Source organism: Astatotilapia calliptera, chromosome 12 (assembly GCF_964374335.1).
Source record: "Astatotilapia calliptera chromosome 12, fAstCal68.1, whole genome shotgun sequence".
NCBI classification, from domain to species: Eukaryota; Metazoa; Chordata; class Actinopteri; order Cichliformes; family Cichlidae; genus Astatotilapia; species Astatotilapia calliptera.
Genome location: NC_137433.1, coordinates 15,944,214 through 16,016,302, shown reverse-complemented (window position 1 = coordinate 16,016,302; position 72,089 = coordinate 15,944,214). Strand labels below are relative to the sequence as shown.

The following is a 72,089-nucleotide window of genomic DNA, read 5'->3' as shown; positions in this document are numbered from 1 at the left end:
TATACTTTTTAAAATATTAAGCTTTTTTCCTTTAATTTGTCCCATTGAAATGAATGGGAAACTTCAGCAATTCTGCTAAAATTTGCTTGTTTTTGAAACTTAACTACTTCCTCATATTTTCACCTAGAACAACCATTCAAATTTTAAAATGTTCACAAATTATTGGGCTATTCAGGTATGATTCAGCTTTTTCAAATCTTTTACTGTTTTACTTTTATGCCTCTTAAAGTTTTGAGTTGCAAAATTGTGATTTTTCACAAAATACATGTGTTGTTATGGTTGCTATGCTCTTGGCTTCCAGTGTGCCACTGAAGGTTTTGCAGTCTTCTCTTCATGTCCGAACAACTGTTTGCTACTTGCTCAATTTTCACTCAACTTCCACAAATTATACATCAAAACGTAGGTATTTTTGCTGGCTTTCAGAAAATGTCACCATCATTGTTGTGGGATTTATAGAATTTTGGCAAATCTCCTCAGACTAACACAAGGTCAGAAAACTCTCCATATAAAGTCAATGGAGAGTTTGTTCAAAATCACCGCTGCATTTCTGTAATGAGAGGCATATTCGAATCGTCATATCTCCTTAACGAAGCAAAGTTAAGACATGAGGCTTGTCCCCGAATATCTTCAGACACCCCTGACGCTCACAATTCAAGAATTATTTTCTCACCTATTACCGTTCTGAAATGAGTTGGACTTGTTTGAGGTTAGGAAATTCGTCCTTCGCTCAGATTTCTTCAGATTTCAAACTGTGGAAATGAACCACTTTTTTCTCTCGTCATAACTTTTTGTTGGATTTCCACAGAGACCTGAAAATTTCCATGATTGTTCACCAAAGCCTGCTCTCTCTTACGGTGAAAGAATGATATCGATACTCCAAATAGATTTCGAGTTAGAAAGCGTTGTTTGAGGGCAAGTCAAGGCAGTTTTTGCTTCGCTCTACTCAGTTATGGTGCATTACAAGTCAAATATCTTTAATAATTCATATTTTAATGATAAATTGTTAACACTGGAAGATTCCCCCATCTCTTCTGAACAAAACGGTGTAAGAATGACCGCTCTAGCCCCTACGGTTTGGAAATTATGGTCATTTGTTTGAGGGGAGTCCTCACTATGAGAAATAGGCTGCAATAATCCTGTGCCTCTCTGTGCTGCTTGTGTAAAAAGAGGCACATGTTTTGGCGGGAAAAAGTACACAGGCTCTCTGATTGGTGGATTCAAATTCAGCAGCTCCCAGGCTGACCTAGAAACTTACTTCTCTCTCCCTGTGCATTTTTTTGCTGATTTTTTTCATTTAACAAGTATATTTGAGGGACCCTCAGCATGTTCAGCATTTTTTCAGCTGTCCATTTTGCTTTTCCAATTTTTCTGTTTAACTTATTACTATTGTGCTAAATAATACTATTTCTGCTATTTTATAAGATTTGTGCCTAATATAGTATTTCTGCTAAATTACAATATTTCTGCTTTTTATACTATTTGTGCTAAAACATAGTATTTCTACTAAATGTAGTATTTATGCTTAATCATACTATTTCTGCTTTTTATGGGATTTGTGCCTAATATAGTATTTCTGCTTTTTATAGGACTTTTGCTCAAACATAGTATTTCTACTAAATGTAGTGTTTATGCTTAATCATCCTATTTCTGCTTTTTATAGGATTTGTGCTTAATATAGTATTTCTGCTAAATTATAGTATTTCTGCTTTTTATAGTATTTGTGCTAAAACATAGTATTTCTACTAAATGTAGTATTTATGCTTAATCATAGTATTTCTATATATTTCTGCCAGGTCCCCAGGCAGCCAATCCTCTGTGAGGACTGAGAAATTCAAATTTTCAAATCAGGGCCTGCACGGCTTCCCAGCCAATCATATATGTGTCCTGAGGCATTCAAATTTGCATATTGGGGCCTTCATGGCTTCTAAGCCAGCCAATCATATCTGAGGGCTGAGGAATTCAAATCCACAAATCAGGGCCTGCATAGCTTCCCAGCCAGCCAATCATGTATGTGGGCTCCAGGTATTCAAATTTGCATATTGGGGAATTCGTGGCTTCTAAGTCAACAAGTCATCCATGTCATATATCTCTAAAAATTCATATTTTAATGATAAATTGTCAACACTTGAAGATTCCCCCATCTCTTCTGAACAAAACGGTGTAAGAATGACCGCTCTAGCCCCTATGGTTAGGAAATTATGGTCATTTGTTTGAGGGGAATCCTCACTATGTGAAATAAACTGAAAGAAGCAGGTCTATGTCTCTGTGCTGCGTGTGTAAAAAGATGCACCTGTTTTGGCGGGAAAACGTAAACAGCCTCTCTGATTGGTGGATTCAAATTCAGCAGCTCCCAGGCTGACCTAGAAACTTAGTCCTCTCTCCCTGTGTGTGTGTGTGTGTGTGTGTTTGTGTGTTTGTGTGTGTGTGTGTGTGTGTGTGTGTTTAGTGGGAGAGAGAGGACCCTGCCCTTATTTGACAGCATGTCATTGTAGGATTTAAATTGAACATAGTTAGACTGGTTGACTGGATTAGAGCCTGTGTTTGTGTGTCCCTCTGTGCATTTGTGTTTCAATAAGTTATTACTATTCTGCTAAATCATAGTATTTCTGGTACTTTTCGGTACTTGTGCTAAATACAGTATTTCTACTAAATCATACTATTTCTGCTTTTCATAGGATTTATGCCTAATATAGTATTTCTGCTAAATTATAGTATTTCTGCTTTTTATAGGATTTGTGCCTAACATAGTATTTCTGCTAAATTATAATATTTCTGCTTTTTATAGGATTTGTGCCTAACATAGTATTTCTGCTAAATTATAGTATTTCTGCTTTTTATACTATTTGTTCTAAATTATAGTATTTCTGCTTTTTATAGGATTTGTGCTTAATATAGTATTTCTGCTAAATTATAGTTTTTCTTCTTTTTATAATATTTGTGCTAAAACATAGTATTTCTACTAAATGTAGTATTTATGCTTAATAATAGTATTTCTATATATTTCTGCCAGGTCCCCAGGCAGCCAATCCTCTGTGAGGACTGAGACATTCAAATTTTCAAATCAGGGCCTGCACAGTTTCCCAGCCAATCAAATAAGTGTCCTGAGGCATTCAAATTTGCATATTGGGGCCTTCGTGGCTTCTAAGCCAGCCAATCATATCTGAGGGCTGAGGAATTCAAATCCACAAATCAGGGCCTGGACGGCTTCCCAGCCAGCCAATCACATATGTGGTCTCAGGCATTCAAATTTGCATATTGGGGAATTCGTGGCTTCTAAGTCAACAAGTCATCCATGTCATATATCTCTAAAAATTCATATTTTAATATTAAATTGTCAACACTTGAAGATTCCCCCATCTCTTCTGAACAAAACGGTGTAAGAATGACCGTTCTAGCCCCTACGGTTAGGAAATTACGGTCATTTGTTTGAGGGGAGTCGTCACTATGAGAAATAGACTGCAAAAATCCTGTGTCTCTCTGTGCTGCTGCGTGTGTAAACAGATGCACCTGTTTTGGTGGGGAAAAGTGCACAGCCTCTCTGATTGGTGGATTCAAATTCACCAGCTCCCAGGCTGACCTAGAAACTTGTGTGTGTGTGTGTGTGTGTGTGTGTGTGTGTGTGTGTGTGTGTGTGTGTGTGTGTGTGTGTGTGTGTGTGTGTGTGTGTGACAGAGAGAGAGAGAGAGAGAGAAAGGCTTTTAATGGGATGATCTCATTCTAAGATTTAAATTCAATATATTTAGACTGGTTGACTGAATTGGATCTTGTGTGTGGGTCTCTCTGTGCATGTGTGTTTCCTCATGTGTACATATTTGTGATTGTGTGGCTGTAATAAATTTTTTTGCTGATTTTTGTCATTTAACAAGTATATTTGAGGGAACCTCAGCATGTTCAGCATTTTTTCAGCTGTCCATTTTGCTTTTCCAATTTTTCTGTTTAACTTATTACTATTGTGCTAAATCATACTATTTCTGCTATTTTATAAGATTTGTGCTTAATATAGTATTTCTGCTAAATGTAGTATTTATGCTTAATCATACTATTTCTGCTTTTCATAGTATTTGTGCTTAATATAGTATTTCTGCTAAATTTAGTATTTCTGATTAATTATAGTTTTTCTACTAAATCATAGTACAGTATTTCTGCTTTTTATGGGATTTGTGCTAAAACAAAGTATTTCTACTAAATGTAGTATTTGTGCTTAATCATACCATTTCTGCTTTTTATAGGATTTGTGCTTAATATGGGATTTCTGCTAAATTATAGTATTTCTGCCAAATTATAATATTTGTGCTAAAACATAGTCTCAATTTAAAATTACAATATTCATAGTTCATCACAGTGTCTCTGGTAAATCACAATATTTCTGCTCTGTTGTACTATTTTTCTAAATCATAGTGTTTCTGTAATGTTTAAGTATTTTTGGCTAAATATATTCTTTCTGTTATCTTATACTATTTCTCCTAAATTCTTGTATTTTTGAGAAGTTATCATGTTTCTGGTAAGTTACAATATTTCTGCTAAATTCTGCTATGCTATTGTATTTCTGCCAAGTATTATGTTTCCTCTAAGATATTGCAGTTCTGCTAAGTTATTCCATTTTAGCAAAGTTCTTTTGCTTCTGCAAAGTTTTTACAATTTCTGCAACTTTTCAGCTTTTTCAGCTACTTTTTGCATACAGCTTCAGCTTTAAGCATCCACACTGCATTTTCGCAGGAAATGCAAATTTTTCTAGTTATTATTATTGTGTGGATGCTTTAAGCATCCACACTATTGAGTTCCTGTTTCTCTTTATTCTTTATTGTGTGGATGCTTTAAGCATCCACACTATTGAGTTCCTGTTTCTCTTTATTCTTTATTATTGTGTGGATGCTTTAAGCATCCACACTATTGAGTTCCTGTTTCTCTTTATTCTTTATTATTATTATTATTATTATTATTATTCTGGGTGTTTCCGTACACTTTTCGCCATTAAACTACTTCCACAATTTTCAGCCGATTTTCACCGTTCAAATTTTAAACTATTCAACTATTTTTGCTAATTTCTGCTATGATTTTTGCTATTTTTAACTATTATACTTTTTAAAATATTCCACTTTTTTCCTTTAATTTGTCCCATTGAAATGAATGGAAATCTTCCAAAATTCTGCTAAATTTTGCTTGTTTTTGAAACTTAACTACTTCCTCATACTTTCACCTAGAACAACCATTTAAACTTTAAAATGTTCACAAATTATTGGGCTATTCAGGTATGATTCAGCTTTTTCAAATCTTTTACTGTTTTACTTTTATGCCTCTTAAAGTTTTGAGTTGCAAAATTGTGATTTTTCACAAAATACATGCGTTGTTATGGTTGCTATGCTCTTGGCTTCCAGTGTGCCACTGAAGGTTTTGCAATTTTCTCTTCATGTCCGAACAACTTCCTGCTACTTGCTCAATTTTCACTCAACTTCCACAAATTATACATCAAAACGTAGGCATTTTTGCTGGCTTTCAGAAAATGTCACTATCATTGTTGTGGTATTCATAGAACTTTCGCAAATCTCCTCAGACTAACACAAGGTCAGAAAACTGTCCATATAAAGTCAATGGAGAGCTTGTTCAAAATCACCGCTGCATTTCTGTAATGAGAGGCATATTCGAATCGTCATATCTCCTTAACGAAGCAAAGTTAAGACATGAGGCTTGTCCCGGTATATCTTCAGACACTCCTGACGCTCACAATTCAAGAATTTCTTTCTCACCTATTACCGTTCTGAAATGAGTTGGACTTGTTTGAGGGTAGGAAATTCGTCCTTCGCTCAGATTTCTTCAGATTTCAAAGTCTGGAAATGAACCACTTTTTTCTCTCGTCATAACTTTTTGTTGGATTTCCACAGCGACCTGAAAATTTCCATGATTGTTCACCAAAGCCTGCTGTCTCTTACGGTGAAAGAATGATATCGATACTCCAAACAGATTTCAAGTTACAAACCGTTGTTTGAGGGCAAGTCAAGGCAGTTTTTGCTTCGCTCTACTCAGTTATGCTGCATTACAAGTCAAATATCTTTAATAATTCATATTTTAATGATAAATTGTTAACACTGGAAGATTCCCCCATCTCTTCTGAACAAAACGGTGTAAGAATGACCGCTCTAGCCCCTACGGTTAGGAAATTATGGTCATTTGTTTGAGGGGAGTCGTCACTATGAAAAGTAGGCTGCAATAATCCTGTGCCTCTCTGTGCCTGCGTGTGTAAAAAGGTGCACCTCTTTTGGCGGGAAAACGTAAACAGGCACTCTGATTGGTGGATTCAAATTCAGCAGCTCCCAGGCTGACCTAGAAACTTACTTCTCTCTCCCTGTGTGTCTGTGTGTGTGTGTGTGTCTGTGTGTGACAGAGAGAGAGAGAGAGAGAGAGAGAGAGAGAGAGAAAGCCTTTTAATGGGATGATCTCATTCTAAGATTCTAATTTAATATATTTAGACTGGGTGACTGAATTTGATCTTGGTAGTGTGTCTCTCTGTGCATGTGTGTTTCCTTATGTGTACGTATTTGTGATTGTGTGGCTGTTATAGATTTTTTTGCTAATTTTTTTCATTTAACAAGTATATTTGAGGGACCCTCAGCATGTTCAGCATTTTTTCAGCTGTCCATTTTGCTTTTCCAGTTTTTCTGTTTAAGTTATTACTATTGTGCTAAATCATACTGTTTCTGCTATTTCATAAGATTTGTGCAAAATATAGTATTTCTGCCAAATATAGTATTTCTGATTAATTATAGTTTTTCTACTAAATCATAGTACATTTTTCCTCTTTTTATAGGATTTGTGCTAAAACATAGTATTTCTACTAAATGTAGTATTTATGCTTAATCATACTATTTTTGCTTTTTATAGGGTTTGTGCTTAATATAGTATTTCTGCTAAATTATAGTATTTCTGCTTTTTATAGTATTTGTGCTAAAACATAGTATTTCTACTAAATGTAGTATTTATGCTTAATCATACTATTTTTGCTTTTTATAGGGTTTGTGCTTAATATAGTATTTCTGCTAAATTATAGTATTTCTGCTTTTTATAGTATTTGTGCTAAAACATAGTATTTCTACTAAATGTGGTATTTATGCTTAATCATACTATTTCTATATATTTCTGCCAAGTCCCCAGGCAGCCAATCCTCTGTGAGGACTTAGACATTCAAATTTTCAAATCAGGTCCTGCACGGTTTCCCAGCCAATCATATATGTGTCCTGAGGCATTCAAATTTGCATATTGGGGCCTTCATGGCTTCTAAGCCAGCCAATCATATCTGAGGGCTGAGGAATTCAAATCCACAAATCAGGGCCTGCACAGCTTCCCAGCCAGCCAATCATGTATGTGGGCTCCAGGTATTCAAATTTGCATATTGGGGAATTCGTGGCTTCTAAGTCAACAAGTCATCCGTGTCATATATCTCTAAAAATTCATATTTTAATGATAAATTGTCAACACTTGAAGATTCCCCCATCTCTTCTGAACAAAACGGTGTAAGAATGACCGTTCTAGCTCCTACGGTTAGGAAATTATGGTCATTTGTTTGAGGGGAGTCGTCATTATGAGAAATAGACTGCAATGATCCTGTGCCTCTCTGTGCTGCGTGTGTAAAAAGAGGCACATGTTTTGGAGGGAAAGAGTGCACAGGCTCTCTGATTGGTGGATTCAAATTCAGCAGCTCCCAGGCTGACCTAGAAACTCACTTCTCTCTCCCTGTGTGTATGTGAGTGTGTGTGTGTGTGTGTGTGTGTGTGTGTGTGTGTGTGTGTGTGTGTGTGTGTGTGTGTGTGTGTGTGACAGAGAGAGAGAGAGAGAGAGAGGAAGGCTTTTAATGGGATGATCTCATTCTAAGATTCAAATTCAATATATTTAGACTGGTTGACTGAATTGGATCTTGTGTGTGTGTCTCTCTGTGCATGTGTGTTTTCTTATGTGTACATATTTGTGATTGTGTGGCTGTTATAGATTTTTTTGCTGATTTTTTTCATTTAACAAGTATAGTTGAGGGACCTTCAGCATGTTCATCATTTTTTCAGCTGTCCATTTTGCTTTTCCAATTTTTCTGTTTAAGTTATTACTATTGTGCTAAATCATACTATTTCTGCTATTTTATAAGATTTGTGCCAAATACAGTATTTCTGCCAAATATAGTATTTCTGATTAATTATAGTTTTTTCTACCAAATCATAGTACAGTATTTCTGCTTTTTATAGGGTTTGTGCTAAAATATAGTATTTCTACTAAATGTAGTATTTATGCTTAATCATACTATTTTTGCTTTTTATAGGATTTTTGCATTATATAGTATTTCTGCTTTTTATAGGATTTGTGCTTAATATAGTATTTCTGCTAAATTATAGTATTTCTGCTTTTTATAGTATTTGTGATAAAACATAGTATTTGTACTAAAAGGAGTAATTATGCTTAATTATAGTATTTCTATATATTTCTGCCAGGTCCCCAGGCAGCCAATCCTCTGTGAGGACTTAGACATTCAAATTTTCAAATCAGGGTCTGCACGGTTTCCCAGCCAATCATATATGTGTCCTGAGGCATTCAAATTTGCATATTGGGGACTTCATGGCTTCTAAGCCAGCCAATCATATCTGAGGGCTGAGGAATTCAAATCCACAAATCAGGGCCTGCACAGCTTCCCAGGCAGCCAATCATATATGTGGCCTCAGGCATTCAAATTTGCATATTGGGGAATTTGTGGCTTCTAAGTCAACAAGTCATCCATGTCATATATCTCTAAAATTTCACATTTTAATGATAAATTGCTAACACTGGAAGATTCCCCCATCTCTTCTGAACAAAACGGTGTAAGAATGACCGCTCTAGCCCCTACGGTTTGGAAATTATGGTCATTTGTTTGAGGGGAGTCCTCACTATGAGAAATAGGCTGCAATAATCCTGTGCCTCTCTGTGCTTCTATGGAACGCCAGGACTGCCATAATGAATTAATTAAATACACCATTAAATAATTAATTAAATGTGGCAATAATTAATTAAAATTGGAATTAATTAATTAAATAAATAGTTATGACACATGTAATTAATTAATTATTGACACATTTAATTAATTATTTATGTATTTCACATTTTAATTAATTATTGACACATTTAATTAATTAATTATTGACACATTTAATTAATTATTTATGTATTTCACATTTTAATTAATTATTGACACATTTCATTAATTATTTAATGATATATTTATTTATTTCATTTTGGCAGTCCTGACGCCTGGCTCTCATCATGAAATAATTTTATCTGTCAGCCTCACCCATCAAACTCAGGGGGCGGGGTTAACGCTGATCGAGTCAAAACCATTGCTTTGGCCTGGTGGCCATTGTTTCTAGCACACAACAACCGGCATGTGGAAGCTAACAGAACTGAGCTTTGAAAAACCCTGTTTGTGTGTCACCAAATACCGTTTTAATATTTTTTTAGCCGAGAATGTAGTGGTTTAATCTTCATGTGTCTGGTCGGTTTGTCAAGATACAGCCTCTTTGCAAAGGTGTTTCGATGATTTCGGAGATGTCTGCCCAGTCTCACGGCAAAGCGTGGGATAGACCCGCTCGCCTCGCAAGCAATCCCACCGACAAAGCGCAGGCCCCGGTACACAGCTGTAGTAACCCCCGCTGACTTCTTTTACTGAGGTTATATTTATCGATGTTTTATTTCCTGATGTTCTTATGTGTCCTACGTGTTTCAGTCGCCAATTCTGAATTATAACTAACATTAAAAACATGTTTAAGGAGGAGAGAGAGCAAATAAATCTGTTTAACATCTGATCTTTGGGTTTTTGTTCAGTAATCAGCGTGACCTGTGTATAAACACATAAAAGAGATAACGTTGGTGTTTCCGTCATGTAGTAACTGCTGGCTTTAACTGTACAAAGGTTGTTCGACACTATGAAACACATACAGACTTCATGATGTTCGGCTAATATTTTTATTGTGAATATTAATCATGCTGACCTCGCTCTGTACACCACGCAGCGAGGTCAGCATATCCACGATATCCTCAGCTCCATGAATTAACACAAAGTTTCCCAGCTGACTATCTAACTGCTAACTATTCCAGAGACGTGAAAATATACAGCATAAAGAAAAGTGTAAGAGACTCAGCAGCAGATTAGAATAACAGTTATACATTTAATAAATCACCAAATGAATCCAAGAAACGAGCAAACCTGTTCCGACAATTTGAGTTTGTATTCCCTCAGCTGCAGACTCGCTGCTGTTTAAATGTTTGAAAAGGAAGATTAGATATAAAAAACGTCAAACATAGACTCAGTCTGCCTTCACATTTGATATGAGGCCAGCACGTATAGTGGCCTCAGCAGGCTATTACTGAAATACACGTGCTATATCATAAACTATGATATAAATAGGGAGGTCCTATTAACATGTTTAGTTTTAAAGGACACCTTCCTGCCTTTAGTCTCATTCATGAGCAGTATTAGTTTTCTTCTAACATCCAGAAGTCTGCACAATGTGTTTCATAGTTTGTAACAAGCCTTTGACAGGTAAACATAACATGACCGAAAAAGCAAAGAAAAAAGAAAAAAAAAAGAGAGAGAGTGTTGACATAAGAAGAGAAAATTCTCTCAATTATGGAGACAGACAAATGGTTCATTTATGTTTGATGTGTGTTTATTCCTCCCTAAATATCGTCGGTGAAGTTCGCCATGCATGTCAGATTTTCCTGCGCATTTTTATACCTCTGCCAACAGAGAGAGAAAAAAAATCACATTCTAACAGACAGCTGGTGCTTAGAATACAGTTGAATAACTATTAAAAAACAGATAATATTTAGATGATAGTTCAGTCTAACACATGTGCCAGTGAACCATTAAACGTCTGTGAAACTATGCAGTTATGAAACGTAACTTTAACCTCAGCCAAACCGATTTGCTCAGTTGTAAATAAAACAGCGAAGTAAACGTGACCCGACAGACAGAACCTGAGTGAATGAAGTCCAGCGTTTAACCACTGAGAGCTAAAACTCAGCTGAGGTTTGAAAGCTGTGTGCCGGTGATTGGACATCAGCCGCTGATAAAGCTGTTCGCCTATAAAGTGCTCTGTAAGGAAACGAGCTCCAGCAGCTCTGCGCTCGGGGAAAATACTATATTTCCTTATCTTGTGCAGAAAAATGCGCTGACATTGCGTTATATCGAGCACCGGCTGCCCAGTTAAACTGTGACTATCACCAGGTAACGTAGGCGTGTTTCTTGAATTAGCAGCAGGTGTTAAACAGCTGACAGATGAGGAGGAGGATGCATGCAGGTAAACTGAGGGTCTGTTGAGCTGATCGCTGGTTTCGTGAGAAAAATGTCAGCTCGTTCTTTATGTTACAGAAGCACAGAGACACAAAACCAGGCGGAAAGAGACGATCGTTCGGTGAAAATGAGAATCTGCGAATGCAACATGTGGAACACGGAGAGTGGAATATGTAAACAAACCGGTTAACGTAACCCCTTCGGTGCACTCTGCATGCTAACTGTTAGCAGAGCTAGTGAAATCTCTGAAAACATCTGAGCACTTTTGCAAACATGTTCTATGTTGACAACCTGACCAGACATACGTCGCGACATTCGCGGCTAAAACACTGTTAAAAGTGTAGCTGGTGACAGAAAAACGGGGTATTTTAAAACTACACCACCACCATTGCTGCTTGTGATTTGATCTGCATTCTGGGATAACTGGCTGCCCCAAGTCTACACAAGCAATCGATTTTCTAGGATCGACCTGTTTTAACTTACTTTGCACGGCAACCAATCAAATGTTAGAGAAGCTGCATGGGCAGCGTTAACCCCGCCCCCTGAGTTTGATGGGTGAGGCTGACAGATAAAATTATTTCATGACGAGAGCCAGGCGTCAGGACTGCCAAAATGAAATAAATAAATATATCATTAAATAATTAATTAAAATGTGAAATACATAAATAATTAATTAAATGTGTCAATAATTAATTAATTACATGTGTCAATAATTAATTAAAATGTGAAATACATAAATAATTAATTAAATGTGTCAATAATTAATTAATTACATGTGTCATAACTATTTATTTAATTAATTAATTCCAATTTTAATTAATTATTGCCACATTTAATTAATTATTTAATGGTGTATTTAATTAATTCATTATGGCAGTCCTGGCGTTCCATATGCTGCGTGTGTAAAAAGATGTATGTATATATATATATATATATATATATATATGTGTGTGTGTGTGTATATATTTGTCTTTAAAACATCTTTGCAGACTGACTGTCCTGGACTGGTTGGGGTTTTTTTTTCAGGTCTGGTGAACTCAGCTCTTTGGTGTTGGTGTTCAGGAGTAGAGCCTTCTAATAATATTTATTCAACTTATAGAATTAAAGTTCTGCGAGTATTTTCTTTAGCAAATAAATATTGTATAGAATATTTAAAATCACCTACATTTTTGATGTTTACAATGCCCATTGTGTGTAATACTGGAATTTCCTACTACTGTGAACGCCTCATCTTTTACCTGACTGCCGGACATCCGCTTTTCCGCACACTTCGCTGAGTCCGCTCTGGGTGAGTGCTGCTGCTCTGCTTCTCTTCTTCTCTCCTAAATGTTTATACTCTGTTTGTGCAATTTAACGAGTTCTTTTAGTGATTTATAAAGCCAACCGAGGTAGAACTCATATTAGAGTAACACAGTGGTTGCTTTTTCCTAGTGAAACTTTGTCATTTTTGTATGTAAAAGGAGTGTTTGATGAGCTAACAACCCGATGCTAATGCCTAGCGCTCCTTTGAGCCCAGTGTGAAATGAAAATTTGACTGTGAACCACGGTTATCGTGTTGTTTTATTAATTACATTTGGTGTGTTTGTCAGTCTGTTACATAAGGTGCAGTTAGTTCTCTTCACAAATCAGTTGGTTAAAACAGCCTCATTCTTTATGCTGTAAAGTTTTTAACGAACCGCCATCTTAGATTCAGTGTCAGCTGTCGGCAAGATCAAAGGAGCCATTTTACCGCCTCTGACCGAACACGGGAGAAAAAGAGTCGCGTGTGTGCAGGTCTTGTGGATTAATTAAGAGAAAGGAGGGGGGGAGAAACTGAGGATTAATCATAGGCTATGTCCCCACATACACGGGTATTTTTGAAAACGGAGATTTTCCGTTTCCGTTTTAAAAAACGATCCCGTCCACACATAAATGCAGAAATGAAGGAGAACACTGCTAGGAACATGCCAAAGCAGCAGGTGGCGCTATATTCCTAACCGTGTAGAAATGTTGGCCAATCAGAAGTCTAGAAACCTCGGTGGGAAATGGCAAACAAAGATGGGGCATAGAAGCAGAACCGAGTCATATGTGTGGGGGGACAGTAACTGTGTGTGTAAGCATTTAAACACTGCAGAGAGAACAATTAACAGTAACAGTATTGTAGAAATGCATTTCACCGAAACAATAACGTGGCGCACAGTGTGACGTCAAAAAAGGCGCTGCGTTTTCTCCGTTTCCATGTCCACACATAAATGCAAAAATGGAGTTTTCAAAAAATATCCTGGCAAGCGTTTTTAGAAATCTCTGTTTTCAGTGACCGCAAACGCATAGAAAAATCTCCATTTTCAAAAGTACCTGTGTACGTGTGGACATAGCCCAAGAATAATAAGAACTCCTAAACAGAAGACTTTAATTTTTAAGAACTGTTTAACAAAGGCTTGTTTGTGCCAACCTAAATCTGCTGCACAGTTTAAATTCTCACTTTGTGGAAAATTAATGAAACAAACAACAGCCCACCTTCACATAAATAAAATATGGCAGTATATTATTATTAGTATGGTACATAGATATTTATTTTAAAAATACAGTATATTTACTATGATACTATGTGCAGTTAATAATATTTTAGGAAGTAGAATTTGAATGCAGACCACCTCAAATATTAAAGCCTTAAAAATATATCGTGCAGTTTTTCATGTATGAGTGTTTTGCAATCTTAACTGAGAGGTAGACCAAAGAAAACAGAGGACAGTTGTTGTTTGTATTCCAGCTGTAGTAAACAAAGAAGTTTAGTGAATCTTTTTGACAACAGAGAGTGATGCAGTATTGATGCTGATTTGAGTTTTCTGATCCTGTATTTTTGCTCTTTGTCTTTTGTTACACAGAGTGAAATAGAAGCTTGGTTTTGCCTTTGCTGGTAAGTAAACAGTGATTGTAACTGAAGCAATATGAAACTGGGATTGTGTAACATGTTTAGCAATTTACATACAATAGTTTGGCTTTTTGTGATATCTTGCCATTTGCTCATGGGCAAAAACACATTTAGGTTTTATAAGCAGTAAGCCTCCCCACTAGACCTGTGAGTGTCCCTAAAAATGTCCCTGAAGTTTAATAGGCCATTTATGTCTAATTTTAATTTTAAAGGCTTATCAAAGCATTTCTGTAGTAATTATTGTTTTTATTACACATGTTAAGGCCATTTGAGACTCTGCAATTAAATTTTGCCCTCTTTAGACTAAAGTGAGTTCATTTTGTCTGAGGTACAGTGCTGGGAAAAGTCTTTCTTCCTTGCAGATTTATTTTGTTCATGCTTTTTTGTCACATGTTTCAAATCATCTAACAGGGATGATATGAATAAATACAAAAAAGCATTTAAACATTTAAGCAATAATAAAAGACTAAGAGAACCAGAGTTGTGAGTAGGCAATGTTGTGTATGTTAAAGCCTGTGTGTAATTTATGTACACTAAGTTTAAATTAGTTTCTTAATAATTTGCTTGATACAATGTGTTTAAAATTTTATACAAAAGGGAAATATTGCAAAATACAAAAAGATTCCTGCCAACAGGTACAATGGAAGGACTTTTTATTATAATTTTTAAGAAATTTTAATTGCAAAAATGGTGTGCTACTGTTGTTACTATGACATGTCAAAATTTACATGTATTTTAGGATTTACATATTCAGATCAGAACTAAAACCTGATGAGGTTTTCCGTTGATTCTAACAGTTGTGGTTTTTCCACACTTTATTAAGCACTGACTTGTGATAGAAAATGATGGAGCTAAAAAGCCATAATCTGTACCAACAAATATTGGTGCCTCTTCTTTTCACTTCTGTAGTATGCATGCCTTTATTACACATGTTATCGCCATGTCAGACTCTGTAACTGAAGTTTGTCCTCTTCAGACTACAGTGAGTTCATAAAGGCTTGAAGAAATTGAGGATTTTACTAGTTATTTCATGTCACAGTAAATTGGATTGTGTGTGAAGAGGTTTAACAGTCTAAGTCATTAAACAGTGATCTGATGTGTTGTTTCCTTTCTCTAGGAGACTGATCTAACTGTCGCAAGTCTGGTAAGTAAAGGTTTTGTCTGCGGTACAGTGCTGAGAAAGGTCTTTCTTCTTTGCAGATTTATTTTGTTTATGCTTTTTTCACATTTCAAATCATCTAACAAGGATGACCTGGATAAATACAAAAAGCAGTTTTAAAGTGATGATTTCATTTTTGAACCAGAACAACCTGGTCTAATGTAAAAACATGTTGGTCTCTAATACCCAGCTGTGGATGCCCTGATAGCAACAATTACCATCAAGCATTTACAGTAACTGGTAATGACTGGTTTACATCACTGGTTGATTTTGGTCCACTACAATTTCAGAATTGTCTTAATTAGATCCAAACAGGGCAGGCAAGAAAAGAAAAAAGTCATAATTAAGGCCCAATATAGGGTTTTCAAGTCATACCACGTATCTTAATTTCATTAAAGTCCAGACTGATTAGTTTATACCAAGTGTTTTGTTTCATTCATTCAATTGGACTTGCTTGTGTGCTTCAGATCCTAAGTGTGATTAAACTTAAGCCCAGGACCTGATGAGTTGATGGTCCTGAAGTAGTAAAGGAACTCTGGGACATCACAGTAACAGCACCATGTTTGACTTTAATGCTGGTGTTTTTCTCTCACTATAGATGATTCAGTTTAGTGCAGTTCGTCAGCACAGCTGTTGGTTATCATCGAGATATTATTAGGCAACTTGTTTTTGCCTGTTCAGCTACAATATCTGGGAGGGTTTTTGTTTTCTGGGGTCTCCAAATCCTTAGAAATCTCTTTGTAAACTTTTACAGAACTATATGTGTTTGTTTCACATTAGAGCAGCTCACGACTGGCAGTTTAGGGACGATTAAATATTCACATAGGGCAGGGGTCTCAAACTCCACTCTTCAAGGGCCGGTGTCCTGAAGCTTTTCCACGTGTCCCTGTTACAAAACACCTGAATAACATTTGTAGGTCATTAGTGAGAGTATAGAATTTGACTGTGTGCTGAAGTGGCATCCCCTAAGACTACTCAAATTTAAGTAATTAAGTGTTTGGAAAAATGTACTTCTAAAAGTACTTTCATTGCATCATGTTCATTCACTCATGAGCTGCTATAACATGAATCAAATGGCTGAATTACCACCTCAGCATGCAGTCAGGTTCTGTAGAGTTTTGCTAATGACCTACTAATGTTATTCAGGTGTGTTGCAACAGGGACACATAGAAAAGTTTCTGGACACCAGGCCTTAAGGACCAGAGTTTGAGACCACTGGTGGTAGGGCATTGTGGATTTCAAAAGCTTCTTCCCTTAAATCACTGCCTAAAAACTGCTTTTTGTAATTTGTCATAATGACTTGCAAAGTATAGGTGGGATGAAAACATAAACATAAGACATTTTATAGTGGCCTGATATTTTTATCAAGGCTGTTTTTTTGAAAATAATCCTGGCTTAATTTACAAAAGATGAACTGTCTGAAAGTCATGTTTGTTTGTTTAAGAAATGTGGGAATGTCCAGCAAAGATCTTACATGCAACAGCTCAGATACAGCACTCACTTCTGTTCTTTTTATCATGAAATGATCTACAAAGAAATTACCATCATACTAAATTTTGCTAATTAGGCCTTAATATCAGCTATGATAAGTTTATCATAGATTTAGTGTAGTGCTTATTGCTGTGTATCAAACATGCCCCAAATGTGACTGAAATATGTAGAAACTGCTGTGTAGAAACTAGCTGTCTCCAAATTTCTCATTTTGCCAAAATACATACAGAGTGGCTTGAAACTGTCTGCTCTAACCTCAGTGTGTTGGTTTTGTTGGACCATATAATATTTACAGTAAGTTACTGTAGCAGCACGTCTTGGTGTAAGTTTATAGAGTGTTTTTTTTTTTTATTGTGTTAATAGAATTTGAATGCAGGCCACCTCAAATGTCAAAGCCTACAAACATTCCATACAAGCTATCATTTGTGATTGTTGCCTACTTTTAAATTGTGACATCACCATTTGATAAAGTGTGTAGTAGTAGGTGAAGCAAATCATTGGTTACGATCTCTACTCTCTTATGTAACTGAACCTAAATTTTGGAGCATTACATGACTCAGAAACTTGTGTGGCTTATTGCAAATGGATAAAACTACATATTACCTTTTATGAAGATGATCATCTTTATTAGGGTGCAGAAAAAGAAAACAGAGGAGAGTTGTTGTTGTCTAATGCCGATTGGAGTTGTCTGAGCCTGTATTTTTGTTCTTTGTCTTTTGTTACACAGAGTGAACAGCTCTTTGGCTTTGCCTTTGCTGGTAAGTAGACAGTAATGGTAATGTTTAGTAATTTACTTACAGTAGTTTGGGTATTTGTGTTATCTTGCCATTCACTCATGGGCAAAGACAAATAGTCAGGATTTAGAATCTGTAGCAGCAAAGCCCCCACACAGGACCACTGACTGCCCCAGAAAATGTCAATGAAGTTTAATAGCCCATTAATGTCTGATTTTAATTTTTGATGGCTTATCAAGTCCAAACATAGTTAAATGTCAGAGACATCTTTATGCAGTTGTTTGATTTCTCCTTATGTTTGTGGATTTAAGTGTGAGTATAGGTGGTACCTTAAACACTTAAGAGCACCACAGCTATCGATTTTTATTGTCTCTCTCATTCCACTTATGAATTAGCATGAAGTCAAAACGCTAGAAGTATTTTTCCTGAGTGACTGGCCTGAGTGCAGTTCACACTGCAGGCGAAAGCGCATCAAATCAGATTTTTTTGTCATGTTGGTATCAGTGATGGTATCATGGTATGACAGTGTGAACGGCACAAATCCGATATTTTAGAAAGCGACTGCTGTTTGAATTTCAATTGTCTTAATTAAGGTCCAAAATAGTGTTGTGAAATCATTTCACAGCTCTTGCTGATCATCAAGATGTTTTTAGGCAAATGTGAGAAGGTTTGTGTTCTTTTTGGCCAGTCAATAAATAATTTTGAGTTTAATGGATATAAAGTATTTAAAGCAGGAGGCCTGAAACTCTGCTGTAACCTCAGTGTGCGGGTTTATTTGGACCATATAATATTTACAGTAAGTTACTGTAGCAGCACGTCTTGGTTTGAGTTTATAGACTTAGTTTATTGTTTTAATAGAACGTAAAAATGTCCTTATAACAGTTCCACCATCATTTGTTAAACATTGTCATTCTGTTCACTCCAATAATTTACTGTAGAAGTCTTTAGTATTTAAAGCCCTACATGTACTGTATTTTTGAAATTATAAGGCATAACGTCAATAAACAATTCTGTTTTTAAGGCAGATTAAGCCAAACAAACAGTCAGATAAGTCAAACTTTATTCAAGTCATTCACAACAACTCTCAACACTGTTCAGTTGTAACACATAAAATACAGACCAATACACTCACTTTTTCAGTTCATTCCTCATCTACAAATCCATCAAACTCTTCATGGGTTGATCAGGTTGAAATCTGCTTCATAAGCATGTCTCTTAGCACGTGCCAGGTCCTTGTACACACACCATAATGTTATGTTGAAGCACCGTACAAATTACTCTACGAGGGTCCTGACTATGGTAGCCATAATGCTCTGACAATACATCAAGCAGCGCAGCTTTGTAGCTTACCAAAGTATTACTAAAATATTTGACAGAATTTTGAGCGCTGTGTACCACAGAAATCCCGTTCTAGGTCAGTAAGCATAACCAGAATCGATACACTAGGCACATTGTATGTTTTTGAGAAAATGACAGGGTTTTAGGTGTGCCATATAGTCTGAAGAATATGGTAAATCCAAGCATATTGGAAATACGACTAATTCCAGGCCTTTTGTGTCTTACAGGTGACCTGCTGCAGAAGATCCTCTCTCTCTCTATCATTATAAGCAATTCTGTCTATCCTATCACTCTCCCAACTCTATCTAATTTGAAAGCCATTCTATCTTGTATCCCTCTATCTCTACTGCTCTATCTAATTTGAAAGCCATTCCATCTTGTATCCCTCTATCTCTACTGCTCTATCTAATTTGAGAATCCAAGTTTTGAGAATCCTTTCAGAATCCAATTTTCAGAAATCCAAGTTACCAGAACTTGATCTATCTGTTACAGAATTCTGAGAGATCTCTGCTCTCACTGCTCTTTCTTTCCTGTCATTAAGCTCTCTCACATTCAGTCATTTTGCTGGAAATTACAAGTTGAATATACAGTAGTAGAATTACAGTACAGTGGAACTTATAGTAGAAACTACTTACACAGCCCTACATTTGTCATTTTAATTTTGCATTACACTTTGGAATTAACACTTCTAGTTTGGCTTACTTTGATCAATTGTATAAAATATCACCTCTTTATAAGTTTACTTGTAATAAGATAATCTGGTTATTTTGTAATACATACATTCAGATAAATAATAAATTAGATCCAGTCTGTTAGTCTGTTTCATTGGCTATAACATTTGACTGCAAGTTTATAGTACTATTATTTAAGGACAAACCCATTTTGTTACTCAGTGTAAGTATTCAGTTAGTATTGTCATCGAGAAGTACCTGAGGACCCAGACTTCCTGTTTCCTGACTGCTGCAGAAAATCCAGCTGAAGAATCCTCATCACCTGTCATCTTATCACCACACCACCACAGCTCCATATATTTGATTTCAATTTTAGATATCTGAAAGATTTACATAAACTCCCCTAAGAGCTAAGACTTTTATTATAGCCTGTTGATTGTTGAGATTTATTCTGCATATCATTTTATAGAAGTTGTAATTATTTACCAGTCTGGTTAAAAAAAATATAAGTAAAATTATACAGTTTCTAAGAGCTACAATAAAACGGACCAAATTGTTTCCAGAGAACTTTGAATTTCCTTTATTTTGAATTTGGAGTACAAATCAGCTTTTTAACATCTATTCATATATTCATAAAAACATTTTACAGTATAATAGTACATTTCTGAGATTTAACAGTAACTTGAGGAGTTGTACGTTTTTCTGTGTTTCAAGGTTCAGTTTTGTTTATATTTGTGTATAACCACATATAAGCTCCAGATTGTACTTCAGCAAAATGCCAAGAAAAGGTCAAAGGTCGCAGTCCCAGAAGCTTAGATGGCAAAAGCAGAAAGAACAGGTGAATGTTTCTCAGAGCAGTGAGCAGGTAAAGGTGTCTGTTTCAGCTTTTCCCAGCACAGAAGTGCAGAGCAGTGTTCAGACAGCCACAGTGTCTTATGCAGATGTGGTAAAGAAAGGTGTTCCCTCAGTGTCTGTCCCAGAGTCTGAAGTTATGCAGGTAATCCAGACTGAACCCCAGCTAACTGTACACAAACAGCATGATGGAGAGACAGCCAAAGTATCTTATGCAGATGTGGTAAAGAGAAGTGTTCCCTCAGTGTCTGTCCCAGAGCCTGAAGTTATGCAGGTAATCCAGACTGAACCCCAGCTAACTGTACACAAACAGCATGATGGACAAGCTCCAGGACAGTCTCATGTACAGGTTACAAACAGTGAAAGTCCACGAGTGAGTAGCGTCTGTGCTTCCCGAAGCCAGGCCGCTCCTAGGTATGGAAAGTACCGGAATCAGCAATGCATGGCTAACAGCTTGGTTTTCCTGTCATTCTTACATGAGGATGAATTTATTACCAGAGCAGATCTAAACCGTGTGTTGGACAAAGGCCATGCTGTCTATTCAGATGCCAGACTGAGGTTTGTGAACAGTGTGTTTCTAGCCTGCGATGAACTTCCCTCAGTGGTCATCAGCCGCACACACGAGTATCAAGTCGACATGTCTCAGTTTGCTCATTACGGCACATTTGATGGTACAGATCACTTTCCGAGCCTTGAACAGGGATTACAGTGTTTGGCTTCAGACGTTCGCTATGCTTTGCTAGTCATGGGAGGAACAGTCATCGCTGTTAGCAGGCTGAATTCAGGTGAATATGCATATTTTGACCCTCACCCACGTAAGTCTACTGGTATGCCATTGTCGCTAAGTGTAAGTGGTGGAACTGCAGTTATGTTGAAATTCACACGTCTTAATGACATGATTGACAGGATCAAACGTTTGTACAGAATGTTTAGCATCGCACCAAGCTGCACTTATGAGCTACAGCCCATCGAGTTTCACAGTGAAAACGCTGCTGACCAAAGAGATGCTAATCAAACCACCGAATACAGACAAACAGCTACAAGTGCACCAGCACCAGCTTTAAATGAACGTGTTCATGAATTAAACTCTGAAATATACACTGAGCAGACACGGAAACCTGTGACCAAAGATTTAACCAGTGAAGTAATGTCATCCAGAGTTGTTTCTTCAAATGAGACAGCTGCTCCCAGAAAAAACCATCATCCTTCTGATTATTTTGAAAAGGAAACCTCTGCATCCTCTGTGAGAGAAACTCAGGTAACACCAGATTCTATTCCTCAGAATGATTCAAACAGTGCCTCCAGTTCAACTAAGATAACAGAGGAACTCTCAGATAAACTGCTGAAATATAGTAAACATGAAAGGCAAAAAATGAGGAGAAGATTATTGACCCAACAAAAGCTACCACAGAGAAAGGAAAATCAGAAGACGAAAGAAAGGCAGATGTACAGGTTTGATGAAAGCTTCAAGACAAAGAAAAAAAACTCAGCTCGGAAGTCTGATGATCCTGATCACAGACAGAAAAGGATTCTGTACAGAAATGAACTGTATAAATTAAATGCTACCTATAAGGAGAAAAAGAAAGAACATTTGAGAAAGATGTATAGAGAAAGTGCTGAAATTAGAGATAGAAAAAGAGAACGTGTCATAAGGACATATAAAGACAATCCCCTATTCAGAGATAAGCAGAAGGAACGTGTAACAAGAACATATAGAGAGTCTCCCATATTCAGAGATAAGCAGAAGGAACGTATAACAAGAAAATATAGAGAGTCTTCCATATTCAGAGATAAGCAGAAGGAACGTGTAACAAGAACATATAGAGAGTCTCCCATATTCAGAGATAAGCAGAAGGAACGTATAACAAGAAAATATAGAGAGTCTTCCATATTCAGAGATAAGCAGAAGGAACGTGTAACAAGAACATATAGAGAGTCTCCCATATTCAGAGAAAAGCAGAAGGAACGTGTAACAAGAACATATAGAGAGTCTCCCATATTCAGAGAAAAGCAGAAGGAACGTGTAACAAGAACATATAGAGAGTCTCCCATATTCAGAGATAAGCAGAAGGAGCGTATAAGAAGAATATACAGAACTTGTGCTGGATTCAGAGAAAAACATAAAGCTTACATGAGGTCATATGTATATAACCTATATAAAGAAAGCGAAGAATTTAAAAAGAAAAAACGATTTTACATGACTAAGCGGTATGGAGAAGAGAAACAATTTCAGCAACAACACAAGGACAATATGAGAGAACGAATGAGAGTAAAATATTGGAACAGTTTTTCTTTCAGACAGATGCATAATATCAGATGTGCAATGAATATAAAACGGAAATATCGCCAGATGCATCGACCAGCTGAGACTTTACAGAGTCATCCAGAGAACACTTTAATGAATGAGGCCATATCTCGTTTCAGATCAAACATTAAGTCAGCACCATCTTATGTTTGTACTGTTTGTCTAAAAGCTTCTTTTCCTAATCAGGTGAAAATCTGCAAAAGACAAAATTACTCAAAACACCAGACTGTAGCTCATCAGTGTCTAACTGGTAAATATGTTCATGTGTGTGATGAAGCATGTCATGATCACTGCAGCTTTCCTGTTGAGAGAAAAAAAGAGTATATCTGTCACACGTGTCACAGTTCCCTCAAAAGTGGATGCATGCCCAGGCTTGCTGCTGTTAATGGTTTAGAACTGCAGGATATTCCAGCTGAACTTTGTGATCTCAACATTCTGGAGAGACATCTGATTGCCAAATGCATACCATTTGCTAAGATTATTCCTCTTCCAAAGGGGAGACAGAGACTCATACGTGGTAATGTGGTGTGTGTACCATCTGAAGTCCAACAAACAGTTGACAGTTTACCGAGGATCAGAAGCCAATCACAGATCATGAGGGTGAAATTGAAAAGACGACTGTGCTACAAAGGCCATCAGCTGTTCCAGACTGTCACCTGGTCTAAACTCATTCAAGCTCTGCGTAAACTGAAACAAATTCATCCACAGTACACAGATATTATTATCAGAGATGATGCATTGCTTTGTGATCCAACGTTACCTGATGATGACAGCAGTGATGAAGCCAGCATGGCAAGTGATGATTATAATGAAGCAGATTTAATGGAAATTGACAACTATGAAAAAGATGCCCTTTTGTGTGAAAGTGAGTCTCAAAGTGACCAAGATATTAATATGCAATCCTGTGATGAACAACCAGAGGAACAAAATCCAGATGAACCAGAAAGTGATTTGAACAATGGAGGTTTTGCTCTAGAAAGTTGTCTGCAGCCTGTTGACATTTCAGAAGAGATTCTCTGTTTCACTGATAACACATATTGTGTGGCTCCTGCAGAAAGAAACAATCCTGTTAGCTTCTTCAGAACTCCTCATTTGGAAGCCATGGCATTTCCTGTGCAGTTTCCTACTGGTCAGAATACACTGGATGAAAAGAGACGTCTCAAGCTCACACCGAGTGCTTACTTCAAGTCAAGGCTTTTCAACATTGATGCAAGATTTGCTAAAGACACAAATTACCTGTTTTTCTCACAGTTTGTCACTGAAATACACTTGGCTAATTCCAGCATGACAATACAGCTAAGGAAAGGTAAAACTATGACGAAAGATGGACGCAAAATCACATCAGGAATGTTACAAAGTAAGACAGAAGTAGAGAAGCTGGTAAGAAATAAAGATGCAATCAGATTTATGCAGCCACTCAGAGGAACTCCAGCTTACTGGCAGAAAACTACCAGAGATCTATTCAGCATGGTTCGCCAAATAGGAACACCTCAGTTCTTTGTCACTTTCTCTGCTGCTGAGATGAGATGGCCTGAAGTGATTCAAGCAATAAAGAGACAGCAAGGTGAAGAGGTTGATTTTGAAGCCCTGGACTGGTCAGAAAAGTGTGAAATTCTAAGATCAAATCCAGTAACCACCATGCGAATGTTTGATAAACGTGTTGAGGCTTTGTTCAGAGATTTGCTTTTTTCTCCTGCACAGCCCCTTGGTGAGATCATTGATTACTTTTACAGAGTTGAGTTCCAGCACAGAGGTAGTCCACATATACACATGTTGCTGTGGATTCGAGAAAAGGTAGAAGCAGATGTGGATGATGACCAAACTGTCTGTGACTTTGTGGACAGATACATCTCAGCTCAACTCCCTGATCCAGAAAAACAACCTGAACTGCACAAAAAAGTCACTGAGCTACAAAAGCACAGCAAAAACCACACAAAGACATGCTTTAAGAGTGTGAACTCTGGTTGTAGATTTGGGTTTCCCAAACCACCAGCCACAAGAACAATGATTGTGAGACAGGATGAGGATTCAGACACTGAAGCTGCAAAAGCCAAACTCAGACCTTTGTTGAACCTGCTGAAGGAACCTGAAGCTGCTTCCCTCACCATAGAGCAGATTCTGTCACGATGCAACTTAACAATGAATGAGTATGAACAATGCCTCCAAGACATAAACAAGAAAACAGCTCTGATTCTGAAACGTGACCCAAATGAGTGTTGGATCAACAATTACAACCCAGACCTGCTTGAAGCCTGGAACTCTAATTTAGATGTCTCATTCATTTTGAATGCCTATTCATGTATAGAATACCTCTGTAAATATATAACAAAGAAAGAATCTGGCCTCTCTGAATACCTGAAGACAGTTATTGACAACTCTGATAAGAACACCGTCAATGAATGTGATGAAATGAGAGCTGTGATGCAAGCTTACTCAAAAAAGAGAGAAATCAGCGCACAGGAGTGTGTGACTCGAGTCTGTGGCCTAAAAATGAAAAAATGTTCCCGCAGTGTTGTATTTGTACCAACAGATGATAACCCAGTAAAAATGAGTCGCCCCATGAGCTTCCTGGAAAGCACAACACACGACAGTTGTAATATTTGGATGACAAGTTTGAGTGATAAATACAAATGCAGACCTGAGACCCCAGAATATGAGGAAATGTCACTGGCTGATTTTGCTGCCTTGTGCAGGTTGGTGAGTGGTCCAAATGAAGGAAAAGATGTGCTTCCTCTTCTAAACCAGCTTGGATTTGTACAAAGGCGAAAGAATGATAAACCAGCTATAATCAGGTATTACCACTGTTCACAGGAAAAAGATCCTGAGCAATATTATGGTCGACTGTTGAGACTTTACCTTCCACACAGATCAGAGCAGGAACTGAAACCACAAGGGTTCCAAACCTATCAGTCCTTCTACAACTCAGGTTTTGTACGACTTCCATGTTCAGACCACAGTGAGTCTGTGAAAAGGGTTGTGAAAAGAAATAAAGACAAGTATGAGAAGAACTCTGAGGATATTGAGAGTGCACTGGAAGAGTTTGAACAAAATAGGGATGTTGTGATTGATGAATGGTGTAATCTTGCTCCTGAATCTGAAGTTGTGAGGCTGCAATGTGATGAGAATCTTCCTGAGAGACATTCTGATGATGAGAACGAACAGGAGAATGTTCCCGACTACAGTCGTCAGTCTGATGCTGTAACAAAGATCAGAGCCGTCAGAGAACAACCTGCAGTAGATCCAGCCGTGGTACGTGTAATGTATCAGAATCTGAACCAGAAGCAGGCCTGCGTGTTCTATGCCATAAGAGACTGGTGTATTCAGCGAATTTGTGGTTTGAACCCAGATCCATTTTTCTTCTATATCAACGGTGGTGCAGGAACTGGAAAGTCACATCTGATTAAGTGTATTCATTCTGAAGCATCAAAGATCCTGAGCAGACTGCCTGCTAATGCAGAAGAAGCTGACATATCAAATCCAACTGTTTTACTGACTTCATTTACCGGTACAGCAGCTTTTTCTATCAGTGGCTCTACGTTACATTCTCTACTGAAACTACCCAGGAGTCTGAAACCACCCATTCAAGGACTTGGTAACCAACTGGATGAAGTCAGATCTGAGCTGATGAATGCTGAAATTATTGTTATTGATGAGATTTCAATGGTTTCAAAACCCCTTTTTGCCTATGTGGATGCAAGACTGAAACAAATCAAAGGCACTCAGAGACCTTTTGGTGGAATGTCAGTTTTAGCTGTTGGAGATTTTTACCAGCTGCCACCAGTGCGACAGTCTAAACCTCTCTGTGTTTACGATCCAGAACAGATTGACCTATGGCAGGAACATTTTCAGATGATCACTCTAACCGAGATCATGCGTCAGAAAGATGATGTGGCCTTTGCAGAGATGCTGAACAGGATTAGAGTCAAAGAAAAGACAGATGAGCTTTCTCAGTGCGACAGAGATTTGCTGTCACAGGCTGTGACTGCACCAGAAGAATGTCCAACTGAGGTCTTACACATTTATGCCACCAACAAGAATGTGGAATCCCACAACACAGATACCCTGAAGAAGCTTCATTCAAACATCATAATCATCAATGCAGACGATTTCCAGAAGGATAAATGTACAGGCAGAATGGAACGAAGAGACAAACCATTTACAGGTGGGCGAAATGATTTACCTGACACTCTGAATGTTGCTGAAGGAGCTCGAGTCATGCTGACCAGAAACTTGGACACACTAAACGGTTTAGTCAACGGTGCTTTTGGTATACTGGTAAAGGTGGTGAGATCTGAAAATGATGGACACATAATTAAACTGGGGCTCAGGATGGACAACCGGCAGCCTATGAGACACAACCGCAGTGCTAATGCAGCATCTGATGATCTTGTTTACATTGAGAGAGCAGAGGAGAGTCTGAAGTTTAAAGGAGCGGTACGCAGACAGTTTCCTGTAAAGCTAGCATTCGCTTGCACAATTCACAAAACTCAGGGTCTTACAACACAGACAGCTGTAGTTTCAATGAAGAACATTTTTGAACCAGGTATGGCTTACGTTGCTCTCAGCAGGGTGACGTCTCTCAGTGGACTCTATTTGCAGGACTTGGATGAGAAAAAGATTTACGCCAATCCCGAGGTAACTGCAGCGCTCCAAACCATGAGACAAGCCAGTGTTGAGGAAATGATGCCTCTTCTTCAGGTCAGAGAAACAGCCAGCAGACTTGACACTCTTACACTGATCCATCACAATACGGAGGGTTTGCCATCTCACATCAGTGACATCAAGAGTCATCATGAAATGTGTTTAGCAGATGTTTTGTGTCTCACTGAGTCTCACCTTCAAGGCTCCTTTGTTGCAGACAGTCTTCATTTGGACGGCTACACCATGTTTAAACGCAACAGACATGTGTCCTACACAAACTTTCCTCACATGGCCAGCAGAAGTGGTGGGGGAGTTGTTGTGTATTTGAGGAATCATTTTCAGGTTCAGGTAAAACAGTATCTGCATAATGTCACTGATCTTGAGTTTTTAGTATTGAAGGTTCAGGCTCCATTCCCTGCGCTCATTGCTGTTGTGTACAGACCCCCTGACTACAGTTTGACACCATTCATGCAAAACCTGGTAAGTCTTTTAGATTCACTTGAAATCATGGACTGTCACCCAATCATTGTGTGTGGAGATTTTAATGAAAACCAGTTGCAGAGTGGAAGAAAACAGATTCTGGAGCAGTTTCAGTCGAGAGGGTATTCACAGCTGATCACTTCTGCCACTACAGACAAGAACACCCTGCTTGACCTCATTTTTATTTCTCAGCCACAGAAATGTCTGTATTCAGGTGTTCTGAGATCATATTACAGTTACCACAACCCTGTCTTTTGTGTCCTGTCCTCGAGCCAATCATGAAGTCGTCTGGTGAGTTTTGAAACAATTACAGATCATGTTTGTTACAGAGTTTACTGATTGTAGAGCATGAAAAAGATTTTTCATTGAAAAAAGGGTCTTCCCTACTCTGTCTGTCAGAAGACCCTTTCTTATTGCAATGTTATTAATCATTTCACCAAATCATTGCTGAACTTCATGCAGAGCAGAGAACATCTGCTATCATGCACCTCTGATCTGAAATGTGCTGCAACATTTGATAAACCAACATCATGTTTTAAATGACTAAATCTTTTTACTATGACGTATGTAGCTCAACAAACGAGATCTTCCCCTCCAAGGGCTTTAAAATATGAAATAGTAAATAAATAAATCCCAGATAAATGCAGGTATTTATTATGGGTCACATGAATAAATACAGACAATTATATTTTCTTGATTATAGTAGATTTTGTAGAATCAAAAGTTTTTGTGATGAATGAGTTTTTGCTTATCATGTTTTACAGGTAAAAAATGTCAAAAGTTTTAAACTATCTTTAGGCTACCAGAGATGTCTATAATGATACATTATGTAGAGAAAAACATTAGTACAGCTTACAGAATGTGTATAAAAACTGATGTAGAAGTAAATGGATAGTTTTCTGAAAGTTCCCGACTACAGTTTAACACCACCCACCCAGATCAGCCCCCAAGTGTCTATGTAATGCTGGTATGGTGTGTGAGTTTGACTTGGCCTTTATCTGGGTGGGTTTGGGTTTGGGTGGATAAAGGCCAAGTCAGAATTCTCTGAGCAGCTGGAAAAAGCTGCAAATAAACAAAGATATCAGAAAGTGTGGGCTTTAGGTGTAGCCCCCGCTTTCTGATGCACTAATTAAACTTAGTAACTGACACCCCATACCAGCATTACATAGACACTTGGGGGCTGAGCTGGGTGGGTGGTGTTATAAGCACGTGTTTTGTTAGATATATTTTTTCAGAAACGGCACAGTCTCCTTTGTGGCAAAACCTTCAAACTTCACCATCCTCAGCTGAAACAACAACATCTTAACACCATCTTCATGAACTGCTGAGCCAAACCTGATCCATCAGTGCTGGACTGCACAGATAACTACATGCCACAAGGAGACTGCTGTGTTATGAACTGCCATACCAGTGTGTCTTCAATGGAGAAGATGACACACCCATCACCTGACCTCCTGCCTGATCTGGAGACCATCATCATGCTGCCACACTACAACCTCTGAGACCATCAATGATGACTCATACTGAGGAAACTGTATTTCCTGTCAGAGATGCTCAGTGATCCTCAGAGCAGAGAGAGGTATGATTCTTTATCTTTGATAAAAAATGTCAGTGTTTTTAATTCAATTAATTAATTAAAATCTTGTTTATTGCATAAATAATTCCACACTCAAATGATTATACTTGTTGACACTTTTTGAGTTTTAATTGACATTATGGATTACAAATCTATGCTTTTTCTACTCTGTCTCTCTGTGCAGGTATTGCTGTCTTCTGAGTTCTTCAGTGTCCCAACTGAGACATTCAAACCTCATTGCAGAGCTCATGTCTTTCCTCACCATCATGCGAGTGTGAGATTGCTCTGGATTCTGGTTATGTGGCCCACAGCACCTATAAGGTATTTCAATATTGTTCATTGTATAACTTATTTGTAGTTTTTAGGCCTTAACACAAATAAAATGTTCCTTTTTCTGTATTTTTTAGAACAAGCTCGTCCAGTGTGCCTGCATTCCAGCTTCACAGAAAAGAACATCAGACACCAGCGAGGGAGGATAAGAAAGACAGACACAACAACATTGTCATCCCCTATGTAGCCGGTGTATCAGAAAAACTCAGGAGAGTTTTCTCCAAATACGACATCCCAGTGTACTTCAGACCCAGTAACACACTCAGACAGAAACTGGTTCACCCGAAAGACAAAACTCCTAAACACAAACTTAACAATGTGGTGTACGCTGTACAGTGCAGCGAGGAATGCCCAGACTTCTACATTGGAGAGACCAAACAGCCACTTCACCAGCGCATGGCACAACATAGAAGAGCCACCTCCACAGGACAAGACTCAGCAGTTCATCTGCATCTAAAGGACAAAGGTCACTCTTTGAGGATGCCAATGTTCACATTTTGGACAGATGGAGGAGTGAAAGAAGCCATTTACGTCCACTGTGAGCGACCATCTTTGAACAGAGGCGGTGGTTTACGACACCAACTGTCTGCCATCTATAATCCAGTTTTGAGTTCCCTCTCCAGACACCGTAACGTCCACTCACATCCTGGGAGTGGGCGTGGGTGATTTCCTGACCTCAGGAAATCACATGATAGGGTGGGGCCAGGTTTCACAATGAGCTCACCCAAAACCCTGGCTGATTGGGACCCACACCCACTTTCACACCTTGGCTCATGTGATTAGGTAGAGGATCATCAGGGGGTTCTTTGTCCCTCTTTGGGGGGAAACTCCCACTGGGTTTAAATCTGGGACTCTCCACCATTGACCCTTAGAACTGAAGAAGCTTCTCGGATGAGAGGTGAAACGTCTTCAAGGAACTCAAAGAAGTCCAGACGCTTTTCTTTCCAAGCTCCTTAGACTTCACTTGTGTTAATTACATTTTATTTGTTGTTGTTTTCTTTTAGATTTATATGCAGTGATTGGATGTGGTGGAGCTTTGTTAACCGTGTGGAAAACATCTGTTTGTGATGATATTTACAATGAGGCTTTAAGGTGACAGTTTCCATGTAATTTCAATCCTTTTACTAAGCAAAAACATGTTTGCAATTAACATGTTTTTTCAGTTTTGTCTTTTGGATTTATGGTTAACATTCCTCTGTGACAGCAAATACTAAACTGGTCCAAGTAACCAGCATATCATTGGTCAAAGGCAAAAAGGACCACATGTCACACTAGCAATGAATTTTTGACTGTGTTTGTGTTAGTATAGAGTAGGTCTAACAGTGGTTTTCCACATCTGCTCTAATATATATAGATAATGGGTCAGACATATAAAGTCATTTTGAAAAGTTCATAAAGGTCATTTATATGTGTTCCTCTTTATCATTTTATATCAGGTCACACAGCTGACTTGAGTTTTGATCAGAGTAGAACCATAACATTCATGCTAATGGTTCTACTGTTTACAGTTACTTTATGATGGATTTCACCCTGGTCACAGCACTATGTGAAAAGCTGTTAGAGGTAAAGTTAAGCCAATTAATACATCATCATAAGTCACTCTCTAACGCGGGGCAGTGATTATTATTCACTGTAATTTATTCCACAACAATGTTCTTTATTTGATTCTTTAAATATGCACATCGATTGTTTAGCTCTGTGACTCTCCACACCTGAAATATATCACAATGTGGACTTCATTTCGACAGTATTTTGTAGATTGGTACCATATTTATCATCGAATCATCTTGTGCACTTATTAACTAAATGTTGTTTGTTTGTTTTTTTTGTTTGTTTGTTTGGGGGTTGTTGTTGCCATTTTTACCTTTCACCAACTGTGTAAATTCTGCAATTTTACCTTGGTTTTGTTTCACATCAGTTTATCTGCTGGCTGGTATTCCTGTCTTCCTTCTCTCACCCCAACCGGTCGCAGCAGATGGCCGCCCCTCCCTGAGCCTGGTTCTGCTGGAGGTTTCTTCCTGTTAATAGGGAGTTTTTCCTTCCCACTGTCGCCAAAGTGCTTGCTCATAGGGGGTCATATGTCATATGATTGTTGGGTTTTTCTCTGTATCTATGAAGCGCCTTAAGGTGACTTTTGTTGTGATTTGGTGCTATATAAATTGAATTGAATTGGTTTTCTTTCTTTTCTAATGTTTCTGGTCATTTTTCACAGTTAAACAAGTAACTTTGAGGTTACGTCATCGTTTTCAGCTGTTATCTGTATACATTTTTTTCCTAATAATTACATTTCTGCAAAATTATAGCAGTTCTGGTAAGTTGTAATATTTCTGCCAAGTTATTAATTTTTGACTAAATTATTACATTTCTGCTAAGTTGTAGCTTCTGGTAAATTACAACATTTCTGCTGAATTGTTATGTTTCTTCTAAGTTATTGCATTTCTGCTAAGTTATTACATTTTTGCTAACTTGATGTTGTTCTGCAAAGTTATTAAAATTTCAACAACTTTTTAAACACTGACTTTGATTTCTTCAGCTTCTTCAGCTATTTTCAAGTATTTTCAGCAGACAGCTTCAGCTTTACAGTTTCCTCTAAGTGATTGCAGTTCTGCTAAGTTATTACATTTTAGAAAAGTTCTTTTGCTTCTGCAAAGTTTTTACAATTTCTGCAACTTTTCAGCTTTTTCAGCTACTTTTTGCATACAGCTTCAGCTTTAAAGCATCCACACTGCATTTTCGCAGGAAATGCAAATTTTTCTAGTTATTGTGTGGATGCTTTAAGCATCCACACTATAGAGTTCCTGTTTCTCTTTATTCTTTATTATTATTATTATTATTATTATTCTTAGGACTTCCGTACACTTTTCGCCGTTAAACTACTTCCACAATTTTCAGCCGATTTTCACCGTTCAAATTTTAAACTATTCAGCTATTTTTGCTCTTTCCGGCTATGACTTTTGCTATTTTTAACTATTATACTTTTTAAAATATTCCACTTTTTTCCTTTAATTTGTCCCATTGAAATGAATGGGAAACTTCAGCAATTCTGCTAAAATTTGCTTGTTTTTGAAACTTAACTACTTCCTCATACTTTCACCTAGAACAACCATTCAAATTTTAAAATGTTCACAAATTATTGGGCTATTCAGGTATGATTCAGCTTTTTCAAATCTTTTACTGTTTTACTTTTATGCCTCTTAAAGTTTTGAGTTGCAAAATTGTGATTTTTCACAAAATACATGCGTTGTTATGGTTGCTATGCTCTTGGCTTCCAGTGTGCCACTGAAGCTTTTGCAGTCTTCTCTTCATGTCCGAACAACTGTTTGCTACTTGCTCAATATTCACTCAACTTCCACAAATTATACATCAAAACGTAGGTATTTTTTCTGGCTTTCAGAAAATGTCACTATCATTGTTGTGGTATTCATAGAACTTTCGCAAATCTCCTCAGACTAACACAAGGTCAGAAAACTCTCCATATAAAGTCAATGGAGAGTTTGTTCAAAATCACCGCTGCATTTCTGTAATGAGAGGCATATTCGAATCGTCATATCTCCTTAACGAAGCAAAGTTAAGACATGAGGCTTGTCCCGGCATATCTTCAGACACTCCTGACGCTCACAATTCAAGAATTTCTTTCTCAACTATTACCGTTCTGAAATGAGTTGGACTTGTTTGAGGGTAGGAAATTCGTCCTTCGCTCAGATTTCTTCAGATTTCAAAGTCTGGAAATGAACCACTTTTTTCTCTCGTCATAACTTTTTGTTGGATTTCCACAGAGACCTGAAAATTTCCATGATTGTTCACCAAAGCCTGCTGTCTCTTACGGTGAAAGAATGATATCGATACTCCAAATAGATTTCAAGTTACAAAGCGTTGTTTGAGGGCAAGTCAAGGCAGTTTTTGCTTCGCTCTACTCAGTTATGGTGCATTAGAAGTCAAATATCTTTAATAATTCATATTTTAATGATAAATTGTAAACACTGGAAGATTCCCCCATGTCTTCTGAACAAAACGGTGTAAGAATGACCGTTCTAGCCCCTACGGTTAGGAAATTATGGTCATTTGTTTGAGGGGAGTCGTCACTATGAGAAATAGACTGCAATAATCCTGTGCCTCTCTCTGCTGCGTGTGTAAAAAGATGCACCTTTTTTGGCGGGAAAACGTAAACAGCCACTCTGATTGGTGGATTTAAATTCGGCAGCTCTCTCCCTCTGTGTCTGTGTGTGTGTGTGTGTGTGTGTGTGTGTGTGTGTGTGTGTGTGTGTGTGTGTTTAGTGGGAGAGAGAGGACCCTGCCCTTATTTGGCAGCATGTCATTGTAGGATTTAAATTGAATATAGTTAGACTGATTGACTGGATTAGAGCCTGTGTTTGTGTGTCCCTCTCTGCATTTCTGTTTCAATATGCCTCCATATTTGTAATTTTGTAAGTTATTGCTATTCTGCTAAATCATAGTATTTCTGGTACTTTTTGGTACTTGTGCTAAATACAGTATTTCTGCTAAATTATAGTATTTCTGCTTTATTATACTATTTGTGCTAAAACATAGTATTTCTACTAAATGTAGTATTTCTGCTTTTTATACTATTTGTGCTAAATTATAATATTTCTGCTTTTTATACTATTTGTGCTAAATTATAATATTTCTGCTTTTTATACTATTTGTGCTAAATTATATTTCTGCTTTTTATACTATTTGTGCTAAAACATAGTATTTCTACTAAATGTAGTATTTATGCTTAATCATACTATTTCTGCTTTTTATAGGATTTGTGCCTAATATAGTATTTCTGCTTTTTATAGGATTTGTGCTTAATATAGTATTTCTGCTAAATTATAGTATTTCTGCTTTTTATAGTATTTGTGCTAAAACATAGTATTTCTACTAAATGTAGTATTTATGCTTAATCATAGTATTTCTATATATTTCTGCCAGGTCCCCAGGCAGCCAATCCTCTGTGAGGACTTAGACATTCAAATTTTCAAATCAGGGACTGCACGGTTTCCCAGCCAATCATATATGTGTCCTGAGGCATTCAAATTTGCATATCGGGGCCTTCATGGCTTCTAAGCCAGCCAATCATATCTGAGGGCTGAGGAATTCAAATCCACAAATCAGGGCCTGCACGGCTTCCCAGGCAGCCAATCATATATGTGGCCTCAGGCATTCAAATTTGCATATTGGGGGAATTCGTGGCTTCTAAGTCAACAAGTCATCCATGTCGTATATCTCTAAAAATTCACATTTTAATGATAAATTGTTAACACTGGAAGATTCCCCCATCTCTTCTGAACAAAACGGTGTAAGAATGACCGCTCTAGCCCCTACGGTTTGGAAATTATGGTCATTTGTTTGAGGGGAGTCCTCACTATGAGAAATAGGCTGCAATAATCCTGTGCCTCTCTCTGCTGCGTGTGTAAAAAGATGCACCTTTTTTGGCGGGAAAACGTAAACAGCCACTCTGATTGGTGGATTTAAATTCGGCAGCTCTCTCCCTCTGTGTCTGTCTGTGTGTGTATGTATGTGTGTGTGTGTGTGTGTGTGTGTGTGTGTGTTTAGTGGGAGAGAGAGAACCCTACCCTTATTTGGCAGCATGTCATTGTAGGATTTAAATTGAATATAGTTAGACTGATTGACTGGATTAGAGCCTGTGTTTGTGTGTCCCTCTCTGCATTTCTGTTTCAATATGCCTCCATATTTGTAATTTTGTAAGTTATTGCTATTCTGCTAAATCATAGTATTTCTGGTACTTTTCGGTACTTGTGCTAAATACAGTATTTCTGCTTTATTATACTATTTGTGCTAAAACATAGTATTTCTACTAAATGTAGTATTTCTGCTTTTTATACTATTTGTGCTAAATTATAATATTTCTGCTTTTTATACTATTTGTGCTAAATTATAATATTTCTGCTTTTTATACTATTTGTACTAAAACATAGTATTTCTACTAAATGTAGTATTTATGCTTAATCATACTATTTCTGCTTTTTATAGGATTTGTGCTTAATATAGTATTTCTGCTAAATTATAGTATTTCTGCTAAATTATAGTATTTCTGCTTTTTATAGGATTTGTGCTAAAACATAGTATTTCTACTAAATGTAGTATTTATGCTTAATCATAGTATTTCTATATATTTCTGCCAGGTCCCCAGGCAGCCAATCCTCTGTGAGGACTTAGACATTCAAATTTTCAAATCAGGGCCTGCACGGTTTCCCAGCCAATCATATATGTGTCCTGAGGCATTCAAATTTGCATATTGGGGGAATTCGTGGCTTCTAAGTCAACAAGTCATCCGTGTCGTATATCTCTAAAAATTCACATTTTAATGATAAATTGTTAACACTGGAAGATTCCCCCATCTCTTCTGAACAAAACGGTGTAAGAATGACCGCTCTAGCCCCTACGGTTTGGAAATTATGGTCATTTGTTTGAGGGGAGTCCTCACTATGAGAAATAGGCTGCAATAATCCTGTGTCTCTCTGTGCTGCGTGTGTAAAAAGAGGCACATGTTTTGGCGGGAAAAAGTACACAGGCTCTCTGATTGGTGGATTCAAATTCAGCAGCTCCCAGGCTGACCTAGAAACTTACTTCTCTCTCCCTGTGCATTTTTTTGCTGATTTTTTCATTTAACAAGTATATTTGAGGGACCCTCAGCATGTTCAGCATTTTTTCAGCTGTCCATTTTGCTTTTCCAATTTTTCTGTTTAACTTATTACTATTGTGCTAAATAATACTATTTCTGCTATTTTATAAGATTTGTGCCTAATATAGTATTTCTGCTAAATTACAATATTTCTGCTTTTTATACTATTTGTGCTAAAACATAGTATTTCTACTAAATGTAGTATTTATGCTTAATCATACTATTTCTGCTTTTTATGGGATTTGTGCCTAATATAGTATTTCTGCTTTTTATAGGATTTTTGCTCAAACATAGTATTTCTACTAAATGTAGTGTTTATGCTTAATCATCCTATTTCTGCTTTTTATAGGATTTGTGCTTAATATAGTATTTCTGCTAAATTATAGTATTTCTGCTTTTTATAGTATTTGTGCTAAAACATAGTATTTCTACTAAATGTAGTATTTATGCTTAATCATAGTATTTCTATATATTTCTGCCAGGTCCCCAGGCAGCCAATCCTCTGTGAGGACTGAGAAATTCAAATTTTCAAATCAGGGCCTGCACGGCTTCCCAGCCAATCATATATGTGTCCTGAGGCATTCAAATTTGCATATTAGGGCCTTCATGGCTTCTAAGCCAGCCAATCATATCTGAGGGCTGAGGAATTCAAATCCACAAATCAGGGCCTGCACAGCTTCCCAGCCAGCCAATCATGTATGTGGGCTCCAGGTATTCAAATTTGCATATTGGGGAATTCGTGGCTTCTAAGTAAACAAGTCATCCATGTCATATATCTCTAAAAATTCATATTTTAATGATAAATTGTCAACACTTGAAGATTCCCCCATCTCTTCTGAACAAAACGGTGTAAGAATGACCGCTCTAGCCCCTATGGTTAGGAAATTATGGTCATTTGTTTGAGGGGAATCCTCACTATGTGAAATAAACTGAAAGAAGCAGGCCTATGTCTCTGTGCTGCGTGTGTAAAAAGATGCACCTGTTTTGGCGGGAAAACGTAAACAGCCTCTCTGATTGGTGGATTCAAATTCAGCAGCTCCCAGGCTGACCTAGAAACTTAGTCCTCTCTCCCTGTGTGTGTGTGTGTGTGTTTGTGTGTGTGTGTGTGTGTGTGTGTGTGTGTGTGTGTGTGTTTAGTGGGAGAGAGAGGACCCTGCCCTTATTTGACAGCATGTCATTGTAGGATTTAAATTGAACATAGTTAGACTGGTTGACTGGATTAGAGCCTGTGTTTGTGTGTCCCTCTGTGCATTTGTGTTTCAATAAGTTATTACTATTCTGCTAAATCATAGTATTTCTGGTACTTTTCGGTACTTGTGCTAAATACAGTATTTCTGCTAAATCATACCATTTCTGCTTTTTATAGGATTTGTGCTTAATATAGTATTTCTGCTAAATTATAGTATTTCTGCCAAATTATAATATTTGTGCTAAAACATAGTCTCAATTTAAAATTACAATATTCATAGTTCATCACAGTGTCTCTGGTAAATCACAATATTTCTGCTCTGTTGTACTATTTTTCTAAATCATAGTGTTTCTGTAATGTTTAAGTATTTTTGGCTAAATATATTCTTTCTGTTATCTTATACTATTTCTCCTAAATTCTTGTATTTTTGAGAAGTTATCATGTTTCTGGTAAGTTACAATATTTCTGCTAAATTCTGCTATGCTATTGTATTTCTGTCAAGTATTATGTTTCCTCTAAGATATTGCAGTTCTGCTAAGTTATTCCATTTTAGCAAACTTCTTTTGCTTCTGCAAAGTTTTTACAATTTCTGCAACTTTTCAGCTTTTTCAGCTACTTTTTGCATACAGCTTCAGCTTTAAGCATCCACACTGCATTTTCGCAGGAAATGCAAATTTTTCTAGTTATTATTATTATTCTTAGGACTTCCGTACACTTTTCGCCGTTAAACTACTTCCACAATTTTCAGCCGATTTTCACCGTTCAAATTTTAAACTATTCAGCTATTTTTGCTCTTTCCGGCTATGACTTTTGCTATTTTTAACTATTATACTTTTTAAAATATTCCACTTTTTTCCTTTAATTTGTCCCATTGAAATGAATGGGAAACTTCAGCAATTCTGCTAAAATTTGCTTGTTTTTGAAACTTAACTACTTCCTCATACTTTCACCTAGAACAACCATTCAAATTTTAAAATGTTCACAAATTATTGGGCTATTCAGGTATGATTCAGCTTTTTCAAATCTTTTACTGTTTTACTTTTATGCCTCTTAAAGTTTTGAGTTGCAAAATTGTGATTTTTCACAAAATACATGCGTTGTTATGGTTGCTATGCTCTTGGCTTCCAGTGTGCCACTGAAGGTTTTGCAGTCTTCTCTTCATGTCCGAACAACTGTTTGCTACTTGCTCAATTTTCACTCAACTTCCACAAATTATACATCAAAACGTAGGTATTTTTGCTGGCTTTCAGAAAATGTCACTATCATTGTTGTGGTATTCATAGAACTTTCGCAAATCTCCTCAGACTAACACAAGGTCAGAAAACTCTCCATATAAAGTCAATGGAGAGTTTGTTCAAAATCACCGCTGCATTTCTGTAATGAGAGGCATATTCGAATCGTCATATCTCCTTAACGAAGCAAAGTTAAGACATGAGGCTTGTCCCGGCATATCTTCAGACACTCCTGACGCTCACAATTCAAGAATTTCTTTCTCAACTATTACCGTTCTGAAATGAGTTGGACTTGTTTGAGGGTAGGAAATTCGTCCTTCGCTCAGATTTCTTCAGATTTCAAACTGTGGAAATGAACCACTTTTTTCTCTCGTCATAACTTTTTGTTGGATTTCCACAGAGACCTGAAAATTTCCATGATTGTTCACCAAAGCCTGCTGTCTCTTACGGTGAAAGAATGATATCGATACTCCAAATAGATTTCAAGTTACAAAGCGTTGTTTGAGGGCAAGTCAAGGCAGTTTTTGCTTCGCTCTACTCAGTTATGGTGCATTAGAAGTCAAATATCTTTAATAATTCATATTTTAATGATAAATTGTAAACACTGGAAGATTCCCCCATGTCTTCTGAACAAAACGGTGTAAGAATGACCGTTCTAGCCCCTACGGTTAGGAAATTATGGTCATTTGTTTGAGGAGATCGTCACTATGAGAAATAGACTGCAATAATCCTGTGCCTCTCTCTGCTGCGTGTGTAAAAAGATGCACCTTTTTTGGCGGGAAAACGTAAACAGCCACTCTGATTGGTGGATTTAAATTCGGCAGCTCTCTCCCTCTGTGTCTGTCTGTGTGTGTGTGTGTGTGTGTGTGTGTGTGTGTGTGTGTGTGTGTGTGTGTGTGTGTGTGTGTGTGTGTGTTTAGTGGGAGAGAGAGGACCCTGCCCTTATTTGGCAGCATGTCATTGTAGGATTTAAATTGAATATAGTTAGACTGATTGACTGGATTAGAGCCTGTGTTTGTGTGTCCCTCTCTGCATTTCTGTTTCAATATGCCTCCATATTTGTAATTTTGTAAGTTATTCTGCTAAATCATAGTATTTCTGGTACTTTTTGGTACTTGTGCTAAATACAGTATTTCTGCTAAATTATAGTATTTCTGCTTTATTATACTATTTGTGCTAAAACATAGTATTTCTACTAAATGTAGTATTTCTGCTTTTTATACTATTTGTGCTAAATTATAATATTTCTGCTTTTTATACTATTTGTGCTAAATTATAATATTTCTGCTTTTTATACTATTTGTGCTAAATTATAATATTTCTGCTTTTTATACTATTTGTGCTAAATTATAATATTTCTGCTTTTTATACTATTTGTGCTAAAACATAGTATTTCTACTAAATGTAGTATTTCTGCTTTTTATACTATTTGTGCTAAATTATAATATTTCTGCTTTTTATACTATTTGTGCTAAATTATAATATTTCTGCTTTTTATACTATTTGTGCTAAATTATAATATTTCTGCTTTTTATACTATTTGTGCTAAAACATAGTATTTCTACTAAATGTAGTATTTATGCTTAATAATAGTATTTCTATATATTTCTGCCAGGTCCCCAGGCAGCCAATCCTCTGTGAGGACTGAGACATTCAAATTTTCAAATCAGGGCCTGCACAGTTTCCCAGCCAATCAAATAAGTGTCCTGAGGCATTCAAATTTGCATATTGGGGCCTTCGTGGCTTCTAAGCCAGCCAATCATATCTGAGGGCTGAGGAATTCAAATCCACAAATCAGGGCCTGCACAGCTTCCCAGCCAGCCAATCATGTATGTGGGCTCCAGGCATTCAAATTTGCATATTGGGGAATTCGTGGCTTCTAAGTCAACAAGTCATCCGTGTCATATATCTCTAAAAATTCATATTTTAATGATAAATTGTCAACACTTGAAGATTCCCCCATCTCTTCTGAACAAAACGGTGTAAGAATGACCGTTCTAGCTCCTACGGTTAGGAAATTATGGTCATTTGTTTGAGGGGAGTCATCATTATGAGAAATAGACTGCAATGATCCTGTGTCTCTCTGTGCTGCGTGTGTAAAAAGGATGCACCTGTTTTGGAGGGAAAGAGTGCACAGGCTCTCTGATTGGTGGATTCAAATTCAGCAGCTCCCAGGCTGACCTAGAAACTCACTTTTCTCTCCCTGTGTGTGTGTGTGTGTGTGTGTGTGTGTGTGTGTGTGTGTGTGTGTGTGTGTGTGTGTGTGTGTGTGTGTGTGTGTGTGTGTGTGACAGAGAGAGAGAGAGAGAGAGAGAAAGGCTTTTAATGGGATGATCTCATTCTAAGATTCAAATTCAATATATTTAGACTGGTTGACTGAATTGGATCTTGTGTGTGTGTCTCTCTGTGCATGTGTGTTTTCTTATGTGTACATATTTGTGATTGTGTGGCTGTTATAGATTATTTTGCTGATTTTTTTCATTTAACAAGTATAGTTGAGGGACCTTCAGCATGTTCATCATTTTTTCAGCTGTCCATTTTTGCTTTTCCAATTTTTCTGTTTAAGTTATTACTATTGTGCTAAATCATACCATTTCTGCTATTTTATAAGATTTGTGCCAAATACCGTATTTCTGCCAAATATAGTATTTCTGATTAATTATAGTTTTTTCTACCAAATCATAGTACAGTATTTCTGCTTTTTTTAGGGTTTGTGCTTGATAAAGTATTTCTGCTAAATTATAGTATTTCTGCTTTTTATAGTATTTGTGCTAAATTATAGTATTTCTGCCAAATTATAATATTTGTGCTAAAACATAGTCTTAATTTAAAATTACAATATTCATAGTTCATCACAGTGTCTCTGGTAAATCACAATATTTCTGCTCTGTTGTACTATTTTTCTAAATCATAGTGTTTCTGTAATGTTTAAGTATTTTTGGCTAAATATATTCTTTCTGTTATCTTATACTATTTCTCCTAAATTCTTGTATTTTTGAGAAGTTATCATGTTTCTGGTAAGTTACAATATTTCTGCTAAATTCTGCTATGCTATTGTATTTCTGCCAAGTATTATGTTTCCTCTAAGATATTGCAGTTCTGCTAAGTTATTCCATTTTAGCAAACTTCTTTTGCTTCTGCAAAGTTTTTACAATTTCTGCAACTTTTCAGCTTTTTCAGCTACTTTTTGCATACAGCTTCAGCTTTAAGCATCCACACTGCATTTTCGCAGGAAATGCAAATTTTTCTAGTTGTGTGGATGCTTTAAGCATCCACACTATTGAGTTCCTGTTTCTCTTTATTCTTTATTATTGTGTGGATGCTTTAAGCATCCACACTATTGAGTTCCTGTTTCTCTTTATTCTTTATTATTATTATTATTATTATTATTATTCTTAGGACTTCCGTACACTTTTCGCCGTTAAACTACTTCCACAATTTTCAGCCGATTTTCACCGTTCAAATTTTAAACTATTCAGCTATTTTTGCTCTTTCCGGCTATGACTTTTGCTATTTTTAACTATTATACTTTTTAAAATATTCCACTTTTTTCCTTTAATTTGTCCCATTGAAATGAATGGGAAACTTCAGCAATTCTGCTAAAATTTACTTGTTTTTGAAACTTAACTACTTCCTCATACTTTCACCTAGAACAACCATTCAAATTTTAAAATGTTCACAAATTATTGGGCTATTCAGGTATGATTCAGCTTTTTCAAATCTTTTACTGTTTTACTTTTATGCCTCTTAAAGTTTTGAGTTGCAAAATTGTGATTTTTCACAAAATACATGCGTTGTTATGGTTGCTATGCTCTTGGCTTCCAGTGTGCCACTGAAGGTTTTGCAATTTGCACTTCATGTCCGAACAACTTCTTGCTACTTGCTCAATTTTCACTCAACTTCCACAAATTATACATCAAAACGTAGGTATTTTTGCTGGCTTTCAGAAAATGTCACTATCATTGTTGTGGGATTTATAGAATTTTTGCAAATCTCCTCAGACTAACACAAGGTCAGAAAACTCTCCATATAAAGTGAATGGAGAGCTTGTTCAAAATCACCGCTGGATTTCTGTAATGAGAGGCATATTCGAATCGTCATATGTCCTTAACGAAGCAAAGTTAAGACATGAGGCTTGTCCCCGAATATCTTCAGACACCCCTGACGCTCACAATTCAAGAATTTCTTTCTCACCTATTACCGTTCTGAAATGAGTTGGACTTGTTTGAGGGTAGGAAATTCGTCCTTCGCTCAGATTTCTTCAGATTTCAAACTGTGGAAATGAACCACTTTTTTCTCTCGTCATAACTTTTTGTTGGATTTCCACAGAGACCTGAAAATTTCCATGATTGTTCACCAAAGCCTGCTGTCTCTTACGGTGAAAGAATGATATCGATACTCCAAATAGATTTCGAGTTAGAAAGCGTTGTTTGAGGGCAAGTCAAGGCAGTTTTTGCTTCGCTCTACTCAGTTATGGTGCATTACAAGTCAAATATCTTTAATAATTCATATTTTAATGATAAATTGTTAACACTGGAAGATTCCCCCATCTCTTCTGAACAAAACGGTGTAAGAATGACCGCTCTAGCCCCTACGGTTTGGAAATTATGGTCATTTGTTTGAGGGGAGTCCTCACTATGAGAAATAGGCTGCAATAATCCTGTGCCTCTCTGTGCTGCGTGTGTAAAAAGAGGCACATGTTTTGGCGGGAAAAAGTACACAGGCTCTCTGATTGGTGGATTCAAATTCAGCAGCTCCCAGGCTGACCTAGAAACTTACTTCTCTCTCCCTGTGCATTTTTTTGCTGATTTTTTCATTTAACAAGTATATTTGAGGGACCCTCAGCATGTTCAGCATTTTTTCAGCTGTCCATTTTGCTTTTCCAGTTTTTCTGTTTAACTTATTACTATTGTGCTAAATAATACTATTTCTGCTATTTTATAAGATTTGTGCCTAATATAGTATTTCTGCTAAATTACAATATTTCTGCTTTTTATACTATTTGTGCTAAAACATAGTATTTCTACTAAATGTAGTATTTATGCTTAATCATATTATTTCTGCTTTTTATGGGATTTGTGCCTAATATAGTATTTCTGCTTTTTATAGGATTTTTGCTCAAACATAGTATTTCTACTAAATGTAGTGTTTATGCTTAATCATCCTATTTCTGCTTTTTATAGGATTTGTGCTTAATATAGTATTTCTGCTAAATTATAGTATTTCTGCTTTTTATAGTATTTGTGCTAAAACATAGTATTTCTACTAAATGTAGTATTTATGCTTAATCATAGTATTTCTATATATTTCTGCCAGGTCCCCAGGCAGCCAATCCTCTGTGAGGACTGAGAAATTCACATTTTCAAATCAGGGCCTGCACGGCTTCCCAGCCAATCATATATGTGTCCTGAGGCATTCAAATTTGCATATTGGGGCCTTCATGGCTTCTAAGCCAGCCAATCATATCTGAGGGCTGAGGAATTCAAATCCACAAATCAGGGCCTGCACAGCTTCCCAGCCAGCCAATCATGTATGTGGGCTCCAGGTATTCAAATTTGCATATTGGGGAATTCGTGGCTTCTAAGTCAACAACTCATCCATGTCCTATATCTCTAAAAATTCATATTTTAATGATAAATTGTCAACACTTGAAGATTCCCCCATCTCTTCTGAACAAAACGGTGTAAGAATGACCGCTCTAGCCCCTATGGTTAGGAAATTATGGTCATTTGTTTGAGGGGAATCCTCACTATGTGAAATAAACTGAAAGAAGCAGGTCTATGTCTCTCTGCTGCGTGTGTAAAAAGATGCACCTGTTTTGGCGGGAAAACGTAAACAGCCTCTCTGATTGGTGGATTCAAATTCAGCAGCTCCCAGGCTGACCTAGAAACTTAGTCCTCTCTCCCTGTGTGTGTGTGTGTGTGTGTGTGTGTGTGTGTGTGTGTGTGTGTGTGTGTGTGTGTGTGTGTGTGTGTGTGTGTGTTTAGTGGGAGAGAGAGGACCCTGCCCTTATTTGACAGCATGTCATTGTAGGATTTAAATTGAACATAGTTAGACTGGTTTACTGGATTAGAGCCTGTGTTTGTGTGTCCCTCTGTGCATTTGTGTTTCAATAAGTTATTACTATTCTGCTAAATCATAGTATTTCTGGTACTTTTCGGTACTTGTGCTAAATACAGTATTTCTGCTAAATCATACTATTTCTGCTTTTCATAGGATTTATGCCTAATATAGTATTTCTGCTAAATTATAGTATTTCTGCTTTTTATAGGATTTGTGCCTAACATAGTATTTCTGCTAAATTATAGTTTTTCTTCTTTTTATAATATTTGTGCTAAAACATAGTATTTCTACTAAGTGTAGTATTTATGCTTAATAATATTATTTCTATATATTTCTGCCAGGTCCCCAGGCAGCCAATCCTCTGTGAGGACTGAGACATTCAAATTTTCAAATCAGGGCCTGCACAGTTTCCCAGCCAATCAAATAAGTGTCCTGAGGCACTCAAATTTGCATATTGGGGCCTTCGTGGCTTCTAAGCCAGCCAATCATATCTGAGGGCTGAGGAATTCAAATCCACAAATCAGGGCCTGCACGGCTTCCCAGCCAGCCAATCACATATGTGGTCTCAGGCATTCAAATTTGCATATTGGGGAATTCGTGGCTTCTAAGTCAACAAGTCATCCATGTCATACATCTCTAAAAATTCATATTTTAATATTAAATTGTCAACACTGGAAGATTCCCCCATCTCTTCTGAACAAAACGGTGTAAGGATGACCGTTCTAGCCCCTACGGTTAGGAAATTACGGTCATTTGTTTGAGGGGAGTCGTCACTATGAGAAATAGACTGCAAAAATCCTGTGTCTCTCTGTGCTGCTGCGTGTGTAAACAGATGCACCTGTTTTGGTGGGGAAAAGTGCACAGCCTCTCTGATTGGTGGATTCAAATTCACCAACTCCCAGGCTGACATAGAAACTTACTTCTCTCTCCCTGTGTGTGTGTGTGTGTGTGTGTGTGTGTGTGTGTGTGTGTGTGTGTGTGTGTGTGTGTGTGTGTGTGTGTGTGACAGAGAGAGAGAGAGAGAGAGAGAGAGAGAAAGCCTTTTAATGGGATGATCTCATTGTAAGATTCAAAATCAATATATTTAGACTGGTTGACTGAATTGGATCTTGTGTGTGTGTCTCTCTGTGCATGTGTGTTTCCTTATGTGTCCATATTTGTGATTGTGTGGCTGTTATATTTTTTTTGCCGATTTTTTTCATTTAACAAGTATATTTGAGGGACCCTCAGCATGTTCAGCATTTTTTCAGCTGTCCATTTTGCTTTTCCAATTTTTCTGTTTAACTTATTACTATTGTGCTAAATCATACAATTTCTGCTTTTTATAGGATTTGTGCTTAATATACTATTTCTGCTTTTTATAGGATTCATGCTTAATCATACTATTTCTATATATTTCTGCCAGGTCCCCAGGCAGCCAATCCTCTGTGAGGACTCAGACATTCAAGTATACAGATCACAGCCTGCACGGCCTCCCAGCCAGCCAATCATATCTGAGGTCTCCCGTTTCCTCTCTCGTCATATCTCAGCGACAGATGTACAGAGAGCAATGAAAATCGCAGTCAAAGTACACCAAAGTCCGCTGATTCAGCCAGTAGAAGAATTATGCTTCTAGTCCACCTAGTTTTTGAGTTACACAACGTTTTGTAACTCCAAAAAACGGTGTTTTTCGCCTCTCACCGCAATCTAATTCTGACTCCTCATCAGCCTGTTTTTCCAAAGCGGCCGCTCTCTTTCCCAGTGGCGCAGTTGGTAATGACACGGCTCTGCAAGCCAAAGGTCGTGGGTTCGATTCCACCTTGGTCAACATGTTTTTTTCCCTACAAATTAATACACTGTCACAGACCAGTAATTCATATTCATCATTTATTACAATTCTGCAAATTTTTATGATTTTACCAGCTTTTGATAATATGGACCTCACATTCTTGTTAACACTCCATGGCACAAATACTCTTCCCTTTAGGCTCTGTGTATGTGTGTGTGTGTATCAATATTTCTCCCATTTTAAAGTATTACTCCTCCATAATTGTATTTCTGTTCAATCAAAGTACTTTTACTACATCTTAGTATTTCTGCTCAATCTTAGTATTTCTGCTCAATCATAGTATTTCTGCTAAATCATAGTATTTTTGCCAAATCATGATTTTTGTGCCAAATCATAACATTTGTGTTATGTTAAAGTATTACTACTAATTGGAGGAATTTCTGTCATGTTACAGTATATGTGCTAAATATAGTATTTCTGCCAAATCATACTATTTCTACTATGTTATATTTTTCTTTCTAAATACAGCATTTCTGCTATATAATTGTATTTCTGCTTTTTATACTATTTGTGCCTAACATAGTATTTCTGCTAAATTATAGTATTTCTGCTTTTTATACTGTTTGTGCCTAATATAGTATTTCTGCTTTTTATAGGATTTGTGTTTAACCTTCAGAGGTCCTTAGGGACATTTATTGTCTTTTGCATTTTTAATTTTAATATAGTATTTCTGCTAAATTATAGTATTTCTGCTTTTTATAGGATTTGTGCTAAAACATAGTATTTCTACTAAATGTAGTATTTATGCTTAATCATACTATTTCTATATATTACTATTCTGCTAAATCATACTATTTCTGCTTTTCATAGAATTTGTGCCTAATATAGTATTTCTGCTAAATTACAGTATTTCTGCTTTTTATACTATTTGTGCTAAAACATAGTATTTCTACTAAATGTAGTATTTATGCTTAATCTATTTGCATATTGGGGAATTCGTGGCTTCTAAGTCAACAAGTCATCCATGTCATATATCTCTAAAAATTCACATTTTAATGATAAATTGTCAACACTTGAAGATTCCCCCATCTCTTCTGAACAAAACGGTGCAGTGACCGTTCTAGCCCTTACGGTTAGGAAATTATAGTCATTTGTTTTGAGGGGAATCCTTAATGGATAATGTTTATATATATATATTTGTCTTTAAAACATCTTTGCAGACTGACTGTCCTGGACTGGTTGTTGTTGTTTTTTTTTCAGGTCTGGTGAACTCAGCTCTTTGGTGTTGGTGTTCAGGAGTAGAGCCTTCTAATAATATTTATTCAAGTTATAGATTTAAAGTTCTGCGAGTTTTTTCTGTAGCAAATAAATATTGTATAGAATATTTAAAATCACCTACATTTTTGATGTTTACAATGCCCATTGTGTGTAAATACTGGAATTTCCTACTACCCGTGAACGCCTCATCTTTTACCTGACTGCCGGACATCCGCCATTCCGCACACTTCGCTGAGTCCGCTCTGGGTGAGTGCTGCTGCTCTGCTTCTCCTCTTCTCTCCTAAATGTTTATAGTCTGTTTGTGCGATTTAACGAGTTCTTTTAGTGATTTATAAAGCCAACCGAGGTATAACTCATATTAGAGTAACACAGTGGTTGCTTTTTCTTAGTGAAACTTTGTCATTTTTGTATGTAAAAGGAGTGTTTGATGAGCTAACAACCCGATGCTAATGCCTAGCGCTCCTTTGAGCCCAGTGTGAAATGAAAATTTGACTGTGAACCACGGTTATCGTGTTGTTTTATTAATTACATTTGGTGTGTTCGTGTTTGTCAGCCTGTTACATAAGGTGCAGTTAGTTCTCTTCACAAATCAGTTGGTTAAAACAGCCTCGTTCTTTATGCTGTAAAGTTTTTAACGAACCGCCATCTTAGATTCAGTGTCAGCTGTCGGCAAGATCAAAGGAGCCATTTTACCGCCTCTGACCGAACACGGGAGAAAGAGTCACGTGTGTGCAGGTCTTGTGGGTTAATTAAGACAAAGGAGGGGGGGAGAAACTGAGGATTAAACATAGGCTATGTCCCCACATACACGGGTATTTTTGAAAACGGAGATTTTCCGTTTCTGTTTTAAAAAACAATCCCGTCCACACATAAATGCAGAAATGAAGGAGAACGCTGCTAGGAACATGCCAAAGCAGCAGGTGGCGCTATATTCCTAACCGTGTAGAAATGTTGGCCAATCAGAAGTCTAGAAGCCTCGGTGGGAAATGGTAAACAAAGATGGGGCATAGAAGCAGAACCGAGTCATATCTGTGGGGGGACAGTAACTGTGTGCGCATATGTAAGCATTTAAACACTGCAGAGAGAACAATTAACAGTAACCGTATTGTAGAAATGCATTTCACCGAAACAATAACGTGGCGCACAGTGTGACGTCAAAAAAGGCGCTGCGTTTTCTCCGTTTCCCTGTCCACACATAAATGCAAAAACGGAGTTTTCGAAAATATTCTGGCAAGCGTTTTTAGTTTTTCAGTGACCGAAAACGCCGTTTAAGTGTGGACGAAAGGTGCAAACGCATAGAAAAATCTCCATTTTCAAAAGTACCTGTGTACGTGTGGACATAGCCCAAGAATAATAAGAACTCCTAATATGTAGACTTTAATTTTTAAGAACTGTTTAACAAAGGCTTGTTTGTGCCAACCTAAATCTGCAGCACAGTTTAAATTCTCACTTTGTGGGAAATTAATGAAATAAACAACAGCCCACCTTCACATAAATAAAATATGGCAGTATATTATTATTAGTATGGTACATAGATATTTATTTTAAAACTACAGCATATTTACTATGATACTATGTGCAGTTGGTAATATTTTAGGAAGTAGAATTTGAATGCAGACCACCTCAAATATTAAAGCCTTAAAAATATGTCGTGCAGTTTTTCATGTATGAGTGTTTTGCAATCTTAAATGAGATGTAGACCAAAGAAAACAGAGGAGAGTTGTTGTTTGTATTCCAGCTGTAGTAAACAAAGAAGTTTAGTGAATCTTTTTGACAACAGAGAGTGATGCAGTATTGATGCTGATTTGAGTTTTCTGATCCTGTATTTTTGTTCTTTGTCTTTTGTTACACAGAGTGAAATAAAGCTTGGTTTTGCCTTTGCTGGTAAGTAAACCGTGATTGTAACTGAAGCAATATGAAATTGGGATTGTGTAACATTTTTAGCAATTTACATACAATAGTTTGGCTTTTTGTGATATCTTGCCATTTGCTCATGGGCAAAAACACATTTAGGATTTATAAGCAGTAAAGCCCCCCCCCCCCCCCCCCCCCCCCCCCCGATCTCTGAGTGTCCCTAAAAATGTCCCTGAAGTTTAATAGGCCATTTATGTCTAATTTTAAAGGCTTATCAAAGCATTTCTGTAGTAATTATTGTTTTTATTACACATGTTAAGGCCATTTGAGACTCTGCAATTAAATTTTGCCCTCTTTAGACTAAAGTGAGTTCATTTTGTCTGAGGTACAGTGCTGGGAAAAGTCTTTCTTCCTTGCAGATTTATTTTGTTCATGCTTTTTTGTCACATGTTTCAAATCATCTAACAGGGATGATTTGAATAAATACAAAAAAGCATTTTAAAGTGATGATTTCACGTATGAAGCAGAGAAAACCAAACCAGAGCTATCTGTTCTAATGTGAGAACATGCTGGTCTCTAATACCCAGCTGTGGAAGCCCTGATACGAAGAACTACCATCAAGCATTTATAGTATCAAGTATTATTTGTGATTGTTGCACGCTTTGAAACTGTGATGTTATCATTTGATCAAGTGTGCAGTGCGAGCAAATCATTGCTTGTGGTATCTGCTGTGTTATGTAATAGCACCAAAGTATTAGAGCTTTACGTTCATGAGGAATTTCTGTGGAATTGCAGATGGATAAAACGACACATCACCTTAATAAAGACAGAAATCTTTAATAAGGTGCAGAAAGAGAAGATGGGGTGTTTATAGTAAAGCTGTTGTAAACAAAGAATTTAACAGATTTTTTTTCCCACTACAGATTGTGATGCAGTATTGACTCTGATGCTGATTTCAGTTGTCTGATTCTGTATTTTTGTTCTTTTGTTACAGAGTGAAACAGAACTTCGGTTTTGCCTTTGCTGGTAAGTAAGCAGCAATTGTAACTGCAGTAATATGACATTGTCACTGTGTAACATGTTTAGCAACTTACCTAACGTAGTTTGGTTTTTGTGACATTACCATTTACTGATGGGCAAAAACAAATGGTCAGAATTTATACCTTGTAGCAGCAAAGGCCCCACACATGACCTCTGACTGTCCCTGAAGTTTAACAGGCCATTTGTGTCTGATTTTTATGTTTGAACACAAACAACTGTTTTTATACAGTTGTTCATGTTCTCCGTTTGTTTATGGATTTACCTAGCAGACATAACTATGAACGCATTTTAGGTGAGTTAGTGTAAGTGGTAGCTTAAACTAGGGCTGCTCGATTATGGCAAAAATGATAATCACGATTATTTTCACTGAAATTGAGATCACGATTATTTGACGATATTTATTTAACCCTTTAAGACCTACTATAGAACCAAGTCCACCAGAGCTTATATTATTTTTATTTATTTTTTTTACATGCTGTAGTGCCATTTGTGGGAGCATTTCAAGTTGCTATACATCAATACAACTGTTATAGCCCATATTTTAATAATATGTATGCATTAAGTCCATAGTAATTACATAAATTGCAAAAAAGTGCAATAAACTACAAAAAAAAATTTGAAAATCGCTTTTGTTTTGTTTACATATATTTCTACTTGGAGAAGTTTAAGAGGTTTATCCCTCAAAACTTTAAATACAAAAAAAGTTGCAAAAAATAGTTTCCCACCACAGGAAATTTATTTTGAGTGTCTTCATAGTTTTATTTTGGAGATACAGCAATTTTTATATACTGCAGGAAAAACAAAAAACAATCCTATGATGCAAATTTGCAAAGAAAACAGCATGTGCATCATTTCACTGTGGGAAGTGTTACGAACAGCTGATAGGAACGGCGAAGCGTGTTTCTGGAATATTATGTTTTTGTTCCTCCAAGCGCTTTTTATGCAATTTTTGCAAAGCTATATGTGGAACGAAACCGTGACCGAGGACAAGCTGATGGCATCAGATGTAAGTACAACTCCTCCGGTTTCATATGCAAAACAAATGATTGCGCTAGCTTACACGGTTCAGGTTCTACAGGGATTTAAAAATAGTTACGCAAAACGGAGCGTGCTGCTCTGACCGGCTTTAAAGGGTTAACAATGACTTTTAAAAAATAATATAAAATAGTGTGCAACACCACTGAAGTTTTTTTTTTTAAACTCTTTTCAACCAACGGCAGTCACTCTCCAAATAACTTCTGCTTAGCTTTCCGAGCTTCCCTCGGGTCCTCTTAATCAGCGGTCTCCAACCTTTTTTGAGCCACGGACCGGTTTATGCCCGACAATATTTTCACGGACCGGCCTTTAAGGTCTCGCGGATAAATGATGGAGGGGCTAATAATCGGCTCAGTCATTTTTAATGATCGTTGAAAGCCCAGATCGTAATCGTGATTAAAATTCGATTAATTGAGCAGCCCTAGCTTAAACACTTAAGAGCACCACAGTTGTTGATTTATATCTTCACTCATATTCTGCTTATGTATTACATTAAAGTCAGACCACTATAGAAGTATTTTTGCCTGAGTGAACAGAAGTGGTACGTTAAACATTTAAGCAATAATAAAAGACTAAGAGAACCAGAGTTGTGAGTAGGCAATGTTGTGTATGTTAAAGCCTGTGTGTAATTTATGTACACTAAGTTTAAATCAGTTTCTTAATAAGTTGCTTGATACAATGTGTTTGAAAATTATATATAAAAGGGAAATATTGCAAAATACAAAAAGATTCCTGCCAACAGGTACAATGGAAGGACTTTTTATTATAATTTTTAAGAAATTAATTGCAAAAATGGCGTGCCACTGTTGTTACTATAACATGTCAGAATTTACATGTATTTTAGGATTTACATATTCAGATCAGAACTAAAACCTAATGAGGTTTTCCGTTGATTCTAACAGTTGTGGTTTTTCCACACTTTATTAAGCACTGACTTGTGATAGAAAATGATGGAGCTAAAAAGCCATAATCTGTACCAACAAATATTGGTGCCTCTTCTTTGCACTTCTGTAGTATGCATGCCTTTATTACACATGTCATCGTCATGTGAGACTCTGTAACTAAAGTTTGTCCTCTTTAGACTACAGTGAGTTCATAAAGGCTTGAAGAAATTGAGGATCTTACTAGTTATTTCATGTCACAGTAAATTGGATTGTGTGTGAAGAGGTTCAACAGTGTAAGTCATTAAACAGTGATCTGATGTGTTGTTTCCTTTCTCTAGGATACTGATCTGATCGTCGCAAGTCTGGTAAGTATAGGTTTTGTCTGCAGTACAGTGCTGAGAAAGGTCTTTCTTCCTTGCAGATTTATTTTGTTTATGCTTTTTTTCACATGTTTCAAATCATCTAACAAGGATGACCTGGATAAATACAAAAAGCAGTTTTAAAGTGATGATTTCATTTTTGAACCAGAACAACCTGGTCTAATGTAAAAACATATTGGTCTCTAATACCCAGCTGTGGATGCCCTGATAGCAACAATTACCATCAAGCATTTACAGTAACTGGTAATGACTGGTTTACATCACTGGTTGATTTTGGTCCACTATAATTTCAGAATTGTCTTAATTAGATCCAAACAGGACAGGCAAAAAAAGAAAAGAAAAAAGTCTTAATTAAGGCCCAATATAGGGTTTTCAAGTCATACCAAGTACCACGGTGGTTAGCACTGTTGCCGCACAGCAAGAAGGTCCTGAGTTTAATTCCAACATCAGGCCGGGGTCTTTCTGTGTGGAGTTTGCATGTTCTCCCGGTGTTTGCGTGGGTTCCCTCCGGGTAGGGCTGCTCAATTAATCGAATTTTAATCACGATTACGATCTGGGCTTTCAACGATCATTAAAAATGACTGAGCCGATTATTAGCCCCTCCCTCATTTATCCGCGAGACCTTAAAGGCCGGTCCGTGAAAATATTGTCGGGCATAAACCAGTCCGTGGCGCAAAAAAGGTTGAGACCGCTGATTAAGAGGACCCGAGGGAAGCTCGGAAAGCTAAGCAGAAGTTATTTGGAGAGTGACTGCCGTTGGTTGAAAAGAGAGGTAAAAAAAAAAAAAAAACTTCAGTGGTGTTGCACACTATTTTATATTATTTTTTAAAGTCATTATTCAATACATTGTTATTGTTAACCCTTTAAAGCCGGTCAGAGCAGCACGCTCTGTTTTGTGTAACTTTTTAAATCCCTGTAGAACCTGAACCGTGTAAGCTAGCGCAATAATTTGTTTTGCATATGAAACTTACATCTTATGCCATCAGCTTGTCCTCGGTCACGGTTTCCTTCCACATAAATTGCATAAAAAGCGCTTGCAGGAACAAAAACATAATATTCCAGAAACACGCTTTGCCGATCTGATCAGCTGTTCGTAACACTTCGCACATTGAAACAGACCGCTAACTATCACATGTCCGCCATTTCCTGCCCGAAACCGGAAGTGATGTCATTTTCGCGGAAAATGTAGTTTTTTTTTACTTGTAGGCCTTAAAAGCCTATACTGGTCATGTTTGACTTTTCTGAATAGTTGCTGGGATGCTTAGAACTCGAATTGCACTGCTGGAAATAGTTTATTTTGATGCACCTGCTGTTTTCTTTGCAAATTTGCATCATAGGATTGTTTTTGTTTTTCCTGCAGTATATAAAAATTGCTGTATCTCCAAAATAAAACTATGAAGACACTGAATAAATTTCCTGTTGTTGTAAACTATTTTTTGCAACTTTTTTGTATTTAAAGTTTTGAGGGATAAACCTCTTAAATTTCTCCAAGTAGAAATATATGTTAAAAAACAAAAACAATTTTCAATTTTTTTGTAGTTTATTGCACTTTTTTGCAATTAATGTAGTTACTATGGACTTAATGCATACATATTATTAAAATATGGGCTATAACAGTTGTATAGCAACTTGAAATGCTCCCACAAATGGCACTACAACATGTAAAAAAATAATATAAGCTCTGGTGGACTTGGTTCTATAGTAGGTCTTAAAGGGTTAAATAAATATCGTCAAATAATCGAGATCTCAATTTCAGTGAAAATAATCGTGATTATCATTTTTGCCATAATCGAGCAGCCCTACCTCCGGGTACTCCGGCTTCCTCCCACCGTCCAAAGACATGCAGCTTGTGGGGATAGGTTAATTGAATAATCCAAATTGTCACTAGGTGTGTATCTGCGAATGAATGTGAGTGCGAATGGTTGTCTGTCCCTGTGTGTTGGCCCTGCGACAGACTGGCGACCTGTCCAGGGTGTACCCTGCCTCTCGCCCTATGACAGGTGGGATAGGCTCCAGTGCCCCCTGAAAAGGATAAGCGGAAGCGAATGGATGGATGGATGGATGGATGGATGGATAGGGTTTTCAAGTCATACCAAGTATCTTAATTTCATTAAAGTCCAGACTGATTCGTTTACACCAAGTGTTTTGTTTCATTCATTCAATTGGACTTGCTTGTGTGCTTCAGATCCTAAGTGTGATTAAACTTAAGCCCAGGACCTGATGAGTTGATGTAGGTCCTGAAGTAGTAAAGGAACTCTGGGACATCACAGTAACAGCACCATGTTTGACTTTAATGCTGGTGTTTTTCTCTCACTATAGATGATTCAGTTTAGTGCAGTTAGTCAGCACAGCTCTTGGTTATCATCGAGATATTATTAGGCAACTTGTTGTAGCTGAACAGGCAAAAACGTCTGGGAGGGTTTCTGTTTTCTGGGGTCTCCAGATCCTTAGAAATCTCTTTGTAAACCTTTACAGAACTATATGTGTTTGTTTCACATTAGAGCAGCTCACGACTAGCAGTTTAGGGACAATTAAATATTCACATAGGGCAGGGGTCTCAAACTCCACTCTTCAAGGGCCGGTGTCCTGAAGCTTTTCCACGTGTCCCTGTTACAAAACACCTGAATAACATTTGTAGGTCATTAGTGAGAGTATAGAATTTGACTGTGTTGAAGTGGCATCCCCGAAGACTGTTCAAATTTAAGTAATTTAAGTGTTTGGAAAAATGTACTTCTAAAAGTACTTTCATTGCATCATGTTCATTCACTCATGAGCTGCTATAACATGAATCAAATTCCTGAATTACCACCTCAGCATGCAGTCACGTTCTGTAGAGTTTTGCTAATGACCTACTAATGTTATTCAGGTGTGTTGCAACAGGGACACATAGAAAAGTTTCTGGACACCAGGCCTTAACAACCAGAGTTTGAGACCACTGGTGGTAGGGCATGGTGGATTTCAAAAGCTTCTTCCCTTAAATCACTGCCTAAAAACTGCTTTTTGTAATTTGTCATAATGACTTGCAAAATATAGGTGGGATGAAAACATAAACATAAGACATTTTATAGTGGCCTGATATTTTTATCAAGGCTGTTTTTTGAAAATAATCCTGCCCTAATTTACAAAAGATGAACTGTCTGAAAGTCATGTTTGTTTGTTTGTTTGTTTGTTTGTTTGTTTAAGAAATGTGGGAATCTCCAGCAAAGATCTTACATGCACCAGCTCAGATACAGCACTCACTTCTGTTCTTTTTATCATGAAATGATCTACAAAGAAATGATCATCATACTAAATTTTGCTAATTAGGCCTTTATATCAGCTATGATAAGTTTATTATAGATTTAGTGTAGTGCTTATTGCTGTGTATCAAACATGCCCCAAATGTGACTGAAATATGTAGAAACTGCTGTGTAGAAACTAGCTGTCTCCAAATTTCTCATTTTGCCAAAATTCATACAGAGTGACCTGAAACTGTGCTGTAACCTCAGTGTGTTGGTTTTGTTGGACCATTTAATATTTACAGTAAGTTACTGTAGCAGCACGTCTTAGTTTGAGTTTATAGACTTAGTTTATTGTTTTAATAGAATGTAAAAATGTCCTTATAACAGTTCCACCATCATTTGTTAAACATTGTCATTCTGTTCAGTCCAATAATTTACTGTAGAAGTCTTTAGTATTTAAAGCCCTACATGTATTGTATTTTTGAGATTATAAGGCATAATGTCAATAAACAAGCCTGTTTTTAAGGCAGATTAAGCCAAACAAACAGTCAGATAAGTCAAACTTTATTCAAGTCATTCACAAACAACTCTCAACACTGTTCAGTTGTAACACATAAAATACAGAACAATACACTCTTTCAGTTCATTCCTCATCCACAAATCCATCAAACTCTTCATGGGTTGATCAGTTTGAAATCTGCTTCATAAGCATGTCTCTTAGCACGTGCCAGGTCCTTGTACACACACCATAATGTTATGTTGAAGCACCGTACGAATTACTCTGCGAGGGTCCTGACTATGGTAGCCATAATGCTCTGACAATACATCAAGCAGCACAGCTTTGTAGCTTACGAAGTCTTACTAAAATATTTGACAGAATTTTGAGCGCTGTGTACCACAGAAATCCCGTTTGAGGTCAGTAAGCATAACCAGAATCGATACGCTAGGCACATTGTATGTTTTTGAGATAATGACAGGATTTTAGGTATGCCATATAGTCTGAAGAATATGGTAAATCCAAGCATGTTGGAAATATGACTAATTCCAGTCCTTTTGTGTCTTACAGGTGACCTGCTGCAGAAGATCCTCTCTCTCTCTCTATCATTATAAGCAATTCTGTCTATCCTATCACTCTCCCAACTCTATCTAATTTGAAAGCCATTCTATCTTGTATCCCTCTATCCCTACTGCTCTATCTAATTTGAAAGCCATTCTATCTTGTATCCCTCTATCCCTACCGCTCTATCTAATTTGAAAGCCATTCCATCTTGTATCCCTCTATCTCTACTGCTCTATCTAATTTGAGAATCCAAGTTTTGAGAATCCTTTCAGAATCCAATTTTCAGAAATCCAAGTTACCAGAACTTGATCTATCTGTTACAGAATTCTGAGAGATCTCTGCTCTCACTGCTCTTTCTTTCCTGTCATTAAGCTCTCTCACATTCAGTCATTTTGCTTTAAATTACAAGTTGAATATACAGTAGTAGAATTACAGTACAGTAGAACTTATAGTAGAAACTACTTACACAGCCCTACATTTGTCATTTTAATTTTGCATTAGACTTTAGTTTGGACTGCTAGTTTGGCTTACTTTGATCAATTGTATAAAATATCACCTTTTTATAAGTTTATTTGTAATAAGATAATCTGGTTATTTTGTAATACATACATTCAGATAAATAATAAATCAGATCCAGTCTGTTAGTCTGTTTCATTGGCTATAACATTTGACTGCAAGTTTATAGTATTATTATTTAAGGACAAACCCATTTTGTCACTCAGTGTAAGTATTCAGTCAGTATTGTCATCGAGAAGTGCCTGAGGACCCAGACTTCCTGTTTCCTGACTGCTGCAGAACATCCAGCTGAAGAAACCCCGTTTCTAAAAGAGCTACAATAAAACGGACCAAATTGTTTCCAGAGAACTTTGAATTTCCTTTATTTTGAGTTTGGAGTACAAATCAGCTTTTTAACATCTATTCATATATTCATAAAAACATTTTATAGTATAATAGTACATTTCTCAGATTTAACAGTAACTTAAGGAGTTATAAGTTTTTCTGTTTCAAGGTTCAGTTTTGTTTATATTTGTGTATAAACACATATAAGCTCCAGATTGTACTTCAGCAAAATGCCAAGAAAAAGTCAAAGGTCGCAGTCCCAGAAGCTTAGATGGCAAAAGCAGAAAGAACAGGTGAATGTTTCTCAGAGCAGTGAGCAGGTAAAGGTGTGTGTTTCAGCTTTTCCCAGCACAGAAGTGCAGAGCAGTGTTCAGACAGCCACAGTGTCTTATGCAGATGTGGTAAAGAGAAGTGTTCCCTCAGTGTCTGTCCCAGAGCCTGAAGTTGTGCAGGTAATCCAGACTGAACCCCAGCTAACTGTACAAACACAGCATGATGGAGAGACAGCCACAGTGTCTTATGCAGATGTGGTAAAGAGAAGTGTTCCCTCAGTGTCTGTCCCAGAGCCTGAAGTTATGCAGGTAATCCAGACTGAACCCCAGCTAACTGTACAAACACAGCATGATGGACAAGCTCCAGGACAGTCTCATGTACAGGTTACAAACAGTGAAAGTCCACGAGTGAGTAGCGTCTGTGCTTCCCGAAGCCAGGCTTCTCCTAGGTATGGAAAGTACCGGAATCAGCAATGCATGGCTAACAGTTTGGTTTTCCTGTCATTCTTACACGAGGATGAATTTATTACCAGAGCAGATCTAAACCGTGTGTTGGACAAAGGCCATGCTGTCTATTCAGATGCCAGACTGAGGTTTGTGAACAGTGTGTTTCTAGCCTGCGATGAACTTCCCTCAGTTGTTACCAGCCGCACACACGAGTATCAAGTCGACATGTCTCAGTTTGCTCATTACGGCACATTTGATGGTACAGATCACTTTCCGAGCCTTGAACAGGGATTACAGCGTTTGGCTTCAGAGTTTCGCTATGCTTTGCTAGTCATGGGAGGAACAGTCATCGCTGTTAGCAGGCTGACTTCAGGTGAATATGCATATTTTGACCCTCACCCACGTAAGTCTACTGGTATGCCATTGTCGCTAAGTGTAAGTGGTGGAACTGCAGTTATGTTGAAATTCACACGTCTTAATGACATGATTGACAGGATCAAACGTTTGTACAGAATGTTCAGCATCGCACCAAGCTGTACTTATGAACTACAGCCCATCGAGTTTCACAGTGAAAACGCTGCTGACCAAAGAGATGCTAATCAAACCACCGAATACAGACAAACAGCTACAAGTGCACCAGCACCAGCTTTAAATGAACGTGTTCATGAATTAAACTCCGAAATATACACTGAGCAGACACGGAAACCTGTGGCCAAAGATTTAACCAGTGAAGTAATGTCATCCAGAGTTGATTCTTCAAATGAGACAGCTGCTCCCGGAAAAAAACATCCTTCTGATTATTTTGAAAAGAAAACCTCTGCATCTTCTGTGAGAGAAACTCCGGTAACACCAGATTCTGTTCCTCAGAATGATTCAAACAGTGCCTCCAGTTCAACTAAGATAACAGAGGAACTCTCAGATAAACTGCTGAAACGTAATAAACAGGAAAGGCAAAAAATGAGGAGAAGATTATTAGCCCAACAAAAGCTACCACAACGAAAGGAAAATCAGAAGACGAAAGAAAGGCAGATGTACAGGTTTGATGAAAGCTTCAAGACAAAGAAAAAAAACTCAACTAAGAAGTGTAATGATCCTGATCACAGACATAAAAGGAGTCTGTACAAAAATGAGCTGTATAAATTAAATGCTACCTATAAGGAGAAACACAGAGAACATTTGAGAAAGATGTATAGAGAAAGTGCTAAAATTAGAGAGAGAAAAAGAGAACGTGTCATAAGGACATATAAAGACAATCCCCTATTCAGAGATAAGCAGAAGGAACGTATAACAAGAACGTATAGAGAGTCTCCTATATTCAGAGAAAAGCAGAAGGAACGTATAACAAGAACATATAGAGAGTCTACCATATTCAGAGAAAAGCAGAAGGAACGTGTAACAAGAACATATAGAGAGTCTCCTATATTCAGAGAAAAGCAGAAGGAACGTATAACAAGAACATATAGAGAGTCTCCTATATTCAGAGAAAAGCAGAAGGAACGTGTAACAAGAACATATAGAGAGTCTCCCATATTCAGAGAAAAGCAGAAGGAACGTGTAACAAGAACATATAGAGAGTCTCCCATATTCAGAGAAAAGCAGAAGGAACGTGTAACAAGAACATATAGAGAGTCTCCCATATTCAGAGATAAGCAGAAAGAGCGTATAAGAAGGATATACAGAACTTGTGCTGAATTCAGAGAAAAACATAAAGCTTACATGAGGTCATATGTATATAACCTATATAAAGAAAGTGAAGAATTTAAAAAGAAAAAACTATCTTACATGACTAAGCGTTATGGAGAAGAGAGACGATTTCAGCAACAACACAAGGACAATATGAGAGAACGAATGAGAGTAAAATATTGGAACGGTTTTTCTTTCAGACAGATGCATAATATCAGATGTGCAATGAATATAAAACGGAAATATCGCCAGATGCATCGACCAGCTGAGACTTTACAGTGTCATCCAGAGAACACTTTAATGAATGAGGCCATATCTTGTTTCAGATCAAACATTAAGTCAGCACCATCTTATGTTTGTACTGTTTGTCTAAAAGCTTCTTTTCCTAATCAGGTGAAAATCTGCAAAAGACAAAATTACTCAAAACACCAGACTGTAGCTCAGCAGTGTCTAACTGGTAAATATGTTCATGTGTGTGATGAAGCATGTCATGATCACTGCAGCTTTCCTGTTGAGAGAAAAAAAGAGTATATCTGTCACACATGTCACAGTTCCCTCAAAAGTGGATGCATGCCCAGGCTTGCTGCTGTTAATGGTTTAGAACTGCAGGATATTCCAGCTGAACTTTGTGATCTCAACATTCTGGAGAGACATCTGATTGCCAAATGCATACCATTTGCTAAGATTATTCCTCTTCCAAAGGGGAGACAGAGACTCATACGTGGTAATGTGGTATGTGTACCATCTGAGGTCCAACAAACAGTTGACAGTTTACCGAGGATCAGAAGCCAATCACAGATCATGAGGGTGAAATTGAAAAGACGACTGTGCTACAAAGGCCATCAGCTGTTCCAGACTGTCACCTGGTCTAAACTCATTCAAGCTCTGCGTAAACTGAAACAAATTCATCCACAGTACACAGATATTGTTATCAGAGATGATGCATTGCTTTGTGATCCAACGTTACCTGATGATGACAGCAGTGATGAAGCCAGCATGGCAAGTGATGATTATAATGAAGCAGATTTAATGGAAATTGACAACTATGAAAAAGATGCCCTTTTGTGTGAAAGTGAGTCTCAAAGTGACCAAGATATTAATATGCAATCCTGTGATGAACAACCAGAGGAACAAAATCCAGATGAACCAGAAAGTGATTTGAGCAATGGAGGTTTTGCTCTAGAAAGTTGTCTGCAGCCTGTAGACATTTCAGAAGAGATTCTCTGTTTCACTGATAACACATATTGTGTGGCTCCTGCAGAAAGAAACAATCCTGTTAGCTTCTTCAGAACTCCTCATTTGGAAGCCATGGCATTTCCTGTGCAGTTTCCTACTGGTCAGAATACACTGGATGAAAAGAGACGTCTCAAGCTCACACCAAGTGCTTACTTCAAGTCAAGGCTTTTCAACATTGATGCAAGATTTGCTAAAGACACAAATTACTTGTTTTTCTCACAGTTTGTCACTGAAATACATTTGGCTAATTCCAGCATGACAATACAGCTAAGGAAAGGTAAAACTATGACCAAAGATGGACGCAAAATCACATCAGGAATGTTACAAAGTAAGACAGAAGTAGAGAAGCTGGTAAGAAATAAAGATGCAATCAGATTTATGCAGCCACTCAGAGGAACTCCAGCTTACTGGCAGAAAACTACCAGAGATCTATTCAGCATGGTTCGCCAAATAGGAACACCTCAGTTCTTTGTCACTTTCTCTGCTGCTGAGATGAGATGGCCTGAAGTGATTCAAGCAATAAAGAGACAGCAAGGTGAAGAGGTTGATTTTGAAGCCCTGGACTGGTCAGAAAAGTGTGAAATTCTAAGATCAAATCCAGTAACCACCATGCGAATGTTTGATAAACGTGTTGAGGCTTTGTTCAGAGATTTGCTTTTTTCTCCTGCACAGCCCCTTGGTGAGATCATTGATTACTTTTACAGAGTTGAGTTCCAGCACAGAGGTAGTCCACATATACACATGTTGCTGTGGATTCGAGAAAAGGTAGAAGCAGATGTGGATGATGACCAAACTGTCTGTGACTTTGTGGACAGATACATCTCAGCTCAACTCCCTGATCCAGAAAAACAACCTGAACTGCACAAAAAAGTCACTGAGCTACAAAAGCACAGCAAAAACCACACAAAGACATGCTTTAAGAGTGTGAACTCTGGTTGTAGATTTGGGTTTCCCAAACCACCAGCCACAAGAACAATGATTGTGAGACAGGATGAGGATTCAGACACTGAAGCTGCAAAAGCCAAACTCAGACCTTTGTTGAACCTGCTGAAGGAACCTGAAGCTGCTTCCCTCACCATAGAGCAGATTCTGTCACGATGCAACTTAACAATGAATGAGTATGAACAATGCCTCCAAGACATAAACAAGAAAACAGCTCTGATTCTGAAACGTGACCCAAATGAGTGTTGGATCAACAATTACAACCCAGACCTGCTTGAAGCCTGGAACTCTAATTTAGATGTCTCATTCATTTTGAATGCCTATTCATGTATAGAATACCTCTGTAAATATATAACAAAGAAAGAATCTGGCCTCTCTGAATACCTGAAGACAGTTATTGACAACTCTGATAAGAACACCGTCAATGAATGTGATGAAATGAGAGCTGTGATGCAAGCTTACTCAAAAAAGAGAGAAATCAGCGCACAGGAGTGTGTGACTCGAGTCTGTGGCCTAAAAATGAAAAAATGTTCCCGCAGTGTTGTATTTGTACCAACAGATGATAACCCAGTAAAAATGAGTCGGCCCATGAGCTTCCTGGAAAGCACAACACACGACAGTTGTAATATTTGGATGACAAGTTTGAGTGATAAATACAAATGCAGACCTGAGACCCCAGAATATGAGGAAATGTCACTGGCTGATTTTGCTGCCTTGTGCAGGTTGGTGAGTGGTCCAAATGAAGGAAAAGATGTGCTTCCTCTTCTAAACCAGCTTGGATTTGTACAAAGGCGAAAGAATGATAAACCAGCTATAATCAGATATTACCACTGTTCACAGGAAAAAGATCCTGAGCAATATTATGGTCGACTGTTGAGACTTTACCTTCCACACAGATCAGAGCAGGAACTGAAACCACAAGGGTTCCAAACCTATCAGTCCTTCTACAACTCAGGTTTTGTACGACTTCCATGTTCAGACCACAGTGAGTCTGTGAAACGGATTGTGAAAAGAAATAAAGACAAGTATGAGAAGAACTCTGAGGATATTGAGAGTGCACTGGAAGAGTTTGAACAAAATAGGGATGTTGTGATTGATGAATGGTGTAATCTTGCTCCTGAATCTGAAGTTGTGAGGCTGCAATGCGATGAGAATCTTCCTGAGAGACATTCTGATGATGAGAACGAACAGGAGAATGTTCCCGACTACAGTCGTCAGTCTGATGCTGTAACAAAGATCAGAGCCGTCAGAGAACAACCTGCAGTAGATCCAGCCGTGGTACGTGTAATGTATCAGAATCTGAACCAGAAGCAGGCCTGCGTGTTCTATGCCATAAGAGACTGGTGTATTCAGCGAGTTTGTGGTTTGAACCCAGATCCATTTTTCTTCTATATCAACGGTGGTGCAGGAACTGGAAAGTCACATCTGATTAAGTGTATTCATTCTGAAGCATCAAAGATCCTGAGCAGACTGCCTGCTAATGCAGAAGAAGCTGACATATCAAATCCAACTGTTTTACTGACTTCATTTACCGGTACAGCAGCTTTTTCTATCAGTGGCTCTACGTTACATTCTCTACTGAAACTACCCAGGAGTCTGAAACCACCCATTCAAGGACTTGGTAACCAACTGGATGAAGTCAGATCTGAGCTGATGAATGCTGAAATTATTGTTATTGATGAGATTTCAATGGTTTCAAAACCCCTTTTTGCCTATGTGGATGCAAGACTGAAACAAATCAAAGGCACTCAGAGACCTTTTGGTGGAATGTCAGTTTTAGCTGTTGGAGATTTTTACCAGCTGCCACCAGTGCGACAGTCTAAACCTCTCTGTGTTTACGATCCAGAACAGATTGACCTATGGCAGGAACATTTTCAGATGATCACTCTAACCGAGATCATGCGTCAGAAAGATGATGTGGCCTTTGCAGAGATGCTGAACAGGATTAGAGTCAAAGAAAAGACAGATGAGCTTTCTCAGTGCGACAGAGATTTGTTGTCACAGGCTGTGACTGCACCAGAAGAATGTCCAACTGAGGTCTTACACATTTATGCCACCAACAAGAATGTGGAATCCCATAACATAGATACCCTGAAGAAGCTTCATTCAAACATCATAATAATCAATGCAGACGATTTCCAGAAGGATAAATGTACAGGCAGAATGGAACGAAGAGACAAACCATTTACAGGTGGGCGAAATGATTTACCTGACACTCTGAATGTTGCTGAAGGAGCTCGAGTCATGCTGACCAGAAACTTGGACACACTAAACGGTTTAGTCAACGGTGCTTTTGGTATACTGGTAAAGGTGGTGAGATCTGAAAATGATGGACACATGATTAAACTGGGGCTCAGGATGGACAACCGGCAGCCTATGAGACACAACCGCAGTGCTAATGCAGCTTCTGATGATCTGGTTTACATTGAGAGAGCAGAGGAGAGTCTGAAGTTTAAAGGAGCAGTACGCAGACAGTTTCCTGTAAAGCTAGCATTCGCCTGCACAATTCACAAAACTCAGGGTCTTACAACACAGACAGCTGTAGTTTCAATGAAGAACATTTTTGAACCAGGTATGGCTTACGTTGCTCTCAGCAGGGTGACGTCTCTCAGTGGACTCTATTTGCAGGACTTGGATGAGAAAAAGATTTACGCCAATCCCGAGGTAACTGCAGCGCTCCAAACCATGAGACAAGCCAGTGTTGAGGAAATGATGCCTCTTCTTCAGGTCAGAGAAACAGCCAGCAGACTTGACACTCTTACACTGATCCATCACAATACAGAGGGTTTGCCATCTCACATCAGTGACATCAAGAGTCATCATGAAATGTGTTTAGCAGATGTTTTGTGTCTCACTGAGTCTCACCTTCAAGGCTCCTTTGTTGCAGACAGTCTTCATTTGGATGGCTACACCATGTTCAAACGCAACAGACATGTGTCCTACACAAACTTTCCTCACATGGCCAGCAGAAGTGGTGGGGGAGTTGTTGTGTATTTGAGGAATCATTTTCAGGTTCAGGTAAAACAGTATCTGCATAATGTCACTGATCTTGAGTTTTTAGTGTTGAAGGTTCAGGCTCCATTCCCTGCACTCATTGCTGTTGTGTACAGACCCCCTGACTACAGTTTGACACCATTCATGCAAAACCTGGTAAGTCTTTTAGATTCACTTGAAATAATGGACTGTCACCCAATAATTGTGTGTGGAGATTTTAATGAGAACCAGTTGCAGAGTGGAAGAAAACAGATTCTGGAGCAGTTTCAGTCGAGAGGGTATTCACAGCTGATCACTTCTGCCACTACAGACAAGAACACCCTGCTTGACCTCATTTTTATTTCTCAGCCACAGAAATGTCTATATTCAGGTGTTCTGAGATCATATTACAGTTACCACAACCCTGTCTTTTGTGTCCTGTCCTCGAGCCAATCATGAAGTCGTCTGGTGAGTTTTGAAACAATTACAGATCATGTTTGTTACAGAGTTTACTGATTGTAGAGCATGAAAAAGATTTTTCATTGAAAAAAGGGTCTTCCCTACTCTGTCTGTCAGAAGACCCTTTCTTATTGCAATGTTATTAATCATTTCACCAAATCATTGCTGAACTTCATGCAGAGCAGAGAACATCTGCTATCATGCACCTCTGATCTGAAATGTGCTGCAACATTTGATAAACCAACATCATGTTTTAAATGACTAAATCTTTTTACTATGACGTATGTAGCTCAACAAACGAGATCTTCCCCTCCAAGGGCTTTAAAATATGAAATAGTAAATAAATAAATCCCAGATAAATGCAGGTATTTATTATGATGACATACACGAATAAATACAGACAATTATATTTTCTTGATTATAGTAGATTTTGTAGAATCAAAAGTTTTTGTGATGAATGAGTTTTTGCTTATCATGTTTTACAGGTAAAAAATGTCAAAAGTTTTAAACTATCTTTAGGCTACCAGAGATGTCTATAATGATACATTATGTAGAGAAAAACATTAGTACAGCTTACAGAATATGTATAAAAACTGATTTAGAAGTAAATGGATAGTTTTCTGAAAGTTTCCGACTACAGTTTAACACCACCCACCCAGCTCAGCCCCCAAGTGTCTATGTAATGCTGGTATGGTGTGTGAGTTTGACTTGGCCTTTATCCGGGTGGGTTTGGGTTTGGGTGGATAAAGGCCAAGTCAGAATGCTCTGAGCAGCTGGAAAAAGCTGCTAATAAACAAAGACATCAGAAAGTGTGGGCTTTAGGTGTAGCCCCCGCTTTCTGATGCACTAATTAAACTTAGTAACCGACACCCCATACCAGCATTACATAGACACTTGGGGGCTGAGCTGGGTGGGTGGTGTTATAAGCACGTGTTTTGTTAGATATATTTTTTCAGATAGGGCACAGTCTCCTTTGTGGGAAAACCTTCAAACTTCACCATCCTCAGCTGAAACAACAACATCTTAACACCATCTTCATGAACTGCTGAGCCAAACCTGATCCATCAGTGCTGGACTGCACAGATAACTACATGCCACAAGGAGACTGCTGTGTTATGAACTGCCATACCAGTGTGTCTTCAATGGAGAAGATGACACACCCATCACCTGACCTCCTGCCTGATCTGGAGACCATCATCATGCTGCCACACTACAACCTCTGAGACCATCAATGATGACTCCTACTGAGGAAACTGTATTTCCTGTCAGAGATGCTCAGTGATCCTCAGAGCAGAGAGAGGTATGATTCTTTATCTTTGATAAAAAATGTCAGTGTTTTTAATTCAATTAATTAATTAAAATCCTGTTTATTGAATAAACAATTCCACACTCAAATGATTATACTTGTTGACACTTTTTGAGTTTTAATTGACATTATGGATTACAAATCTATGCTTTTTCTACTCTGTCTCTCTGTGCAGGTATTGCTGTCTTCTGAGTTCTTCAGTGTCCCAACTGAGACATTCAAACCTCATTGCAGAGCTCATGTCTTTCCTCACCATCATGTAAGTGTGAGATTGCTCTGGATTCTGGTTATGTGGCCCGCAGCACCTATAAGGTATTTCAATATTGTTCATTGTATAACTTATTTGTAGTTTTTAGGCCTTAACACAAATAAAATGTTCCTTTTTCTGTATTTTTTAGAACAAGCTCGTCCAGTGTGCCTGCATTCCAGCTTCACAGAAAAGAACATCAGACACCAGCGAGGGAGGATAAGAAAGACAGACACAACAACATTGTCATCCCCTATGTGGCCGGTGTATCAGAAAAACTCAGGAGAGTTTTCTCCAAATACGACATCCCAGTGTACTTCAGACCCAGCAAAACACTCAGACAGAAACTGGTTCACCCGAAAGACAAAACTCCTAAACACAAACTTAACAATGTGGTGTATGCTGTACAGTGCAGCGAGGAATGCCCAGACTTCTACATCGAAGAGACCAAACAGCCACTTCACCAGCGCATGGCACAACACAGAAGAGCCACCTCCACAGGACAAGACTCAGCAGTTCATCTGCATCTAAAGGACAAAGGTCACTCTTTGAGGATGCCAATGTTCACATTTTGGATAGATGGAGGAGTGAAAGAAGCCATTTACGTCCACTGTGAGCGACCATCTTTGAACAGAGGCGGTGGTTTACAACACCAACTGTCTGCCATCTATAATCCAGTTTTGAGTTCCCTCCCCAGACACTGTAACGTCCACTCACATCCTGGGAGTGGGCGTGGGTGATTTCCTGACCTCAGGAAATCACATGATAGGGTGGGGCCAGGTTTCACAATGAGCTCACCCAAAACCCTGGCTGATTGGGACCCACACCCACTTTCACACCTTGGCTCATGTGATTAGGTAGAGGATCATCAGGGGGTTCTTTGTCCCTGTTTGTGGAGAAACTCACATTGGGTTTAAATCTGGGACTCTCCACCATTGACCCTTAGAACTGAAGAAGCTTCTCGGATGAGAGGTGAAACGTCTTCAAGAAACTCAAAGAAGTCCAGACGCTTTTCTTTCCAAGCTCCTTAGACTTCACTTGTGTTAATTACATTTTATTTGTTGTTGTTTTCTTTTAGATTTATATGCAGTGATTGGATGTGGTGGAGCTTTGTTAACCGCGTGGAAAACATCTGTTTGTGATGATATTTACAATGAGGCTTTAAGGTGACAGTTTCCATGTAATTTCAATCCTTTTACTAAGCAAAAACATGTTTGCAATTAACATGTTTTTTCAGTTTTGTCTTTTGGATTTATGGTTAACATTCCTCTGTGACAGCAAATACTAAACTGGTCCAAGTAACCAGCATATCATTGGTCAAAGGCAAAAAGGACCACATGTCACACTAGCAATGAATTTGTGACTGTGTTTGTGTTAGTATAGAGTAGGTCTAACAGTGGTTTTCCACATCTGCTCTAATATATATAGATAATGGGTCAGACATATAAAGTCATTTTGAAAAGTTCATAAAGGTCATTTATATGTGTTCCTCTTTATCATTTTATATCAGGTCACACAGCTGACTTGAGTTTTGATCAGAGTAGAACCATAACATTCATGCTAATGGTTCTACTGTTTACAGTTACTTTATGATGGATTTCACCCTGGTCACAGCACTATGTGAAAAGCTGTTAGAGGTAAAGTTAAGCCAATTAATACCTCATCATAAGTCACTCTCTAATGCAGGGCAGTGATTATTGTGTGGATGCTTTAAGCATCCACACTATTGAGTTCCTGTTTCTCTTTATTCTTTATTATCTTTATTATTATTATTCTTCAAGTTGCTTCCGTACACTTTTCGCCGTAGAACTACTTCCACAATTTTCAGCCGATTTTCACCGTTCAAATTTTAAACTATTCTGCTATTTTTGCTCTTTCCGGCTATGACTTTTGCTATTTTTTGCTATTATACTTTTTAAAATATTAAGCTTTTTTCCTTTAATTTGTCCCATTGAAATGAATGGGAAACTTCAGCAATTCTGCTAAAATTTGCTTGTTTTTGAAACTTAACTACTTCCTCATACTTTCACCTAGAACAACCATTCAAATTTTAAAATGTTCACAAATTATTGGGCTATTCAGGTATGATTCAGCTTTTTCAAATCTTTTACTGTTTTACTTTTATGCCTCTTAAAGTTTTGAGTTGCAAAATTGTGATTTTTCACAAAATACATGTGTTGTTATGGTTGCTATGCTCTTGGCTTCCAGTGTGCCACTGAAGCTTTTGCAATTTTCACTTCATGTCCGAACAACTTCCTGCTACTTGCTCAATTTTCACTCAACTTCCACAAATTATACATCAAAACGTAGGTATTTTTGCTGGCTTTCAGAAAATGTCACCATCATTGTTGTGGGATTTATATAATTTTGGCAAATCTCCTCAGACTAACACAAGGTCAGAAAACTCTCCATATAAAGTCAATGGAGAGTTTGTTCAAAATCACCGCTGCATTTCTGTAATGAGAGGCATATTCGAATCGTCATATCTCCTTAACGAAGCAAAGTTAAGACATGAGGCTTGTCCCGGTATATCTTCAGACACTCGTGACGCTCACAATTCAAGAATTATTTTCTCACCTATTACCGTTCTGAAATGAGTTGGACTTGTTTGAGGGTAGGAAATTTGTCCTTCGCTCAGATTTCTTCAGATTTCAAACTGTGGAAATGAACCACTTTTTTCTCTCGTCATAACTTTTTGTTGGATTTCCACAGAGACCTGAAAATTTCCATGATTGTTCACCAAACCCTGCTGTCTCTTACGGTGAAAGAATGATATCGATACTCCAAATAGATTTAGAGTTAGAAAGCGTTGTTTGAGGGCAAGTCAAGGCAGTTTTTGCTTCGCTCTACTCAGTTATGGTGCATTAGAAGTCAAATATCTTTAATAATTCATATTTTAATGATAAATTGTAAACACTGGAAGATTCCCCCATCTCTTCTGAACAAAACGGTGTAAGAATGACCGCTCTAGCCCCTACGGTTAGGAAATTATTTTCATTTGTTTGAGGGGAGTCCTCACTATGAGAAATAGGCTGCAATAATCCTGTGCCTCTCTGTGCTGCCTGTGTAAAAAGAGGCACATGTTTTGGCGGGAAAAAGTACACAGGCTCTCTGATTGGTGGATTCAAATTCAGCAGCTCCCAGGCTGACCTAGAAACTTACTTCTCTCTCCCTGTGCATTTTTTTGCTGATTTTTTTCATTTAACAAGTATATTTGAGGGACCCTCAGCATGTTCAGCATTTTTTCAGCTGTCCATTTTGCTTTTCCAATTTTTCTGTTTAACTTATTACTATTGTGCTAAATAATACTATTTCTGCTATTTTATAAGATTTGTGCCTAATATAGTATTTCTGCTAAATTACAATATTTCTGCTTTTTATAGGATTTTTGCTAAAACATAGTATTTCTACTAAATGTAGTGTTTATGCTTAATCATCCTATTTCTGCTTTTTATAGGATTTGTGCTTAATATAGTATTTCTGCTAAATTATAGTATTTCTGCTTTTTATAGTATTTGTGCTAAAACATAGTATTTCTACTAAATGTAGTATTTATGCTTAATCATAGTATTTCTATATATTTCTGCCAGGTCCCCAGGCAGCCAATCCTCTGTGAGGACTGAGAAATTCAAATTTTCAAATCAGGGCCTGCACGGCTTCCCAGCCAATCATATATGTGTCCTGAGGCATTCAAATTTGCATATTGGGGCCTTCATGGCTTCTAAGCCAGCCAATCATATCTGAGGGCTGAGGAATTCAAATCCACAAATCAGGGCCTGCACAGCTTCCCAGCCAGCCAATCATGTATGTGGGCTCCAGGTATTCAAATTTGCATATTGGGGAATTCGTGGCTTCTAAGTCAACAAGTCATCCATGTCATATATCTCTAAAAATTCATATTTTAATGATAAATTGTCAACACTTGAAGATTCCCCCATCTCTTCTGAACAAAACGGTGTAAGAATGACCGCTCTAGCCCCTATGGTTAGGAAATTATGGTGATTTGTTTGAGGGGAATCCTCACTATGTGAAATAAACTGAAAGAAGCAGGTCTATGTCTCTGTGCTGCGTGTGTAAAAAGATGCACCTGTTTTGGCGGGAAAACGTAAACAGCCTCTCTGATTGGTGGATTCAAATTCAGCAGCTCCCAGGCTGACCTAGAAACTTAGTCCTCTCTCCCTGTGTGTGTGTGTGTGTGTGTGTGTGTGTGTGTGTGTGTGTGTGTGTGTGTGTGTGTGTG

The 72,089-nt window shown here is 37.6% G+C and overlaps 3 long non-coding RNA genes across 3 annotated transcripts; all 3 read left to right on the top strand.

Annotated features, from left to right (window-relative positions):
- Nucleotides 1–12,329: 12,329 nt before the first annotated feature.
- On the top strand, nucleotides 12,330–20,164 carry LOC145419419 (uncharacterized). Its single transcript, XR_013900806.1, has 5 exons — nucleotides 12,330–12,590; nucleotides 14,167–14,198; nucleotides 15,331–15,357; nucleotides 17,591–17,621; nucleotides 19,163–20,164. It is a non-coding gene; the product is annotated as an uncharacterized LOC145419419 (long non-coding RNA).
- An 8,728-nt stretch (nucleotides 20,165–28,892) lies between these two features.
- Nucleotides 28,893–32,315, top strand: LOC145419420 (uncharacterized). The gene is made up of 3 exons (XR_013900807.1): nucleotides 28,893–29,463; nucleotides 29,645–29,781; nucleotides 29,868–32,315. It is a non-coding gene; the product is annotated as an uncharacterized LOC145419420 (long non-coding RNA).
- A 17,422-nt stretch (nucleotides 32,316–49,737) lies between these two features.
- On the top strand, nucleotides 49,738–57,591 carry LOC145419418 (uncharacterized). The gene is made up of 4 exons (XR_013900805.1): nucleotides 49,738–49,853; nucleotides 50,818–50,849; nucleotides 53,122–53,148; nucleotides 57,451–57,591. It is a non-coding gene; the product is annotated as an uncharacterized LOC145419418 (long non-coding RNA).
- Nucleotides 57,592–72,089: the final 14,498 nt, after the last annotated feature.